We start from the raw sequence: 72,089 nt of genomic DNA on the forward strand, positions 1-72,089 counted from the left end.
CCGGCTGGTCACTTTGACCCCTCCCCCTGCGTTTGTCGCCAAGATACAGAAGAAGCTGGTGGACTTCTTCTGGAACAACAGGAAGCACTGGGTCTCTGCTGCGGTCTTGAGTCTCCCGCTTGAGGAGGCCGGTCAGTCGTTGGTGTGCGTCAGCGCCCAGCTCGCGACTTTCCGTCTTCAGACCCTGCAGAGATACCTTTACGTCAAGCCCCCTCCTAGGTGGTGCGTTCTGGCGACGTATTTCTTCCGCCAGCAGCGCGACCTCAACTACGACACGCAGCTCCTGTTTGTGAACTTGGGGGGTGTCAGGACCACCCTCCGGGAGCTGCCTGTCTTTTACAGGGACCTCATCAGGGTCTGGAACAAAGTCTCCACCAAGCGCAGCTCTCTGCCGGCTGGAGTGGCGGCTGTCCTGCAGGAGCCGCTGCTCGGGAATCCGTACCTCCACGACCGAGGTTTTAAGTGGCGGTCGGAAGAGAGGGCTGTGGCTGGTGAGGTGACCAGGGTCAGGGACCTGCTCGATGGCGGAGGAGCGGGCTGGATGGCGCCAGACACGCTGGCGCGGCGCCTAAATTCTGCCAACGTCCGCCACGCGGCCGATGCCATCGAGTCGCTAAAAATAGCTCTGGGCCCTGACTCCGTTAGGTGCATCGAGGAGGCTCAAGCACGTGCGGAGATCCCGTCCGAACTGACCCCCATCTGGACGGAATTCCTCATCGGCGCCAAACCCCGGAACCTCCCTCGGGGACCGGCGCCTCACAACTTGAGCCGCCTCGGGGAAATCCCCTCCGTGCCTTTCAGTTCCGCGCGGAGGGGTTTCTTGTACGGGCTTCTCCTGCACACTCTCAACTTTGCCATCCTCGCCTGCCGTCCGGACACGCCATGGCCTACCATCTTGCCGTCCGGAGGAGGCGAGGGTCCCCGATGGAGGGCACTCTACGCAGGGGTCCTCCCACTATTCATCGGGGACTTGGCCTGGAGGGTGGTGCACGGAGCAGTGCCGTGCAACAAATTTTTAAGCCGGTTCACGGACTCCCAGGCCGCCTGCAATTTTTGCGGTCTGGAGGAGTCCGTGTTCCATGTTTTTATTGAGTGCATGAGGTTGCAGCCCCTGTTCCATTACTTGAAGGGGCTGCTCCTGAAATTCTGGCTGCACTTCAGTCCCACTCTCCTGATCTTTGGGCACCCTGTGCGGAGGGGAGCGGGTAGGTCCGAGGGCCTCCTCGTAGGACTTCTCCTGGCACGGCCAAGGGTGCCATCAGCCGGTCCAGGCAGCGGGCGGTCGAGGGGGTCATTCAACCTGACTGCCTGCCTCTCTTCCGCTCTTACATCCGGTCCAGGGTGTCCTTGGAGATGGAGCACGCGGTGTCCACCGGTACGCTCGCGGCCTTCCGCGAGAGGTGGGCACCGGAGGGACTGGAGTGCATCATCACGCCCGGCAACCAAATTTTAATTTGATTTTACGTTTTAAAGTTTAATTTGTTTTAATTACCGGTGTTTTTAGTGTCCCCTTCCCTTTTATAGGGGGCACTGGGGAAAAAATTTGATTTTAGTGCCCAAAAAAAAACCAAAAAAAAAAGAAAAACACAAAAAAAACCAAAAAAAACAAAAAAAAAAGGGCCTTGTAAATGTCTGGTGTGTCATCCAGGTCGGGTGGCACGGTTTAATGTTTTATGTTTTATAGGTAGACTCTAAAAGAGTTTCATGCACGAGGACCAATCGTGGAGCAGTGGAGGCGTGTCCTGCTCAGTGGCTGAGTGAGCAGTGAGGAGAGCAGCTCCAGTTGCAGCTCCTGACTGGGCCTGTGAATCAGCCCAGGAAGAGAAGGAAGGAAGGGGCTTCACCACCAACTTTCACCCAGAGGGAGAGGAGGAAAGCAGAAAACTTTGAACAACTTGACCATTTCTACAAAGAGTTGGAGAGAGGGGGAAAGAACAACCTGAGGAAACACCATCCAGTGTGGCAGGAGGGAGAGTCATTTCTACATCTTCGACAGGTGGGTGTGTTTTGGTGCATTCCCTAATAGACTTTGTTGCATCGGTGGGGGGAGGAAAGAAGACCACTGAGGGCCGGAACATCGCGGGGGGTGTGTGTGTGTGGAAGTGTGTGTGGGGGCCTTGCCTACAGCTAGGCCCCACACACAATTGAAACACCCCTCCCCCATTGCCTAGCCTGGGATAGCTGGAGCTACCAGGCTGAAGATTCTTCAATCACCCTTTAAACATCGTCGGGAGTGTGTGCCTGGTTGGCTCCAGCTACCCCAGGTGAAGACATCTTCTCCCCCCACCCAAAGACCACCCCAAAGACTGTGCTTTGTTTTTTCCATCTGGGGAGTGCACCCACCCATTGCTGTGAGGGGAGACCTGCCCTCACAGCGTCCCTCTTTCCCGCAGCCCCTTTTCTCTGTCTCTCTCACTCTGTCTCTCCCCCTCTTTCTGAGAGCCCTTTCCTCCTAATTTAAAAAAAAACAAAAATAAAACAACTGAGCAGAGGGAGCAAGGCCCCTCCCCAATTGTCAACGAGGGGAGAGGTGCCTCGTTAAGAGCTCCTCCGCTCAGTCTTTATTATACAAGGCCAATTAAGACCATTAAGGCCTGTGACTTTGGGGTGGGTGTAGCCCTTAAAGGGACCCCGTGATGGCGACCCCATCCACGCTGGTGGCAGGGCCAGCAAAGACATATGCGCAGGTGGCAACCGCTTCCACGGCACCTCCTGCGCCACTCGCTGCCCTGCCACCTTTCACACTTATTACAAAGAAACACGGGGTCAAGAGCTACACTCACCCCACAATGAGCATCGAGGAGTGCGTGCGGGCGATGGCTGGGGTAGTCGGCCCCTCGGCCATTGTCGCAGCCTCCAAGATGTCTGGGAAGGCTGTGTTCTTCCTGGGGTCGGAGCGGGCGGTGTCCCTGGCCCTTGAAAAGGGGCTCACAGTGGGCGGGACGTTCCTGCCGGTGGAACCTCTCGAGGCCACCGCGCAGAGGGTCATCATTTCAAACGTCCCGCCCTTTGTTCCCGCTGAGCTCCTCCTCCCTCACCTACACCAACTGGGGGAGGTAAGGTCGGGGATCAACCCCATACCGCTCGGCCTCAGGGAGAACAGCCTGCGCCACGTGTTCTCCTTCCGCCGCCAGCTCTTTGTCCGGCTGGCACGGGAGGAGACGACGGAGGGAAGTTTCAATGTGGTGCACGAGGGGACTGCCTACCGCGTCTTCTGGACGTCGGACGGCGTGCGGTGCCATGCCTGTAGGGAGGTGGGGCATGTTCGTAAGAACTGCCCTGCCTCCAAGGCCGCCAAACCACCGAAGGCGGCCAAGGCTGGCGCCGCCGCCACCCCTCCCCCTAGTTGCGTCCGCGTGCCGGGAGCCGTAGGTGCGCGGGCATCGTCGGAGGCCTTTGTTTTCATGGCCTCCGGCGGGGGAGAGGGAGAGCGTCCGACCGGAAAGAAGGCGCGGAACAAGGCGAAACATCTAGAGGCGGATCCCCTCAGTGCGCCAGAAAGTTTGACCACCGCGCTCGGCCTAACCCAGTCACCGGCGAGCGCGGGGTGCCCTGAGCTCGTGCCCGAGCCCTTGACCAATATAACAGGGGGGCTCGGGCGCGGGCAAGAGAAGAAAAAGGGGGGGGTGGAGCGGGAGGCCTCGGCAGACATGGAGGTCTCCCTGCCTTCGCGCACCCCCAGGAACAAAAGGAGGCGCCGCTCCGATGAGGCGGAGGGGGAATAACATCCCTCCGCGGAGGAGTCGGTGCCCGGCGCGTGTCCCGCGTCCCCCACCAGCGCCCCCAAGCTGAGCCGTAGGCGAGAGGAGTCTGTCCCCAGGGAGGGTGAGACAGTCGAGGCTGCCCAGCCTCTGCCTCCCGGGGATGGCGTGGAAGATCTGCCTGTCGTGGGGTGCGTTGGGCCCGCAGAGGAATGCTTTGCCGCCGAACCGGGCGTCCCGGGGACTGAGGCGGGCGGTGCCGAAAAGGCCGAACCTGAGCCCGCCCAGCTATGATTCAACTTCCCCCGGGAGTCGCTCGACCCGGCAGAAACTGGAATTCTGAATAATTTTAACAACACTGTACATGCTGGGCCGTGGGATGGCAGCGGGGAGGGGGAGGAACACCCACCCTTGCCCCCTACTTTGGAGCTGGAGCACTTGGAGGGCCTGGGGATTTCCTATGGCCGGGTCTCTCATTGTTCCCCGGTTCCTGGGGCGGAGGGGGAACCCCTTCCGCTGTCGTTTCCCGACCCAGCACCATTTTTAAAAGAGCCCAGTGGGGACTCCTCTGCCGACGATCCTGGGGGTGGGATCGGGGCAGAGCCAGGGCAGGTTGGAGTGGCCGGGTCATTTGCCACACCTTGTGCGGTCGATGGGCCGGCTGCTGGCGGCCACTTCCCGGAGGAGGACGGGGACTCGGTGGGGGACGCGGGAGAAGAACTAGAGACCACCGCCAGGGAGGCGGTGGATCTGCTCGCGGCCGCCGCTGAGACCCTCCTCATTCCTGCAAAGGAACTCCGGGACTTTTTGGCCCAGAGCCAGGGTCGCTGCAACCAAGCCCAACTGGCCCTGGAAAAATGGTCCGAGCCAGAGCTGATCAAGGGGTCCGTCCGCGCCGCCGCTAAAACCTTGGCCGCGGGCGGGCCCTTGACAAAAGCGCAACACCTTGAGCAGCGCGAGCTCGAGAATCTCCTCGCTGGGCTGCGGAGGGAGTGGAGTTCAACAAAAGACTCTGCTCCCTCCCCCACAATAGGTTAAGGTAGAGGTTGCACTATGCTTTTGCCATGAAGATAACCATAGCCAGCCTCAACATCAACGGCGGCAGAGGGGCACGCCGTAGATTTGACAATTTTTCGCTCTTGCGGGAGGGGAAATATGCAGTGTGCTTCCTGCAAGAAACCCACACCGTTCTGGGAGACGAAGCCACGTGGCTCCTGGAATGGCAAGGAGAGGTCCGCATGAGCCACCTCACCGCCACTTCTAGTGGGGTGGCCATCTTGCTGGGCCCACATTTTCAGCCGGAGATCTTGGGGGTCGAGGAGCCCGTGCCAGGCTGCTTGCTGCACGTAACGGTTCGCCTGGGGGACGTGCCGCTCCATCTCGTGAACGTGTACGCCCCTCAGCCCGGCCCGCAGCAAACGCGCTTCTTTGAAGAGGTGTCCGCTCTTCTTGGCTCCGTCGACGTCGGCGACTGCATTGTCCTCGGGGGGGATTTTAACTGCACCCTCGAGGTGAGGGACCGCTCCGGTGCCCCGCAGTGCATGACGGCGATGGAGAAGTTGAGGGACCTGGTCGGGTCCTTCGACTTGGTGGACGTCTGGCGAAATCTCCACCCCGACTCCAGCGCCTTTACTTGGGTGAGGCCTGGAGTAGGATGGTCCAGAGTCGACCGCCTTTACATGTCTCGGGCGTACGTTTCCTGCGTCCCGGCGGCCTCCATGCGGCCGGTGCCGTGTTCGGACCACCACCTGGTGTGGGCGGAGCTCGCTTCGCTCCGCGCGAGGACGGGGTCCACGTACTGGCATTTTAACAACCGGCTGCTGGAGGACGTGCGGTTCCAGGACTCGTTCCGTCGATTCTGGTCCGACTGGAGAAGGAAGCAGGGGGGCTTCCCCTCCTTGAGGCTATGGTGGGACGTGGGCAAGGCTCACGTCCACGTCTTCTGTCAAGAGTATGCGAGGGGGTCGACCAAGAGGCGGGCGGCCAGGGTCGGGCGCCTGGAAAAAGAGGTGCTCGACCTGGAGTCCCGTCTCGGTCAAGTCGTCCAGGACCCGGCCCTGCGGACGGTGTACGAAGCGAAGAAGGCCGCGCTGAAGGACCTGCAGCTCGTCGGGTCCCGAGGCGCGTTCGTGAGGTCGCGGATCCGGTTCCTGCGGGATCTGGACCGCGGCTCCCCCTTCTTCTACTCGCTGGAAAAAAGGCAGAGTGTCCGTAAGCAGCTCTTGACGCTGCTGGCTGACGACGGCTCTCTCGTCTCGGATCCGGAGGGCGTCAACAACAGGGCCCGTGAATATTATGGGGCTCTGTTCTCTCCGGATCCGTCCAGCGAGGAAGCGCGTAGAGTTTTGTGGGAGGACCTGCCGAAGGTCAGCCCGGAGGGCGCCGAAAATCTGGAAGCTCCGCTAAGCCTGGCGGAGCTGACCGGTGCCCTCGACCGGCTCTCGAGGGGAAAATCCCAGGGGCTGGACGGGCTGAGCGTGGAGTTCCACAGGGCATTCTGGGACGTCCTAGGGGGCGACTACGCGCGGGTCCTGGGGGAAAGTCTGGCGACCGGGGAGATGCCCCTCTCTTGGCGCAGGGCAATCATCGTCCTGCTGCCTAAGAAGGGCGATCTCCGCATCCTTAAGAACTGGCGCCCGGTCTCCCTCCTCAGCACGGACTACAAATTCTTCGCCAGTGCGATGTCTGCTCGCCTTGGTGCCGTGCTGGACCACATGATCCACCCCGACCAGTCCTACACGGTCCCGGGCCGGACAATCCACGACAACATCCATCTGGTCCGGGACCTCATCCATTATTCCCAGGAGGCTGGTCTGTCGGTCGCCTTCCTATCTCTCGACCAAGAGAAGGCGTTCGACAGGGTGGATCACGACTATCTGCTCGGAACTCTGCGCGCTTTCGGGTTCGGGACGCATTTCGTCGCCCGGATCCGACTTTTGTACGCCGCTGCGGTGTGTCTGATAAAGGTTAACGGGTCCTTGACGACGCCCCTTCGCTTTGGGAGAGGGGTGCGCCAGGGATGCCCCATGTCCGGCCAGTTATACGCCGTTTGCGTGGAGCCTTTCCTGCGCCTCCTGCGGACGAGGTTGACGGGACTGGCCCTGCAAGGGCCGGGCGTGGAGGTCGTCCTCTCGGCTTACACCGATGACGTGCTCCTCGTGGTAGAAGATCCCGCTGACCTGCGGAGGATGCGTGAGTGCCAGGAGATTTACTCGGCCGCGTCCTCCTCCAGGATCAACTGGGAGAAATCTTCCGGACTCCTGGTGGGTCAGTGGCGGGTGGACTCCCTGCCGGAGGAGCTCAGGTCTTTTGCCTGGAGCACAACCCATATCCTCTATCTGGGAGTCTACCTTAGCCCCGACTAGGGAGCCTGGCCGGCGAACTGGCAGGAGCTGGAGGCCAAGGTCGTCGCTCGCCTAGGGCGCTGGACAGGACTGCTCCGAGTGCTGTCCTACAGGGGTCGAGCGCTAGTCATAAACCAGCTGGTGGCTGCAATGTTGTGGTACCGGCTGGTCACTTTGACCCCTCCCCCTGCGTTTGTCGCCAAGATACAGAAGAAGCTGGTGGACTTCTTCTGGAACAACAGGAAGCACTGGGTCTCTGCTGCGGTCTTGAGTCTCCCGCTTGAGGAGGGCGGTCAGTCGTTGGTGTGCGTCAGTGCCCAGCTCGCGACTTTCCATCTTCAGACCCTGCAGAGATACCTTTACGTCAAGCCCCCTCCTAGGTGGTGTGCTCTGGCGACGTATTTCTTCCGCCAGCAGCGCGACCTCAATTACGACACGCAGCTCCTGTTTGTGAACTTGGGGGGTGTCAGGACCGCCCTCCGGGAGCTGCCTGTCTTTTACAAGGAACTCATCAGGGTCTGGAACAAAGTCTCCACCAAGCGCAGCTCTCCGCCGGCTGGAGTGGCGGCTGTCCTGCAGGAGCCGCTGCTCGGGAATCCGTACCTCCACGACCGAGGTTTTATGTGGCGGTCGGAAGAGAGGGCTGTGGCTGGTGAGGTGACCAGGGTCAGGGACCTGCTCGATGGCGGAGGAGCGGGCTGGATGGCGCCAGGCACGCTGGCGTGGCGCCTAAATTCGGCTGACGTCCGCCGCACGGCCGAAGCCATCGAGTCGCTAAAAACAGCTTTGGGCCCTGACTCTGTTAGGTGCAACGAGGAGGCTCAAGCACGTGGGGAGATCCCGTCTGAACTGACCCCCGTCCGGACAGAATTCCTCATTGGCGCCAAATCCCGGAACCTCCCTCGGGGGCCAGCGCCTCACAACTTGAGCCGCCTCGGGGAAATCCCCTCCGTGCCTTTCAGTTCCGCGCGGAGGGGTTTCCTGTACGGGCTGCTCCTGCACACTCTCAACTTTGACATCCTCGCCGGCCGTCCGGATACGCCATGGCGCAACATCTTGCCGTCCGGAGGAGGCGGGGGTCCCCGATGGAGGGCACTCTATGAGGGAGTCCTCCCACTATTCATCGGGGATTTGGCCTGGAGGGTGATGCATGGAGCAGTGCGGTGCAACAAATTTTTAAGCCGGTTCACGGACTCCCAGGCCGCCTGCAATTTCTGCGGTCTGGAGGAGTCCGTGTTCCATGTTTTTATTGAGTGCACGAGGTTGTAGCCCCTGTTCCATTATTTGAAGGGGCTGCTCCTGAAATTCTGGCTGCACTTCAGTCCCACTCTCCTGATCTTTGGGCACCCTGTGCGGAGGGGAGCGGGTAGGTCCGAAGGCCTCCTCGTAGGACTGCTCCTGGGCACGGCCAAGGGTGCCATCAGCCGGTCCAGGCAGCGGGCAGTCGAGGGGGTCGTTCAACCTGACTGCCTGCCTCTCTTCCGCTCTTACATCCGGTCCAGGGTGTCCTTGGAGATGGAGCACGCGGTGTCCACCGGTACGCTCGCGGCCTTCCGCGAGAGATGGGCACCGGAGGGACTGGAGTGCATCATCACGCCCGGCAACCAAATTTTAAGTTGATTTTACATTTTAAAGTTTAATTTGTTTTAATTGCCAGTGCTTTTAGTGTCCCCCTTCCCTTTTATAGGGGGCACTGGGGAAAAAATTTGATTTTAGTGCCCAAAAAAAAACCAAAAAAAAAGAAAAACACAAAAAAAAAACAAAAAAAAAGAAAAAAAAAGGGCCTTGTAAATGTCTGGTGTGTCATCCAGGTCGGGTGGCATGGTTTAATAATTTATGTTTTACAGATAAACTCCAAAAAGAGTTTCGTGCACAAGGACCCCTAAGTTCCTCTGCACCGCAGCATGTTGTAATTTCTCCCCATTCAAATAATATTCCATTTTACTGTTTTTTTTTCCAAGGTGGATGACCTCACATTTTCTGACATTGTATTCCATCTGCCATTGTAGCCCATTCGCTTAACCTATCTAATTCTCTTTGCAGCCTCTCTGTGTCCTCTACACAACCCGCTTTCCCACTAATCTTTGTGTCATCTGCAAATTTTGTTACACTACACTCTGTCCCCTCTTCCAGGTCATCTTCGTATTTTGTAAACAGTTGTGGTCCCAGCACTGATCCCTGTGGCACACCACTAACCACCGATTTCCAACCCGAAAAGGACCCATTTATCCCGACTCTCTGTTTTCTGTTAGCCAGCCAATTCTCTATCCATGCTAATACATTTCCTCTGACTCCGCGAACCTTTATCTTCTGCAGTAACCTTTTGTGTGGCACCTTATCGAATGCCTTTTGGAAATCTAAATACACCACATCCATCGGTACACCTCTATCCACCATGCTCGTTATATCCTCAAAGAATTCCAGTAAATTAGTTAAACATCATTTCCCCTTCCTGAATCCATGTTGCATCTGCTTGATTGCACTATTCCTATCTAGATGTGGGGGGGTGGGGGGTGGGTGGGGTGTATGTAGGGGTGTGTGTGGGGTGTCTGTGGGGGTGTGTGGGGTGGGGTGGGGTGAGGTATGTGTGGGGTGTATGTGTGTGTGTGGGAGGTGGGGTGTGTGTGGGGTGGGTGGGGTGTGTGTGTCTGGGGTATGTGTGTCTGGGGTGTGTGTGGGGTGTGTCTGGGTTGTGTGTGGGTTGGGGGTGGGTGGGGTGTGTGGGGGAGTGGGGTGTGGGGTGTGTGTGGGGTGTGTGTGGGGTGTGGGTGGGGTGGGGTGGGGGTATGTCGGGTGGGATGTGTGTGGGGTGTGTGTGGGTGGTGTGTGGTGTGTGGGTGGGGTGGGGGTGGAGTGGGGGTGTGTGGGGTGGGATGTGTGTGGGATGGGATGTGTGTGGGGTGGGATGTGTGTGGGGTGGGGCGGGGTCGGGGTGTGTGGGGTGGGATGTGTGTGGGGTGGGATGTGTGTGGGGTATGTGTGGTCTGGGGATGGGGATGGAGGTGGGGGGTGGGTGGGATGTGGGTGTGGGGTGTGTGTGGGGGGTGGGTGGGGGGGGTATGTGTGGTGTGTGTGGGGTGGGCGTGGGGGGGTATTTGTGGTATGTGTGGGTTGGGGGTATGTGTGGGTTGGGGGTGGGTGTGGGTGATGAGAGTTGGGTGGGGAACCAGCCATGTGGAAAGGATTTTTATTGGTTTTAACAACTTTGCTTTATTGAAAGCAATGTTGCTACTTCCAAGCTCTGGCTCCTCCTCTTTCCCATATTACAACAGTGACTACACTCCAAAAGTACTTCATTGGTTGTAAAGCGCTTTGAGATATCTGGTGGATGTGAAAGACGCTATATAAATGCTAGCCTTTATTTTGTTTTCTTTCCTCTTCTCCCTCCTGTGCAGATGGAGGGCCATCACCCTCTTCCCATCTTCGTCGTCTTCAGCAATATTATACAGCACACAGCAAACCACCATAATTCTGGACATGCTTGCTAAGCTGTACTATAGCGCTCACCCAGATCTGTCCTGGCACCTAAAAGGAGCCTTCAAAATGCCAACAGTCAGCATTATCACACTGTAATTCCAGGGGCCTTTTTATAATTGTTGTCTCCCTCTGCCAGTACATGCCATTCTGGAGACATTAGTCATGGCTTCTGGGGATATCCAGGATCATCAATCAACCACTCTGATCCATGGACTGTTAGAATGGATGGTTGCATGATAAAAACATCATGGCATTTTCCTGAATTGCAGGATAAAGTGACCAGCATCACACAAGTCACCCATTAATCTCCTTTATTCCAACAAACCAAACTCAATTTTTCAAGTCATTGTATTTGTATTTCCTCATTCCAGGCAGCATCCCAGTGAATCTGCTCTGAACCTTCTCGATTGCCTGAACATCCTTCCTATAGTGTGGAGTCTAAAACTGCATATCCTCATATTCTTACTGTGTTCCGACTAGGTTTTATGTAGATTCACCATCTTGTATTCTCTGGGCACAAACCCCAGTATTCCATTACTTTATCTTGGCCTTTTCCATTTGAGTTGCTCATTTTAATGTTTTGAGAATCTGGACCCCCATAATTCCCCCTTGCACATCACCCCACTTTCTCCCATTCATAGAATAATTATTACTTTTCTTTTTATCAAAATGTTCCATTTCATATTGACTGATATTTTGCCCATTCTACTATTTTATCAATATCCCCTTGTAACTTCCTTAGATCCTCTGGATTATTACTCTGCTTATTTACTTTAGTATTGTTATGTATTTAACCCCTTGTAATCTTGTAACCGGCATCACACCTGTCCACCAGAGGGCCTACCTGTTGGAGTCCCAAAGGATCCCAGCATCCTTTGGGAGTACAGTATATAAGCAGGCCACGCACGAGGTACTGGCATCCTGGAACTACAATAAAGGAGCTAAGGTCATACTTGCTCATTACACACAGTGCTCGGTCTGACCATTTATTGTGAGTATAACAATTGGCGACGAGATAACAAACTACGCGAAAATGCAAAGAACAGTCGGCATCCTGGAGAAGTTCTCAGAAGGGGACGATTGGGAGGCCTTCGTGGAGAGACTCGACCAATACTTCATAGCCAACGAGCTGGAAGGGGACGAGAACGTGACCAAGCGAGGGGCGATCCTCCTAACTGTCTGTGGGGCCACAACCTTTGGCCTCATGAAGAATCTCCTGGCCCCAGCTAAACCAACAGAGAAATCCTATGAAGAACTGTGTACGCTGGTCCGGGAGCACCAAAATCCTAAGGAAAGATATCGGTTCTACACATGTCAACGATCGGAGGGACAGGAAGTGGCGAGCTACGTCGCTGAACTAAGGCGCCTTGCAGGACATTGTGAGTTTGAGGGATTCCTAGAACAAATGCTGAGAGACTTTTTTGTACTGGGCATCGGACATGAGATAATCCTTCGCAAACTGTTGACTGTAGAAACTCCGAATCTGAGTAAAGCCATAACGATAGCCCAGCCATTTATGTCCACCGGCAACAACACCAGATTCCACAGAACAAAGAAGTTTCGGCCAGTACTGTGCATAAAGTAACATCGGTTTTGAGCAGAAATGTACAGGGCAGAACGTACACACTGAATGCTGTGGCCCGACCTCAATTGACCTAGAGTCCGCCATCATCTGTAAATGCGAGGCAGTTAATACCCTGTTGGCATTCCGGGGGTGATCATCGGCCCCATCAATGTCGCTTTAAGCACTATGCGGGCAATGGCTGCAGAACAATTGGACACCTCAAGCGAATGTGCAGGCAAGCTGCAAACCCTGCAAACCACCACGTTGCAGAGGAAGGTCGGTCCACAGTGGATCAGACAGAATTGGAAACTCGTACGGAGGAGGCAGAGGTGTACGGGGTACACATGTTCATGACAAAATGCCAACCAATAATGTTGAAAGTTGAATTGAATGATATTCCAGTATCTATAGAGCTGGACACGGAGGCAAGTCAGTCCATAATGAGTAAAACGGCTTTCAACAGGCTGTGGGGGAAAGAAGGTACACAGACCCAAGCTCAGGCCCATTCACACAAAGCTAAGGACTTATACAAAGGAACTAATCCCGGTAATTGGCAGTGCTGAACTCAAAGTCCCCTATGATGGAGCAGTACACCAACTCCTGCTGTAGATTGTGCCAAGGGATGACCCCATGTTATTTGGCAGAAACTGGCTGGGGAAAATCCGCTGGAACTGGGACGACATCCGAGCGCTTTCAGTCAGTTGACGACACTGCATGTACCCAGGTTCTAAGCAAGTTCCCATCATTATTCGAGCCAGGCATTGGAAGTTTCTCGGAGGCGAAAGTGCAGATCCATTTGGTTCCCGGTACGCGACCCATCCACCACAAGGCTCAGGTGGTACCGTACATGATGCGTGAAAAAGTGGAAATCGAGCTAGACAAGCCGCAACGTGAAAGCATCATCGCGCCGGTGGAGTTCAACGGCTGGGCCAGTCCGATTGTTCTGGTACTCAAGGAGGATGGTACGGTTAGAATTTGCGGGGACTATAAAGTAACGATTAATCGTTATTCGCTGCAGGACCAGTACCTGCAACCCAAGGCAGACGACCTATTTGCAATCCTGGCTGGAGGGAAGACATTCACCAAGCTGGATCTGACCTCGGCCTACATATCGCAGGAGCTGGAGGAGTCTTCGAAAGGCCTCACCTGCATCAACACGCACAAATGTCTGTTTATTTATAACCGGTGCCCGTTCGGGATTCGGTCGGCTGCAACGATCTTTCAGTAGAACATGGAAAGCCTGATAAAGTCAGTTCCCTGTACAGTGGTCTTCCAGGACGACATATTGGTTACAGGTCGGGACACCGTGGAGCACTTGAAGAACCTGGAGGAGGTTCTTAGTCAGTTGGATTGCAAGGGGCTCAGGTTGAAACGCTCGAAGTGTGTTTTCCTGGCACAGGACGTCGAATTCTTTCGAAGCGGGATCGCAGCAGATGGCATCAGACCCACTGACGCCAAGACGGAGGCCATCAAGAACGCGCCATGACCACGGAACGTGACGGAGTTGTGGTTGTTTCTGGGACTCCTTAACTACTTTGGTAATTTCTTACCTGGGTTAAGCACCCTGTTAGAACCCCTGCATGCACTCTGCACAAGGGAGATGACTGGGTATGGGGGAATTCACAAGATGCTGCCTTTAAGAAAGCCAGAAACTTATTGTGTTCTAACTAACTACTTATCCTGTATAACCCATGTAAACGACTAGTGTTAGCTTGCGATGCGTCATCATACGGGGTTGGGTGTGTGTTGCAACAGGCTAATGAATCGGGAATTTTGCAACCAGTTGTGTATGTATCCAGGAGTTTCAAGGCCGAAAGGGCCTGCAGCATGGTTAAAAAAGAGGCTCTGGCCTGCGTTTACGGGATAAAAAAAATGCACCAGTACTTGTTTGGCCTCAAGTTCGAGCTTAAACCAAACCACAAGCCGCTCATATTGCTATTCTCGGAGAGCAAAGGGATCAATACCAATGTCTCTGCCCGCATCCAAAGATGGGCACTCACGCTGTCGGCATACAACTATGTACAGTATATAAGCAGGCCACCCACGAGGTACTGGCACTCTGGAACTACAATAAAGGAGCTAAGGTCACACTTGCTCATTACACACAGTACTCGGTCTGACCATTTATTATGAGTATAACAAATATCATCTGCAAATATGGACATCACTCTCTCGATTCCTATATCCAAATCATTGATGTACATGGTGAATGGAAACAGACTCAGGACAGAAACCTGTGGAACACCACTACACACTACCAACAAATCTGACCAACTGTCCTTCACTCTGAATCCGTTTCCTCCCTTCTAGCCATTTTTTAACTCTTATTTGCTACACTCTCCCTAATTTCAGACCCTTTAATCTTCTTCAATAGTCTCCTGTGTGGTATCTTGTCAAAGGCTTTTTGAAAGTCCATATACACCACATCCGCTGCATTTCCCCCATCCACCATTGCTCTTCATTACACAGGGAGAGGGATTTCCATAGAATCCATTTCCGCAGTCCAAATGTAAATTGGTCCAGCATTTAATTTAATGCCTGCCGAACTGACCTGGAAATATATCGTGTTCCTTTATCGTCACAGGTTCATAATCCTGGAACTCCCTCCCTACCAGCACTGTGGGGTACCATCATCTCACCGACTGCAGCAGTTCAAGAAAGTGGCTCACCACCAGCTTCTCAAGGGCGATTCGGGGTGGGCAATAAATGCTGGCCTTGTCAGCGACGCCCACATCCTGTGAATGAATAAAAAAAACTCTTCAGTGAAGCTTTAGGGAACAAAGTAGCAAAAATCATTGTGCTGCAAAAATGATAGAAAATTACAGGGCGCAGGCGATCAGGAGGGGGTCAGGCGGGGGCAGAGCGCAGGCGATCAGGAGGGGGTCAAGCGGGGGCAGGGTGCAGGCGATCAGGAGGGGGTCAAGCGGGGGCAGGGCGCAGGCGATCAGGAGGGGGTCAAGTGGAGCCGGTAACAGACTTCGAGGCTCCAGACTCCGGTGAACATTTAAAAACAAAAGTAGCTTTTTTGGATGGTAGCCATTTGTGCAATTTCGAGAAGGGGCCCTGAAACAGGCCTTAGACACTCTATTTGCATATGCAAATGGCCTAACACAGGTTTCAGACATAGGCCCTGGACTCCTATACTTCAGCCTTTACCAATATGGCGGACGGTGCACTTTCAGCGCGGAATGTGCGCGGCGCCCACTTTACACCTGTACAACAGGTGTGGCATCAATCAATTTCTGGGCCTTAGTGGGACATCACAAGGACCCTTTTTACTCTTTTTGCTGCCTCTAAGCTACCAGGAAATAGTGGTTTTCTAAAAGAAATTCCAGACCAAGAAGTTTAAAAATAAAACTAGCTCCAGCTTGAATCTTGACTCAAGCTTGTTTCAAGTTGAGTTCCGTTGTCTGTAATGCTGATGGGAAGCCAAGCTATTTCTGAACAAACACAAATTGCACGATTTATTCAGTCATACTTCAGTGACAACCATTTATATCCAAATGTGGTTTGAAGTTATTGAAAAGTACTTGATGTTCTGATAAATGTTTATGAGAATATTTAAAGAGAGGAGCAGAGCTGAGATTAGAGTTGAGCTCAGTGAAGTTGAAAGATTCGGTTTGTTATTCTCTAGAAAATTGTCTGAACTTGTATTAGCTCCTTCGGTGTAAGAAATCTAAGAAATATTACACAGATATGAAAATATTCTGCGGAAGGTAAGTTTAGCATTAGATTGCAACCTTTTATTGCTGTAATTTGAGGAGACAGAATGATTCCTATAAATATAAGAACATAAGAACATAATAAGAGCAGGAGTAGGCCATGCGGCCCTCGAGCCTGCTCCGCCATTTAAGACGATCATGGTTGATCTGATCATGTACTCAGGTCCACTTCCCTGCCCGCTCTCCATAACACCTTAACCCCTTATCGTTTAATAAACTGTCGATTTCTGTCTTAAATTTATTCAATATTCCAGCTTCCACAGCTCTCTGAAGCAGATTTACAACCCTCTGAGAGAAGAAATGTTTCCTCATCTCAGTTTTAAATGGGCGGCTCCTTATTCTAAGATTATGCTCTCTAGTTCTAGTCTCCCCTATCAGTGGAAACATCCTCTCTGCATCCACCTTATCAAGCCCCCTCATAATCTTATATGTTTCAATAAGATCACCTCTCATTCTTCTGAATTCCAATGAGTAGAGGCCCAACCTACTCAATCTTTCCTCATAAGTCAACCCCCTCATCCCCGGAATCAACCTAGTGAACCTTCACTGAACTGCCTCCAAAGTAAGTATATCCTTTCGTAAATATGAAACCAAAACTACATGCAGTATTCCAGGTGTGACCTCACCAATATCCTGTATAACTGTAGCAAGACTTCCCTGCTTTTATGCTCCATCCCCTTTGCAATAAAGGCCAAGATTCTATTGGCCTTCCTGATAACTTGCTGTACCTGCATACTAATCTTTTGTGTTGCATGCACAAGTACCCCCAGGTACCGCCATACTGCAGCAGTTTGCAAACTTTCTCCATTTAAATAATAACTTGCTCTTTGATTTTTTTCTGCCAAAGTGCATGACCTCACACTTTCCAACATTATACAGCTAATGAAGTACTTTTTGAAGTGTAGTCACGAGTTTAATATAGGAAACATGGCAGCCAATTTGTGCACAGCAAGCTCCCACAACCAGCAATGTGATAATGACCAGGTAATGGGCCGCAATTGCCCCTTTTGTTAAGAGGCGATAATGGGCCGGAAAGGAGTTACTGGTCAGTCAGATGCGGAGGGGCCGACAATCGGGACATTGCCCTTGTCCCCTTTTTCTGTCTGAGAAGGTAGCCGCCCGCCTGTGTTCCCCTCCGTCAGCCACAGGCCGACCCCTTACCGCCTGGGGGCAACCCTGTTCCACCCCGCGAGGGAAATTGCTCCACGGGAGTGGAGCGGCCACCAGTCGGTGCCCTCGACAGCTTCACGCGGCGGGAAGCTGCCAGTGGCTGAGCAGTGCGTCCGCCCTTAAAGGGGAGGGCGCTCCGCCGCGGACACCATTTTATTTTAATTGTCGGCCGATTGTGAAGTCCGCCCGACAATGGCGGCCGCGCGTTCGGCCATGGGCCAACAGGCAGCCCGACACCCCCAGTTGGGAGCTGGACCACTGACCCAGCTGAAGCCCTCCCTGGTGGCCCAGTTGATGCCACTAAAGTGGTTACAGAGTTTGCAAGAGGGACATTGCTACGCGTCAGCCTAACGCGGCACGTCCGCATTGCGCTGCTGACACCGCCCGCCTTCCGCCTCGCTCCCGACCCACTTCTGCCCCACTGCTGCCCTAAACACCGCCCCAATGGAACTGTTCAAAAAAAGAGGGCAAAATGTAGGGGCATGATTAAGAAGTTTGCAGATGATATGAAAATCGACTGTGTGGTTGATAATGACGAAGAAAGTTGCGGACTGCAGGAAGATATTAATGGACTGGTCAGGTGGGCAGAACAGTGGCAAATGGGATTCAATCCGGAGAAATGTGAGTTATTGCATTTGGGGAGGGCTAACAAGGCAAGGGAATACACATTAAATGGTAGGACACTGAGAAGTGTAGAGGAACAAAGGGACCTTGGAGTGCATGTCCACATATCCCTGAAGGTAGCAGGCCAGGTAGATAAGGTGGTTAAGAAGGTAGATGGAATATTAGCCTTTATTCGCTGAGGCATAGAATACAATAGCAGGGAGGATATGTTTGAACTGTATAAAACACTGGTTAGGCCACAAGCTAGAGTACTGCATGCAGTTCTGGTCACCGCATAACAGGAAAGATGTGATTGCACTGGAGAGAATACAGAGGTGATGTACGAGGACGTTGCCTGAACAGGATAATTTTAGCGATGAGGAAAGATTGAATAGGCTGGGTTTGTTTTCTTTGGAACAGAGGAGGCTGAGGTGAGACCTTATTGAGGTGTATAAAATTATGAGGGTCCTAGATAGAGTGGATAGGAAGGACCTATTTCCTTTAGTAGTGGGGTCAACAATCAGGGGTCATAGATTTAAAGTAATTGGTCGAAGATTTAGAGGGGATTTGAGGAGAAATGTTTTTACCCAGAGGGTGGCGGGGGTCTAGAACTCACTGCCTGAAAGGGCGGTAGAGGTAGAAACCCTCATCACTTTTAAAAGCTACTTGGATATGCACTTGAAGTGCCGTAACCTACAGGGTTACGGATCAAGAGCTGGAACATGGGATTAGGCTAGGTGGCTCTTTGTTGGCCGGCGCAGACATGATGGGCTGAAATGGCTTTCTTCCATGCTCTAAATTCCTATGATTCTGTGAAAATCGCACTAATCACTGCCTCATTGATTGTGGCGGTAAATCAACAATTAAATCAGTAAGTGCGCCCCGTTTGGGGCGGAGGGCAATTTCGGTTCCCAATCTGTTTCTGTTATGTTGATTGAGGTATTAATATTGGCTAGGACACCGGGTATAACTCCCCTACTCTTCTTCGAAATGAAGCCACCTGAGAGAGCAGACTGGGCCTCGGTTTAATGGCACCTCTGACAGTGCAGCGCTCCCTCAGCACTGCACTGGAGTGTCAGCCTAGATTTTGTGCTCAAGTCTCTGGAGGGGGACTTGAACCCATGATCTTCTGACTCAGAGGTGTGCATGCTACCCCCTGAGCCACGGCTAACACTGACACTGGGAGGACTAACTGGTGGTTGCAGAGAGGGAGTAGAAATCTATTGGTGTGTCTTGCTCACAAGGCTGCCGTCAGTGCCTCCTTCTGCAGTGAAATTGGTGAATAGTTTCATGCTCCTATTCACCGTTAATGGGAAAAGAAATATCCAAAGCGGAGTGAGAGTGGAATGAGACAGAGGCACCACCGTTGAGAGTGTTGGTAACCTTGACTTCATTCTCAGTGACGTGCCTTCCTTCAGGTTTGGCTGCAGATGTTTTGAAGCAGATTGATCAGTTCTGCAATCCTTTCCCTGCTGACCCAGAGCCTGAAAACGCAGATTTCATAGAATTACATCGAATTTTACACCACAGAAATAGGCCATTCGGCCCAACAGCTCCATGCTGGTGTTTAAGCTCCACACCAGCCTTTTCCTGAGTCATTCTCAGGTAGTTGTGCTAAGAACGACAGGTCTGATAATAACAGGGGCGGGAAATGCAGCTCCAGTGTCTGGGCACCTGCAGGGAAGGCCTTCTTTCATCTCATAGTAAGAAGGGGAGACATTTATTACCTTTGTCACTCGTGCATCTCAGTAAAAGATTTTGATAAAAATCTGGTTAAATTATTTGTTATTCAATATCTTACACATGACAGTTATGCATCTTGTACACATATACACTAATTGTATTTTAAAAAGAACATTTTAATAAGAACGCACGCACGCTGGAAAGTGGGATTCGGCTGGATAGCTCTTTGTTGGCCGGTACGGACATGATGGGCTGAATGGCCTCCTTCTGTGCTGTAAATTTCTATGATTCTATGACTACATCAAGTCCCATTTCATGGATTACAATATTTATCAATGTGAAGATTTTATGGTGATTACTATTAATAGGCTCTAAAAGCGTTCACACTTTGAAATCTTAATCATATATAGCAGGATTTGAGAAATAATTATACTGCTTGCAATAATGGAATGATTATTTTGGGAATAACTGCTTTTTGCCTAATTACTGCAATCTTTCCTCAATTAACCTCAGGCATAATTCATTACCGTGAATAAAGATGAAGATCTCAGACCAAATGATGTCGGAAGAACAGGTTTGAGCGGCAAAATAGTCCTGCCTCATTTCCTGTTTACATATGTTCTTAAACAAAAACACGAATAAACCCCCATACAGGGGCAACTGAAAACAAGGCAATCTATATTCAAACCCTGCCTTTAAGGGGGAGCAACATACATGAAATGATCCATTTGAAGTCGGCGATGACAGCTGCCCCTCTTATACAAAAGCTTCATCAGAAACCTGCAAAATCAATAACTTCTGCCCCAATAGGAAGCTGCTGTGATGGCCAGAATTGTTGAAATTCATTATCATTGATCAGGATGCAACAATGATATTGTTTTAGGATTTTTTTAATAAACTAACCACCATCATTATCCCATGTAGTTTAAATATAACAAGTGGATATCATATTATGCAATTATGTTCATCTGTAAGTATAAAAAGAAAAACTTCAAATGTTAGAAAACTGAAATTAAAACAGAAAGTGCTGGAAATGTGCAGTGAGTCTATCAGCACCTGAGAGAGAAAAGTCAGCCGTAATGTTGCTCCCAGCCAATCGGTGAACCTTTCAGATGCTGACCGATTGGCTGTATTTCCCCAGCATTGTCTAGTTAGGTGAAAAACTCAGCTGGCTGCAGAGCAAGGGGATGGGAACCCAGGGGAAATAAGTGAAGTTCATTCACTGAGAAAGTGAAATTATAGACACAGGGTCAAGTTGTAGGATTCACTCCACAGTTTGAGAATTATAACCTGTTTCCTGACCTTGAGGGAAAAGCATTACAAAAACATTTTTATTTCACAAAGCTTGAATTTTCTCAAAGGCTGGAAGTTTGGTCGCGCCTCTGTTGCGGGGTTAATCCAGGTGAAGCGGTGAATTTTGTGCCGGGAAATGGTTTGCGTCTCCAGCCACAAAGTTCACCAGCTGGGCCCTGAGTGTGGGGCGGAGTGCTAAGGGAGGTGTTCCTCACCTCTCTCAGGGTGCTCGGCCGGCTGAGCAACTGAAAATCCTGAGCTAAACAGCCGGCCTCAGAGCGCCCTAAGAGAGGCTTCCGTGGAAAAATAAAATCTGAAAAGAAACACTCAAAACATTCGCAATACATTACTGACCCCACATCAACATTAATCTCAAAAATAAAATCCATTCACACTTACCTGAGGTGGACAAGCACTTCACTGACTGTGGCCGGTACAGCTCGGACCACCAGCTTTCACAGGCGGTCCCACTAGGGGGCGCTACATGGCACTACGGGTCGGGCGCGAGCCTAATATCGAGACGGTGTCGCTACCAGGGACGTTGCACACTGGCTCGCCTTCCCGGGCAGTACTGCTCCGCGTCCTCGCAAACCCGGCACCGAATGTCCCAGCGGGGCACTGGAAGCTGGCCGCCTGCCCGGAAATGCCTTCCGCCGCCATTACCCTCCCCCCTCCGGGGCAAAAACAGAGGCGGGAATAAACCAAAAATCCAGCCCTAAATACATTATGTTACTATTTCTCAGAGTAAACAGAAAAAAGTTAGCTGTTAACTTCACCATGATCTTTGTAGATAAATTCTAAACTGTTTCCTGAAATTATGAAAAATAACTCTTCAAATGCTCAGTGATGTCGAGGAGTGGCCATCAGCCACGATGGTGCTCTAACCTCCCTCGGTAATCCCACTAACTAGTCACAGAGAACTTGAGGAAGCCTGTCTAGTGACAGCCCAGAATTGCAGAGAGAAGGGTGGCCGGTGATGTATCAGTTGATCAATGGACTGGCAAGAGAGCCAACCTGCTGTGTCGCTGGTTGAAACCGGTCTCCACAGCATCTAAGACACACCTGAACTCTCAGCCTGCCCCTTGTCACCTGCTGTCTCACTATCTGGAAAACACACAAAGGTGGACAATAACATCACAGGCAGTGATTTATGTTGTATAATGTGTCGCCGTGCTAGAAATTACAAAACAGATCTTTCTACAGAATCAATGCCATGAAATGCTGAATCTCATCTCCTCGCTCATGGGGTTGAGATATTGGCTGGTTTTCTTTATCCACCAATCAGCAATTTGTCTCGGGTGACAAGGCTCTGCCCTTGCTTGTGCTTCACAGGCATTTACTGTGAGCCGGTATCACCCTTTGCCTCTTCTGAGTTTACTGAGGTGCTTTCTGCAATCCTTGGCATCAATGCGAGTTTTCCAAATTTTTATTAACTTTGGACAGTTTTAGCCCCAGCATTTTAGCACCCACTTGCTTTAGGCAACTATCTATTGGAGCCAATGAACAATAATGCATCATATTAGGCAGTCCTTCGAAATCGAGGAAGACTTGCTTCCACTCTAACAGTGAGTTCTCAGGTGACTGAACAGTCCATTGCGGGAATTGTAGTCTCTGTCACAGGTGGGACAGTCGTTGGAGGAAAGGGTGGGTGGGGAGTCTGGTTTGCCGCATGCTCCTTCCGCTGCCTGTGCTTGGTTTCTGCATGCATTTGGCAATGAGACTTGAGGTGCTCAGCACCCTCCCGGATGCACTTCCTCCACTTAGGGCGGTCTTTGGCCAGGGACTCCCAGGTGTCGGGGTGGGGATGTTGCACTTTATCAAAGAGGCTTTCAGAGTGTCCTTGAAACGTTTCCTCTGCCCAACTGGGGCTCGCTTGCGTGTAGGAGTTCTGAGTAGAGCGCTTGCTTTGGGAGTCTTGTATCGGGCATGTGAACAATGTGGCCCACCCAATGGTGCTGATTGAGTGTGGTCAGTGCTTCGATGCTGGGAATGTTGGCCTGATGGAGAACATTAACGTTGGTGCGTCTGTCCTCCCAAGGGGTTTGCAGGATCTTGCGGAGACATCGTTGGTGGTATTTCTCCAGCGATTTGAGGTATGCAATAATGCAAGGCTAGTGCCAGTGTGTATAATCCACTAGTGGTGGTGGAGGGGAGCAGAACACTAGCAAATCCTGCTTGTAAGTCTTAGAGCTGTGACACAGTTAGAGAGCAAGGCCCACAATGTTGTGACTGGATTGCGTTGCTTGAACTCAGAGCGAAGGGAGAACTACAGCCAGGATATTGTCGGGGCCCATAGTCTTTGCTGTGTCCGGTACGCTCAACTGCTTCTTGACATCACATGGAATGAATCGGATTGGCAGAAGACTGGCTTCTGCAATGGTGGGGACCTCAGGAGGAGGCCAAATGGACCATCCACTCGGCACTTCTGGCTGAAGATGGTTGCAAACGCTTCAGCCTTGTCTTCAGCACTCACGAGCTGGGCTCCGCTATCATTGACTGTGAAGCACTTTGGGACTGTAAGAGTATGAGGCCTTGGTGAGGCCACACCTGGAGTATTGTGTACAGTTTTGGTCTCCTAACTTGAGGAAGGACATTCTTGCTATTGAGGGAGTGCAGCGTAGGTTCACCAGACTGATTCCCGGGATGGCGGGACTGACATATCAAGAAAGACTGGATCAACTGGGCTTGTATTCACTGGAGTTCAGAAGAATGAGAGGGGATTTCATAGAAACATTTAAAATTCTGACGGGTTTAGACAGGTTAGATGTAGGAAGAATGTTCCCAATGTTGGGGAGGTCCAGAACCAGGGGTCACAGTCTAAGGATAAGGGGTAAGCCATTTAGGACCGGCATGAGGTGAAACCTCTTCACCCAGAGAGTGGTGAACCTGTGGAATTCTCTACCACAGAAAGTTGTTGAGGCCAATTCACTAAATATATTCAAAAAGGAATTAGATGTAGTCCTTACTACTAGGGGAATCAAGGGGTATGGTGAGAAAGCAGGAATGGGGTACTGAAGTTGCATGAACTCATTGAATGGCGATGCAGGCTCGAATGGCCGAATGGCCTACTCCTGCACCTATTTTCTATGTTTGTATGTTTGTATGTTTCTAAAGGCAAGTTGGCTGAGGCGTGAATTGGCTGAGATGGATTGGCGAATGATACTTAAGGGGTTGACTGTGGATGGGCAATGGCAGACATTTAGAGACCGCATGGATGAACTACAACAATTGTACATTCCTGTCTGGCATAGAAATAAAAAAGGGAAGGTGGCTCAACCGTGGCTATCAAGGGAAATCAGGGATAGTATTAAAGCCAAGGAAGTGGCATACAAATTGGCCAGAAATAGCAGCGAACCTGGGGACTGGGAGAAATTTAGAACTCAGCAGAGGAGGACAAAGGGTTTGATTAGGGCAGGGAAAATGGAGTATGAGAAGAAGCTTGCAGGGAACATTAAGACGGATTGCAAAACTTTCTATAGATATGTAAAGAGAAAAAGGTTAGTAAAGACAAATGTAGGTCCCCTGCAGTCAGAATCAGGGGAAGTCATAACGGGGAACAAAGAAATGACGGACCAATTGAACAAGTACTTTGGTTCGGTATTCACGAAGGAGGACACAAACAACCTTCCGGTTATAAAAGGGGTCGGGGGGTCTAGTAAGGAGGAGGAACTGAGGGAAATCCTTATTAGCCAGGAAATTGTGTTGGGGAAATTGATGGGATTGAAGGCCGATAAATCCCCAGGGCCTGATGGACTGCATCCCAGAGTACTTAAGGAGGTGGCCTTGGAAATAGTGGATGCGTTGACAGTCATTTTCCAACATTCCATTGACTCTGGATCAGTTCCTATGGAGTGGAGGGTAGCCAATGTAACCCCACTTTTTAAAAAAGGAGGGAGAGAGAAAACAGGGAATTATAGACCGGTCAGCCTGACATCGGTAGTGGGTAAAATGATGGAATCAATTATTAAGGATGTCATAGCAGTGCATTTGGAAAGAGGTGACATGATAGGTCCAAGTCAGCATGGATTTGTGAAAGGGAAATCATGCTTGACAAATCTTCTGTAATTTTTTGAGGATGTTTCCAGTAGAGTGGATAAGGGAGAACCAGTTGATGTGGTATATTTGGACTTTCAGAAGGCGTTCGACAAGGTCCCACACAAGAGATTGATGTGCAACGTTAGAGCACATGGGATTGGGGGTAGTGTACTGACATGGATTGAGAACTGGTTGTCAGACAGGAAGCAAAGAGTAGGAGTAAATGGGTACTTTTCAGAATGGCAGGCAGTGACTAGTGGGGTACCGCAAGGTTCTGTGCTGGGGCCCCAGCTGTTTACACTGTACATTAATGATTTAGATGAGGGGATTAAATGTAGTATCTCCAAATTTGCGGATGACACTAAGTTGGGTGGCAGTGTGAGCTGCGAGGAGGATGCTGTGAGGCTGCAGAGCGACTTGGATAGGTTAGGTGAGTGGGCAAATGCATGGCAGATGAAGTATAATGTGGATAAATGTGAGGTTATCCACTTTGGTGGTAAAAACAGAGAGACAGACTATTATCTGAATGGTGACAGATTAGGAAAAGGGGAGGTGCAAAGAGACCTGGGTGTCATGGTACATCAGTCATTGAAGGTTGGCATGCAGGTGCAGCAGGCGGTTAAGAAAGCAAATGGCATGTTGGCCTTCATAGCAAGGGGATTTGAGTACAGGGGCAGGGAGGTGTTGCTACAGTTGTACAGGGCATTGGTGAGGCCACACCTGGAGTATTGTGTACAGTTTTGGTCTCCTAACCTGAGGAAGGACATTCTTGCTATTGAGGGAGTGCAGCGAAGGTTCACCAGACTGATTCCCGGGATGGCGGGACTGACCGATCAAGAAAGACTGGATCAACTGGGCTTGTATTCACTGGAGTTCAGAAGAATGAGAGGGGACCTCATAGAAACATATAAAATTCTGACGGGGTTAGACAGGTTAGATGCAGGAAGAATGTTCCCAATGTTGGGGAAGTCCAGAACCAGGGGTCACAGTCTAAGGATAAGGGGTAAGCCATTTAGGACCGAGATGCGGAGGAACTTCTTCACCCAGAGAGTGGTGAACCTGTGGAATTCTCTACCACAGAAAGTTGTTGAGGCCAATTCACTAAATATATTCAAAAAGGAGTTAGATGAGGTCCTTACTGCTAGGGGGATCAAGGGGTATGGCGAGAAAGCAGGAATGGGGTACTGAAGTTGAATGTTCAGCCATGAACTCATTGAATGGCGGTGCAGGCTAGAAGGGCCAAATGGTCTACTCCTGCACCTATTTTCTATGTTTCTATGTTTCTATGTATTACAACCAGACAGCACAACATTTAGTTGGCGTTACAAAAAGCTCCGAAACTGGAATATTTCTGAAAATGCACCAACGTGGGCTTAATGACATGAACCAAATAATGAAGGCTCAAATAGTTCACTTACATGTGATTGTAAGTAATTTAGTCACAGGATTCCCTCAGAAATGCTCCTGCTTTGCTGCCCTAACTGTGTGGGAAGTGCAGCTCAATCCCTGTTTACACTTGTAATCAGGATTTCCCGCACTACCACTGAAGTTACAGTGATGGAGTGGGAGCCTCTCTGAGGGAATCTGCAGCCTAAATCTTATTTTCACAGTGATGCTGGGTCCGTTGATTTGCCTGCCGCAGTACGGAAGGGATTTTAGGAGAATTATTTATTTGCCTTGACAATGCCCACAAGCAAGGAAACTATTGGATACAGAGCACGGAAACTAGCCCAGGGAATATGCAGGTTGTAATGTCTGGTGTCCCTGGGCGCTACGTGTGTGGGAAGTGTATCCGCCTCGAGCTCTTGATGGTCCGCGTTGCGGAATTGGAGCTGAGGATGGATTCACTCTGGAGCATCCACGATGCTGAGAATGGCGTGAGTATCACGTGTAGTGAGTTGGTCTTACCGCCAGATAGGGAATGGAAGACCAGCAGGAAGAGCAGTGCAAGAAAGATAGTGCAGGGGTCCCCTGTGGTCATCCCCCTGCAAAACAGATACACTGCTTTGAATACTGTTGGGGAGGATGGCTCATCAGGGGAGGCCAGCAACAGCCAAGTTCATGGCACCGTGGCTGGCTCTGCTGCACAGGAGGGCAGGAAAAAGATTGGGAGCGCGATAGTGATAGGGGATTCGATGGTGAGGGGAATAGATAGGCGTTTCTGCGTCCGCAACCGAGACTCCAGGATGGTATGTTGCCTCCCTGGTGCAAGAGTCAAGGATGTCTCGGAGCGGGTGCATGACATTCTGAAATGGGAGGGAGAACAGCCAGTTGTCGTGGTGCACATTGGTACCAACGACATAGGTAAAAAAAGGGATGAGGTCCTACGAAAAGAATTTAACGAGCTAGGAGCTAAATTAAAAAGTAGGACCTCAAAAGTAGTAATCTCGGGATTGCTACCAGTGCCACGTGATAGTCAGAGTAGGAATCGCAGGATAGCGCAGATGAATACGTGGCTTGAGCAGTGGTGCAGCATGGAGGGATTCAAATTCCTGGGGCATTGGAACCGGTTCTGGGGGAGGTGGGACCAGTACAAACCGGATGGTCGGCACCTGGGCAGGACCGGAACCAATGTCCTAGGGGGAGTGTTTGCTAGTGCTGTTGGGGAGGAGTTAAACTAATATTGCAGGGGGATGGGAACCTATGCAGGGAGACAGAGGGAGACAAAAATGAGGCACAATGCAAAAGACAGAAAGGAGATGAGGAAAAGTGGAGGGCAGAGAAACCCAAGGCAAAGAACAAAAAGGGTCACTGTACAGCAAAATTCTAAAAGGACAAAGGATGTTAAAAAAGCAAGCCTGAAGGCTTTGTGTCTAATGCAAGGAGTATCCGCAATAAGGTGGATAAATTAACTGTGCAAATAGATGTTAACAAATATGATGTGATTGGGATTACGGAGACGTGGCTCCAGGATGATCAGGGCTGGGAACTCAACATCCAGGGGTATTCAACATTCAGGAAGGATAGAATAAAAGGAAAAGGAGGTGGGGTAGCATTGCTGGTTAAAGAGGAGATTAATGCAATAGTTAGGAAAGACATTAGCTTGGATGATGTGGAATCTATATGGGTAGAGCTGCAGAACACTAAAGGGCAAAAAACGTTAGTGGGAGTTGTGTACAGACCTCCAAACAGTAGTAGTGATGTTGGGGAGGGCATCAAACAGGAAATTAGGAGTGCATGCAATAAAGGTGCAGCAGTTATAATGGGTGACTTTAATATGCACATAGATTGGGCTAGCCAAACTGGAAGCAATACGGTGGAGGAGGATTTTCTCGAGTGCATAAGAGATGGTTTTCCAGACCAATATGTCGAGGAACCAACTAGGGGGAAGTCCATCTTAGACTGGGTGTTGTGTAATGAGAGAGGATTAATTAACAATCTCATTGTGCGAGGCCCCTTGGAGAAGAGTGACCATAATATGGTGGAATTCTGCATTAGGATGGAGAATGAAACAGTTAATTCCGAGACCATGGTCCAGAACTTAAAGAAGGGTAACTTTGAAGGTATGAGGCGTGAATTGGCTGAGATGGATTGGCGAATGATACTTAAGGGGTTGACTGTGGATGGGCAATGGCAGACATTTAGAGACCGCATGGATGAATTACAACAATTGTACATTCCTGTCTGGCGTAAAAATAAAAAAGGGAAGGTGGCTCAACCGTGGCTATCTAGGGAAATCAGGGAAAGTATTAAAGCCAAGGAAGTGGCATACAAATTGGCCAGAAATAGCAGCAAACCTGGGGACTGGGAGAAATTTAGAACTCAGCAGAAGAGGACATAGGGTTTGATTAGGGCAGGGAAAATGGAGTACGAGAAGAAGCTTGCAGGGAACATTAAGGCGGATTGCAAAAGTTTCTATAGGTATGTAAAGAGAAAAAGGTTAGTAAAGACAAACGTAGGTCCCCTGCAGTCAGAATCAGGGGAAGTCATAACGGGGAACAAAGAAATGGCAGACCAATTGAACAAGTACTTTGGTTCAGTATTCACTAAGGAGGACTCAAACAACCTTCCGGATATAAAAGGAGTCAGAGGGTATGGTAAGGAGGAGGAACTGAGGGAAATCTTTATTAGTCGGGAAATTGTGTTGGGGAAATTGATGGGATTGAAGGCCGATAAATCCCCAGGGCCTGATGGACTGCATCCCAGAGTACTTAAGGAGGTGGCCTTGGAAATAGCGGATGCATTGACAGTCATTTTCCAACATTCCATTGACTCTGGATCAGTTCCTATCGAGTGGAGGGTAGCCAATGTAACCCCACTTTTTAAAAAAGGAGGGAGAGAGAAAGCAGGGAATTATAGACCGGTCAGCCTGACCTCAGTAGTGGGTAAAATGATGGAATCAATTATTAAGGATGTCATAGCAGCGCATTTGGAAAATGGTGACATGATAGGTCCAAGTCAGCATGGATTTGTGAAAGGGAGATCATGCTTGACAAATCTTCTAGAATTTTTTGAGGATGTTTCCAGTAAAGTGGACAAAGGAGAACCAGTTGATGTGGTATATTTGGACTTTCAGAAGGCTTTCGACAAGGTCCCACACAGGAGATTAATGTGCAAAGTTAAAGCACATGGGATTGGGGGTAGTGTGCTGATGTGGATTGAGAACTGGTTGTCAGACAGGAAGCCAAGAGTAGGAGTAAATGGGTACTTTTCAGAATGGCAGGCAGTGACTAGTGGGGTACCGCAAGGTTCTGTGCTGGGGCCCCAGCTGTTTACATTGTACATTAATGATTTAGATGAGGGGATTAAATGTAGTATCTCCAAATTTGCGGATGACACTAAGTTGGGTGGCAGTGTGAGCTGCGAGGAGGATGCTATGAGGCTGCAGAGTGACTTGGATAGGTTAGGTGAGTGGGCAAATGCGTGGCAGATGAAGTATAATGTGGATAAATGTGAGGTTATCCACTTTGGTGGTAAAAACAGAGAGACAGACTATTATCTGAATGGTGACAGATTAGGAAAAGGGAAGGTGCAACGAGACCTGGGTGTCATGGTACATCAGTCATTGCAGGGTGGCATGCAGGTACAGCAGGCGGTTAAGTAAGCAAATGACATGTTGGCCTTCATAGTGAGGGGATTTGAGTACAGGGGCAGGGAGGTGTTGCTACAGTTGTACAGGGTCTTGGTGAGGCCACACCTGGTGTATTGTGTACAGTTTTGGTCTCCTAACTTGAGGAAGGACATTCTTGCTATTGAGGGAGTGCAGCGAAGATTCACCGAACTGATTCCCGGGATGGTGGGACTGACCGATCAAGAAAGACTGGATCAACTGGGCTTGTATTCACTGGAGTTCAGAAGAGTGAGAGGGGACCTCATAGAAACGTTTAAAATTCTGACCGGTTTGGACAGGTTGGATGCAGGAAGAATGTTGGGGAAGTCCAGAACCAGGGGTCACAGTCTAAGGATAAGGGGTAAGCCATTTAGGACCGAGATGAGGAGAAACTTCTTCACCCAGAGAGTGGCGAATCTGTGGAATTCTCTACCACAGAAAGTTGTTGAGGCCAATTCACTAAATATATTCAAAAGGGAGTTCGATGAAGTCCTTACTACTCGGGGGATCAAGGGGTATGGCGTGAAAGCAGGAAGGGGGTACTGAAGTTTCATGTTCAGCCATGAACTCATTGAATGGCGGTGCAGGCTAGAAGGGCTGAATGGCCTGCTCCTGCACCTATTTTCTATGTTTCTCTGTTTCTCTGTCTGTGATCTTGTAATGTTTATAGCTCCACACTGTGGTTGTGGACGTATTGTGTACTGCAACTGCAGAGTTAATAATACACAGAACCAGGCTGTTCCGGAGGCTTCCGACAGAGCTGCCTGCCATGTTAGGAGCTGTGTGTGCTGTGCTCTGTGAATATATCACATTTCTTCTTTCACCTCTTCTCATTCTCACTTGCTGAACCTGAAGAACTGCTGGAACCCGAGGACCTTCTGGCCGACGGTTGTCTGCCACCTGCTCCTGAGCCAGGCGATGCAGAAGACTAACACCTCAGATCTCGAGTTAGCTCCTCTACTCGTTGTCTTCCCTTCAGTCTCACCGACATCAGATTTCTGTTCTACTTCTCCCTCTTCAGAGGCGGACCCAGACTGTACTTTACTGCTTTTACTCTGTTCCGTTTCAGACTCAGTCTCAGATTTCAACCTTGCTTTCTTGTGAGCTTTCTTTGTAGTTTCCCCATCTTTACTGTAAGTCCCTGAGGAGGATTTCCTTTCAGCTTTCTTCCTTTGCTGTTGTACGTGATCATTGGATGAGCTGGACTTCAGATTTGAATGTTCCTTGGTAGAACCTTTGCTGGAACGGTCACATTTTCCTTCAGTTTCTTTGTTACTGTGACTTTTTTTGGGAGATTCTGACTGAGAGTTTAACGCATCGTTTTTCTTTGATTCTGTTTTTTCCTTTTCCCTCTTGTACTCATCCGAGACACTCTCGCTGGAACAGTGTGAAGACGACACACTGTGCTCCATGCTTTCATGTTTCTTTCCAGTGTCACATTCTTTGTTTGCATGGTTGCTGGTAGAGATTGCTTGCTGATCTTTATCCTGTTTATTAGAAACAGAATTCTTCTTTCGAATGTTTCTGTACTTCTCTTCACTACTAGCTGCACACATTTCAGATTCATATGAATGACTGGATGATTTGGAGTAGGATGATTCATGGTAGGGGAATTTAGTTGGTGAACGTGACCTTGAACTAGACCGACTCCTTGACCTGGAATAGGACCGACTCCTTGACCTGGAACTAAACCCTCTGCTCCTTGAACTCTTCTGATCGCCTGCGGTTGAACTTCGATCACTTTCATGGTCAGAGTTGTAATGCCTTCTAGTATCTGAATTTCGGTGGTGTTTTTGTAAAGATAGAGACAGGTCATCCTCCCTAGAACATTTTGAATCTCTACTGCTCAATGTAGGTGTTGTTTCACTTAGTTTTGTCTGGGCTTCCTGGATCCGAACATAAGGCGGCTTCCAAGGCTTCTGGCCTGGTCTCCATCTTGAAGGTGGAGGACGCTCACTTGAAGGAACTGCAGGAACAGGTTCGACTGCAGCAGTGAGTGTTACAATTTTTTCATTTTCCTTTGCAGCTACCCGAGAAGTATCAAGTTTCTTTTGGTTTAGATTTTCAAAGTGAGTTCTGGTACTTCTCCTTCCATGCTTGGATTTGGAACTAGATCTAGATGTGGATCTACTTCTCAATGATAGAGCTTGAACTACACCTGGACCTAGACCTAGACCTGGACCGGGAGCTGGATCTAGATCTGGACCTAGTCCTAGACCGAGACCTGGATCTGGAGAAAAACCTGGATCGGGACCTGGATCTTTCTTTGGATCGAGACCTTGATTTTGATCTTGAATAGGACTGAGAAGCCATACTGGCTGAAGAAGATTGATGACTAGAAGATCCAGACCATAATTTTTTTGATGAGTGTCTTGAAGAAGCTGACAATGGAGATTTATTTTCATGCTCGGGAAGACTTTATCTTAAAGCTTGATGAGCACGCAGATTCTGGAGGTACAGAGATCTCCTTTGTTTATGTTTGTGGACTTTATGCCTTCTGGAATGCTTCGGCTTCTTAGATTTTTTTCTTAGCTTTGATTTTCCTCCTCTCCTTTTTAGGTCTCTTATAGCGGCTAGATTTCCGCCTGTTGCGATCTGAGTAATATCCATCATGTGACCAGGACCGTGACCATGGCGAAGCAGACCTGTTACTCCACTGATGTGACTCTGACTTCAATCTGTAAGCAGAGCTGTAACTTCTTGACCGACTCCTCGATCTACTGCTTGACCGAGATCTTGTTCGGGAATGTGTCCTGACTCTTGAACTAGATCTGTAATGGCCACAAGAGGTACTGCAACTGCGAGACCTGCTATTGCTATCTCTCGATGGCGAGTCTTCTTCACTCGAGGTTTCTTGATTTCTCTACCTTTGGTTCAACCGCGCTGTCCGCCGAACTTCATCAAAGAGAGAGCCCGGTTTGACTTTATTTTTGCTTTTAATTTCTATTTTCAGTCCCTGGAGTTTGTTATCAGATTCGGCAGCCTCTACTTTAACTTCCGTATTAACTACGGGGCGAGCTGTTGGTGCACTCGGCAATACTTTGAAAGGTTTCCACTTGTTACTATCTGCTAGTTCATTTTCTGCCTTGGTACCACTTTCTGTTGCACTCCTGTTGATGTCGGATGGTTGGACTGTCTCTGCTCCATTTTTCTCATTCTTATTCTGTTCAGCTTTCTCTGTTGAGGTGCCACTTTCTGATTTGATCCCAGCACCCTTTGCTCCTTTGGAACCTCCAGCTTCAGAAACAGACGTTTCTTTTTCACTGCCTTTCTGCTTTGCGGAGACGGAAATGCCCTTCTCCGGGGTGGAGCACTTAACCTTTTGGTGCTGGGGCTTGGACTTTTTGGCTGCTCCCGGTGATTTTGCTACTGCAGCTTCAGTCTTTGCCGAATCGGTCTTCTTCTGTTTTGGCAGGATTCTGCTTTTGTAGCTCCACACTGTGGATGTGGACATATTCTGTACTGCAACTGCAGAGTTAATAATACAGAACCAGGCTGTTCCGTCGGCTTCCGACAGAGCTGCCTGCCATGTTAGGAGCTGTGTGTGCTGTGCTCTGTGAATATATCACACAGGTAAACCACTCACTGCAGCTTTTATGAATAAAAACGCATCCACCAAGTCCCAATGAAACACAATTAGTGTGGAGTGGACAGAGTCCCAACTCATCTTAATAAGGCAAGCTCGGCGGTGAACCAGGAAAGCTCTTAGCCTGGTAATTAGAAACAATTAATGTTCTAAAGGACTAAATAAAGGAGGAATTCAAACAACCCACAAAACCAGAAAAATAAATGAACGTCTTGTGGACTTTTGGAATCATCAGAAGGCAAACCGAGGTAGCGAATATACAAATGTTTCAATGATTTACATGTACCCTGAGTGTTGAGGAATGCTGACAAAACGACCAGCGTTGGAGAAAGTCACGCAGGAAGTGCGAATAGGAGTGGTATAGCACAGAATTAAGGGGCGTTTCTCCGTATACTTTAGGGATAAAGTGCCTCCGAGGGGGCCAAGCTGGACCTTGAGCTGCAATGCCGGGTCAGCCCGCCTCGAGCACAGGACGCCATCTTTGTAAAGGGTTTGAAGCGCGTGCTAGAAACAGCCGCCCCGAGGATCTTTAACGCTCTGATTGACAATTAAATTCCCTGCTCATGCTCATTGAAGAGGCTGCTCACCAGTTTTCTGGCTAGTGCTGCAATTAATGAGCTCTCCTCACAGCGACCAACTGAACAAGAGTAAAGAGTTGTTCCACCGGTACGCTCGCGGCCATCTGCGACAGGTGGGCACCGGAGGGACTGGAGTGCATCGTCACCCCCGGCAACCAAATTTTAATTTGATTTTATGTTTTAAAGTTTAATTTGTTTTAATTGCCGGTGTTTTTAGTGTCCCCCTCCCCTTTTATAGGGGGCACTTGGAAAAAACTTTTGATCTTAGTGCCCAAAAAACCCCCCCAAAAAAACAAAAAAAATACCAAAAAAAACACAAAAAAAGGGCCTTGAAAATGTTTGGAGTGTCCCCCAGATCGGGGGTCACTTGACCTAATGTTTATTTGTCTCCTTTAAAAGAGTTGTTCCACCGGTACGCTCATGGCAATCCACGAGAGGTGGGCGCCGGAGGGACTGGAGTGCATCGTTACCTCCGGCAACCAAATTTTAATTTGATTTTATATGTTTTAAAGTTTAATTTGTTTTAATTGCCAGTTTTAGTGTCCCCCTCCCCTTTTATAGGGGGCACTTGTAAAATGTATGATTTTCAAAGCCCCCCAAAAAAACCACAAAAAACCCCCACAAAAATCAAAAAAAAAAAATTTTGTTTAAAAGAAAAGGGCAGTTGAAAAGTGTCTGGAGTGTCCCCCAGATCGAGGGCACTTGAACTAATGTTTATTTTTGTCTCCTAAAAGAGTTGTAGCCGAGGATTTCCAGCACAACTTAAAGCCATGTTCGGCGTTCACTGTTCACTTGCTGCTGGAGGTGGACTGAATACACTGCATTTGAAGAGGACTTTGAGACACATCGGGAAACTTTCTGTGACATTTTGTCAAGACTTCATCAACACTCGATCAATATTTCCCCACAAATTCTCTGAGGGCTTCACCTAGAGAGTGAGTGCTGTGCTACTCTACCTTATTGGAGACATTATAGGAGTCACCAGGAGGGAGGGAGTGCTTGGTGATGGGGATCTTGCTCGAGGTCCCCTTTGGTCTGGACGAGGAATGAGAGGAGCACATGGGGCCAGGCAGAGCAGCAGCAGTTGCTGCAGGAGCGAGGGACAGGAGGGCGAGGTGGTGTCCTCCCTCCCTGTGGGTACAGGACATCCCTTCTCCTCCGGACCTCCTCCAGCAGGACCTCCGATGCTGCATCGAGAACCTGCGCACCCTCTCCCTCAGTCCCTGAGCCATCCTGAAATGTCCCACTGTGTGCCAGCCAGCGCACTCCACACCTTCAGTGGGTGTGTGGAGGCTACATATACCACTCCACAAAATTGCTCCTAATCAGCGCGTGATCTAAACCTGTAGGTGCCCGTTTTAGCGCTGAAATTATAGTATTCACCATTTAGCCCTAAAATTGCAGGCTCACACCAGACTTCTACACAGGCATATCTTATTCGCACAGAACTCACGAAGCACCTGTTTTCACCTTTTCCCGACAATAACCCCTATTGTATCACTATGCAGAACGCAAGAGAACTGAAGTCGGCCAAAGCCAACATTATTTATAAAATGATCCCCAGATGTAAAGCACTCCTAATGTTTGAGGATGAATGTTGTACATATTGTTGTAGACAAGGTTAGAATGAATGTTCCCAAAACAAAGTAACTCCAGTGCCCAGTGAGGAGACTTGCCGGCTAGTATTTTGGTGGGTGCCTTTCCCAGCTGCTCAGAGGAGCAGGTTACAATGGGAAGAGAGTGGGTGCTCAGAGAGTAGGTGCCAGCAGCGTGTTTAACTGTCTTCCCGCCTGGTTTCTGCCGGGTGGGCTGGGTTGTCTCCCACTCCCACAGGCTAATCGAAGTGACACTTGGCTCAATGCCATAAAAACCACTCCAAAATGTAATTCGTAGCTGCAGTAATTGCCACAAACCTTCAGCAATTTGCAGGCTCAAAAACACACTGTCACCACTGGCCAGCACACGGTTTATTTGGGGGATAGAGACTGGAGAACATTTGCAAATATTAATGATCCTTTTCCATTAGCTTGTATTTAATGAGAGTCGCTCGATGTTAATTATTCCTCGGGGCCCTCCAGCAACACCCTTGACCATCCTACCAAGCTGCCAGCTCAGCCAGTAGTTATTTTAATAACATTAAACATGTTAAATAATCATTTTATTTAAATCACTGCACTCAAACTCAACAACTTTTATGAACAAAAACTCTAAAATCAAACATTATATACAAGTGCAAATTTGGGAATTTTACCACATCAGTCCATTTAGGCTTTGAATCAATGCACACTGATCAATAAAACAGGAGGCTGTATTGTCCCCACTGCGCTCAGCCCCTCCTCTCGTATCGCACACAGGAGGAGAGGCTGCTGACACGCACTGCTATACACATATAAATAGCAATCATCAGGGAGTGCCTGCACCCATCCAATCATACACCAGGGAGTGCCAGCACCCATCCAATCATACACCAGGGAATGCCAGCACCCATCCAATCATACACCAGGAAGTGCCAGCACCCATCCAATCATACACCAGGGAGTGCCAGCACCCATCCAATCATACACCAGGGAGTGCCTGCACCCATCCAATCATACACCAGGGAGTGCCTGCACCCATCCAATCATACACCAGGGAGTGCCTGCACCCATCCAATCATACACCAGGGAGTGCCAGCACCCATTCAATCATACACCAGGGAGTGCTTGCACCCATCTAATCATACACCAGGGAGTGCCAGCACCCATCCAATCATACACCAGGGAGTGCCTGCACCCATCCAATCATACACCAGGGAGTGCCAGGACCCATCCAATCATACACCAGCGAGTGCCTGCACCCTTCCAATCATACACCAGGGAGTGGCTGCACCCATCCAATCATACACCAGGGAGTGCCAGCACCCATCCAATCATACACCAGGGAGTGCCTGCACCCATCCAACCATACACCAATGAGTACCTGCACCCATCCAATCATACACCAAGAAGTGCCAACACCCATCCAATCATACACCATGGAGTGCCAGCACCCATCCAATAATACACCAGCGAGTGCCTGCACCCTTCCAATCATATACCAGGGAGTGCCAGCACCCATCCAATCATACACCAGGGAGTGGCTGCACCCATCCAATCATACACCAGGGAGTACCAGCATCTATCCAATCATACACTAGCGAGTGCCAGCAACCATCCAATCATACACCAGGTGTGGCAGCACCCATCCAATCATACACCAGAGAGTGCCAGCACCCATCCAATCATACACCAGCGAGAGCCAGCACCTATCCAATCATACCCCAGGGAGTGGCTGCACCCATCCAGTCATGCACCAGGGAATGCCAGCACCCATCCAATCATACACCAGGGAGTGCCAGCACCCATCCAATCATACACCAGCGAGTGGCTGCACCCATCCAATCATACACGAGGGAGTGCCAGCACCCATCCAATCATACACCAGCGAGTGCCAGCACCCATCCAATCATATACCAGCGAGTGCCAGCACCCATCCAATCATACACCAAAGAGTGCCTGCATCCATTCAATCATATACCAGTGAGCGTTGACTAGGGGAACTGTCCATGCCCTTGCCCGTGATTGCGACAGACAGAAAATTATGTGACCAGCAAGCCTGTAATTTTCTGATGTGCAGACACTTCACAGATGAGGACTGGAAAAATCTACCCTCATTTTTCAGGCAAAAAAGGAACAAGTTCAGTTGGACACTGTCAAACGTGAAACCTTTGGGGTTGAAATTGGATCTTTTACAAACAGGCGCGACAAGGTCCAATTCTGGGGGCCATTGATCTGCACCCAAGGACACCTGAGCGATGTCCTTGGTGATATTGGTCAAGCTAATTTTCAAGGTCCCTGGCCGGCTCCACACCTGAAACCGGGCATCGACAGATTTCAATTTGTTTAAAATTGAGTAAAAAGACGATCATGTTTTAAGGGCTCACTTTTGTCAATCTTTTATTATCTCAGATTTTCTATTGACTCACTCTGGTACATCTCGGAATTTCCACAGGAGTTCTGCCGCTCTCCCGCAGTAACTTAGACGGACGATTGGTGAAAAACCCAGGGGCTCGGGTGCAGTGCTGGTTATGCACCCACCCAATATTACTCACCCTTGACTTCAATGGAGATTAAAATCAGGTGGGGTGTAAAACTAGCATTGCACGGACGGACGGGTTAGGTTAAAATTGCACCCATTGCCTTTCAGAGTGACCTGCCCATCCTCCATTCCATGACAGCTATTCAAAAATAGGCCTTTGGTCTTGAAAGATCGCCTGCACAATCTAAGCGAAATTATTTCATCCCCACACTGCTTCCAGCACAATTTATATTTCCTTCATTTCTACAGATGCTGAATATTTCTGAATCATTTTACAATATTCCTTGTCTCTCTAATATTTTATTGGAGTGTTTGGGAGGTGACTGAAGGCAGCTGTATCTCTCAGTGGCCACTTGGCCCACTGCTCTGTGGCTTTAACAGCGAAAGCTCCTGTTTTGTCTTAAACAGTGTCAGCTTTGTGTCAGCTCTGGCTCAGTGGGTCAGAATTTTGTGGGTTCAAATCCCACTCCAGGGACTTGAGCACATTAAATCTAGGCTGGCACTCCAGTGCAGTGCTGAGGGAGTGCTCCACAGTCGGAGCTGCTGTCTTTCTGATGAGACGTTAAACCAAGGTGCCGTCTGGCATCTCAGGTGAACATAAAAGATCCCATGGCACTATTTCGAAGAAGAGCAGAGGAGTTATCCCCGATTTCCTGGCCAATATTTATCTCTCAATCAACATAACAAAATAAGATTATCCGATCATTATCATTATCACGTTATAGTTTGTGGGAGCTTGTTATGCGCAAATTGGTTGCCCATTTCCCACATTGCAACAGTGACTACACTCCAAAAGTATTTCATTGGCTGTAAAGTGCTTTGAGAAGTCCGGTGCTATATAAATGCAAGTCTTTCTTTTTAAACTTGCAGCAGTTGTTGAGTGTAGAATTATAATCCAGAGGTACGGGGCAGGGTGTTCTGGCTTTAACCTGTGACAGTCCCATGGACCGAGCTGTGAATTCGGTCATTGGGGCAGGGTGTTCTGGCTTTAGCCTGTGACAGTACCATGGACTGAGCTGTGAATCGGATCATTGGGGCAGGGTGTTCTGGCTTTAGCCTGTGACAGTCCCATGGACTGAGCTGTGAATCGGATCATTGGGGCAGGGTGTTCTGACTTTAGCCTGTGACAGTCCCATGGACTGAGCTGTGAATCAGGTCATTGGCACGGCAACGGATGAGCCTAATGCTGCTGCTGCTTGTGACGATGAGTCCCCAGCGCTTGTCTAAAGCTGGCTGCAGACAATCCCAGAAAATGATTACACAGCAATCGTCTGTGAGTTTACAGTTTTTATTGGGTGAGAAAGGACTGAAATTATTTTTGTACATCAGAAACAGCAGTATTTGTGTGGGATTTGTGATTTCCTTAATTAGAATGCTGACATCTTGTGAAAAATATATAAAGCTGTAAGGTGAATGGCGTGTCTTTGCAAACCTGCAGCCCACAGTTTGTGTGCTGTGTTGTGGGACTGCCAGGGCAGCACCTTAAGTACAGCGATATCTAAAATACACCCGCAGGGCTCCTCCTGACGATGGTCACTGCAGGACAGCAAAAGGATTAAACTGAGCACAGTGTTTCTGATCAGCTGAGACTGATGAACATGTGAGTAGTTGTAGCTTTCCTTTTCACTGTTGCTTCTCTCTCTAAGTTCCTGGTGCAGCATGATGACAAAAATAAACTGGATCAGTAAAATGTGGCCATGTTAACAGAATATCGCCCACGTGTAAAATGGAAGCGTTTCTGAACTTGTTTCAATGGAGCGGGAAGATGCTGCCCAAAGGCTGCATTAGGTGAGAGCTTCCCCAAAGCTCAGCAGGTTCATCCAATGAGTGGCTGAGTCCTGCAACAACAACTTGCAATTATATGGCGCCCTTAAAGTATAAAACATCCCAAGGCACTTCACAGGAAATATCCAGACAGAGGTTGACACTGAGCCACATAAAGAGATATTAGGACAGGTGACCAAAAGCTTGGTCACTGAGGTAGGTTTTAAGGAGTGACTTAAGGGAGGAGAAAGAGGTAGCGAGGTTTAGGGAGGGAATTACAGAGCTTGGGGCCTAGATGGCTGAAGGCACGACTGCCAGTGGTGGGGTGAGGGAGAGGGGGATGCACAGGAGGCCGGAATTGGAGAAGCACAGATATCTCGGGGGGTTGTAGGGCTGCAGGAGGTTACAGAGACACTGGGGGGAATTTTAACCCACATAATGGGTGGGTTGGGGTCAGGTGGGAAGTTAAAAAGTTAAACAACTGAATTCCGATCCTAACCCGCCTCCAAGCCGCCCACTTCCAGTTTTGACGGAGGCGGGATGGAGAGCAGGCAGCCAACCCGCTCCCAGGAGGCGGGACTCCCATTTAAATATTATAATGAGTCTCCGTGCCTCATGGCGATCCACCATTTTAAATTTACACTGGCTGGGTGGGACTCCCAGACTTCGAGGAACCCGCCAGCTAAAGGGAGGTGAGGATTATTGTATATGCAAGCACTCTCTTAATGACTCCACAAGGCAGGGGTATGGCACTTGAACTGTACAGGCTGTGGAATTTTATTGCAGCTCCGAGAGTGAGGACACCAAGAGGTGAGCTCCCATTTATACTTGATTACCTGCAGTGTACAGGTGACACTTAGGTCTCCAGCAGCAGCACCCTCTGGTGTACGGGTATGGTATATACAGGGTGAAGGTACATTCAGGTCTAGTGTTACAGTACATCATTGACATGCATGCATAACAACACTCCCCCCAAGCCTTTCCCACGTCCTTATTGCCATGATATGGGGAGGTGATCAATAGTGGGCTGTGGGAGGTTGTGGTGAGGGTTGTGTGGGTGCCAAGTGTGATCCTTCTACTCGTGGCTGCACTCATCAATTTACCCCACCCACTCATACAAAGACCATGTGGGTGTCACTGTTGGAAGATTCCTCAGTGGTGGAGCCAGTGCAATGGGTAAGGTACATGCATTGTAGAATGGGTAGGTGGTGGTAGGTACCAATGACATAGGTAAAAAACGGGATGAGGTCCTACGAGATGAATTTAAGGAGCTAGGAGTTAAATTAAAAAGTAGGACCTCAAAAGTAGTAATCTCGGGATTGCTGCCAGTGGCACGTGCTAGTCAGAGTAGGAATCGCAGGATAGCTCAGATGAATACGTGGCTTGAGGAGTGGTGCAGAAGGGAGGGATTCAAATTCCTGGGACATTGGAACCGGTTCTAGGGGAGGTGGGACCAGTACAAACCGGACGGTCTGTACCTGGGAAAGACCCGGAACCAATGTCCTAGGGGGAGTGTTTGCTAGTGCTGTTGGGGAGGAGTTAAACTAATATGGCAGGGGAATGGGAACCTATGCAGGGAGACAGAGGGAAATAAAATGGAGTCAGAAGCAAAATATAGAAAGGAGAATAGTAAACGTGGAGGACAGAGAAACCCAAGGCAAAAAACAAAAAGGGCCACATTACAACAAAATTCTTAAGGGGTAAAGTGTGTTAAAAAGGCAAGCCTGAAGGCTCTGTGCCTCAATGCGAGGAGTATTCGGAATAAGTTGGATGAATTAACTGCGCAGATAGCAGTTAAAGGATACAATGTGATTGGTATCACGGAGACATGGCTCCAGGGTGACGAAGGCTGGGAACTCAACATCCAAGGGTATTCAGCATTTAGGAAGGATAGACAGAAAGGAAAAGGAGGCGAGGTGGCGTTGCTGGTTAAAGATGAAATCAATACAATTGTAAGGAAGGACATTAGCCTGGATGATGTGGAATCGGTATGGGTGGAGCTGCGGATTTCCAAAGGGCAGAAAACGCTAGTGGGAGTTGTGTATAGACCACCAAGTAGTAATAGTGAGGTTGGGGACAGCATCAAACAAGAAATAAGAGATGTGTGCAATAAAGGTACAGCAGTAATCATGGGCGACTTTAATCTACACATTGATTGTGCTAACCTAACTGGTAGCAATGCGGTGGAGGAGGATTTCCTGGATGTATTAGGGATGGTTTTGTAGACCAATATGTCGAGGAACCAAGCAGGGAGCTGGCCATCCTAGACTGGGTGATGTGTAATGAGAAGGGACTAATTACCAATCTTGTTGTGCGAGGCCCCTTGGAGAAGAGTGACCATAATATGGTAGAATTCCTTATTAAGATGGAGAGTGACAAAGTTAATTCGGAAACTCGGGTCCTGAACTTAAGGAAAGGTAACTTCGACGGTATGAGGCGTGAATTGGCTAGAATAGACTGGCAAACGATACTCAAAGGGTTGACGGTGGATAGGCAATGGCAAACATTTAATGATCACATGGATGAACATCAGCAAATGTACATCCCTGTCTGGAGTAAAAATAAAACTGGGAAGGTGGCTCAACCATGGCTAACAATTAAGGGTCGTGTTAAAGCCAAGGAAGAGGCATATAAATTGGCTAGAAAAAGCAACAAACCTGAGGACTGGGAGAAATTTAGAATTCAACAGAGGAGGCTTAAGGGTTTAATTAAGAGGAAGCTTGCAGGGAATATAAAAACTGACTGCAAAAGCTTCTATAAATATGTGAAGAGAAAAAGATTAGTATAGACAAATGTAGGTCCCTTGCAGTCGGATTCAGGTGAATATATAATGGAGAACAAAGAAATGGCAGAGCACTTGAACCAATTCTTCGGTTCTGTCTTCACGAAGGAAGATACAAATAACCTTCCAAAGGTACTAGGGGACAGTGGGTCGAGTGAGAAGGAGGAACTGAAGGATATCCTTATTAGGTGGGAAATTGTGTTATGGAAATTGATGGGATTGAAGGCCGATAAATCCCCAGGGTCTGAATGTTCATGATGTTTGAGAAGTCCAGAACTAGGGGACATAGTTTTAGGATAAGGGGTAGACCATTTAGGACCGAGATGAGGAGAAACTGCTTCACTCAGAGAGTAGTTAACCTGTGGAATTCCCTGCCGCAGAGAGTTGTTGATGCCAGTTCACTGGATATATTCAAGAGGGGATATGGCTCTTGCGGTTAAGGGGATCAAGGGGTATGTAGAGAAAGCAGGAAAGGGATACTGAAGGAATGATCAGCCATGATCTTATTGAATGGTGGTGCAGGCTCAAAGGGCTGAATGGCCTACTCCTGCACCTATTTTCTATGTTTCTATGTTTGTGGTGGGCAAGGCCACAGGGCTGTGTGGGCTCCTTGTTCTCCATTGGTGGTGGAAGTCTGGTCATTCTAGGTTCTGCCGGGAAAGCTGGAGGGTACTGGCCTCTTGCCTCCGGTGCTGGCCCTGGTGGCCAGGCGGTGTAGGGCCGATCTGGGGCAGGTTGCCAGTGGTGGTGGCTGTGCTGCCCATTGACCGCTGTTCCTGCAGTGGGTCTGCTCCCACCGGGTGTGTGTGAGCCCTTCCTGGGGTATCATATTGGTCCCAAAAGCACAGGCTACATGGTCAGGTAGCCCGCTGGACATGGGATTCTCCCATGGGGGGTTTCCTCTGGCATTGGCATTATACCTGTAGAACCCGGTGTAATTTATCATTCTACCTTTAGCATGCATGACACATTGGCTCCGATCGTAACTAGTCGACTCAACATTGTCATCTCTCGTCACATTTTCACATTTTGCACTTACAACACTTTATTGGGTATCGGTGTCTCTATACAGGGTCACATTTATTACATTAGCATTTCTGGCATCACTATTCAACGATACAAACTTGGTACTTACATCACTTTTAGAAGCATTCATTGCATTTTTCCTAATAGTTTTTCCGGCATCACCATTTAACAGCACATTTGTATACCTACATTCATTTACTGCACTTTTAACTTTAATATCACTGGCATCGCTGTGCCTAGAATTGAACTGTCCCTTTAATTGTCTTGGGTTGCTGGTCTCCTTAAAGAGGGCCTTGCAATCTTTACCCCAATCCGGTTCGCCACTCAGTACCATGTGTTGCTCCTTCAAAGCTGCCCCTTGTGGTCTGGTCACGGCCATCTTGATTCCGGATTATTCGCTTCGTGGTACGGGCACCATCTTCTCGCTCTCAGCGAGGTAGGCTGCGGTGATCCTTTTCTCCTCAGGTTCTGCCACAGATGCCGGGAATCTACCTTCTACGCCTCAGAGTCCTGTCATGGCCCGGAAGGTAAAATCTGGTTGTTCGGGTTGGATCATCTCGTCGCAGTGTTGTGCAGGCTGTGTCGTCGCCACGCAGTCGAGCTGGACGGTAGAATTTCTAGGTGCTGCGATGGATCCAAGTTTGGGGCCACTTAGGATGTCGATCGCTGGGGCCTGGAGGCCGTCGTCGCTCCGACTGATTTGGACTTGCTTCATCCAACTTCTTCCCAGCAGCGTAGGACCATCACCGACAACGATTCACAAGGGGAGCTTGTACATCGCGTCGCCATGGGACACCTGGACATCTACGCTGCCAACGACTGGGATGGTGCCTTTTGTGTAGGTGAGCAGCTTTGCCTGGACTGGGGACAGGTTTGGTCATTCGGAGGGACTGTCCCAGAGTTTCTCAAAGGCCGTCTGATTCATCAATGACTGGCTCGCCCCTGTGTCGATCTCCATCGAGACTGGAACCCCGTTAATTTCCACTTCCATTTTCCTCAGGGAACTCTCAGTGGAGCAGGTATATATTTCGTACTCCTCTTCCAGGGGCTGAGCAGCTTCATCTTCATCAGTGTCGGAGCCCAGGTGATCGGCCAACTCTTCAGCGACTCGGTGAGTAAAACTTTTTCTACACATTCGCTGAAGATGACCTTTCGCGTTGCAGCCTTTGCAGGTGTACTCTTTGTATCGGCACTGGTGGGCCCTGCAGCTTCCTCCACAGCGTCAACACGGGGCTCACCGGTTGGCCCCATGTGGCGGACTCAGAGTTATGGGACTCGGAGCAGCATTCTTGCCTCTGAACGTCGCCATTCTGTTCACTGCGCTCGTCGGGTTAGAGTCCTGGGTGTGGGTCATCATTTTTTGGAGTCGCAGGCCGAAATCATGAAGGCCTGGCTCACTTTGATTGCCTTCTGCAGGGTGACCGCAGAGAGCAGTTTATGGAGGAGGCCTCGTGGCCAATTCCAATAACGAAGAGGTGGTCGCCAAAATCACACGGTGCTGACAACCTTCTTAGATCTGCTACATACTTAGCAATTTTTTGGCCTTCGGGCCACTGGTGAGTGTAAAACCGGTGCCTGGTTATGAGGATGCTCTCTTTGGGTTTAAATTGCTCTTGTATTAAAGTTACGAGCTCCCCATAGCTGTTGGTTGTCGTCTTCGCTGGGGCTAATAGGTCCCTGACAATGCCATGGATAGTGGGACCACAACTGCTGAGCAGGATGGCTCTGCGCTTGTTCACCAGCGAGACTGGTGAGTCCCCAGCCAGGTCGCTCGCGATGAAAAAGTGTTCTAACCTTTCCACAAAGGCATTCCAATCTTCCCCATCAGCGAATTGTTGGAAGTTGCTTAGGTTAGACATGGTGTGCATGGTCATTCGTAACCTCGTCGCCAGTTATTGTGTATGCAAGCACCCTCTTAATGACTCCACAAGGCAGGGGTATGGCACTTGAACTGTACAGACTGTAGTCTATTATTGCAGCTCCTAGAGTGAGGACACCAAGAGGTGAGCTCCCTTTTATACTGGGTTACCTGCAGTGTACAGGTGACCCATAGGTCTCCAGCAGCAGCACCCTCTGGTGTACAGGTATGGTATATACCGGGTGAAGGTACATTCAGGTCTAGTGTTACAGTACATCATTGACATGCATACATAACAAGGACTGTGAATCCAGGAGGGAAGGGTCTTTCCACTGAGCTGCTGGAGCCAGCGATCCTGCCTCACCATCCCCCATGGTAAGACCCCCCTCAACCTTCCAATTTCCCCCCGACATTCCCCCCAAAGCCTTTGACACTCCTCCCCACGAGGCGGACGATTTCCCCGTGACCACCACCAGCACCTCCCCTCCCCCCTGCGGCCCTTAACACCCTCCCCCTGTGACCTTCGATCATCAGCCCCCTTCGCACCCCACAGCACCCCCCCCTCCCCCCTGTCTCCGGCCCTGATCCCCCTCCGGCCCCGATCCCTTTCCGTACCTGCCCTCACCTCCGGCCACAATTCTCCCCCATCCCACCCCCCCCGCACCCTTCAAGACCTCTGACACCCTCCCCCTGTCACCTTCGATTGTTGGCCCCCAGCCTCCGAACTCCCCCTCCGGCCCTCTCCGCCTCCGGCCCCAATCCGCCTACGGAGCTGAAGCAGCAAAGAAGAGGACAAGCTGTTTGCAAAGGGAAGCAGAAGAGAGGCTGGAGGGATCCCAGCAGGGAGCCTTACCCACCTAAGGTCTTCCGAGAGCCAGGAGCAGTATATTAGAAGGCTCTGCTTCACTAAGGTGATGGTCACAGAACTCTGCCACCTCCTGGAATCAGAGCAGGGTGACATCGGCTCTCCCAGTGACCCTCAATTATTTTGCCAGTGGATCCTTCCAGTCCAGAGCAGGAGTCATAGATAACATCTCACAGTTCGTCGTTCATTACTGCATCCCAGAGGTCACAGAGCCTCTGTACTCCAGGAGAAGGGACTTCATTGTCTTCTCTCTGAACAGAGAGAAGCAGGAGGAGCACGTATGTGGCTGTGCCAGGATATCGGGCTTCCCCATGGTGTGGGGTCCCTTCGACTGCAGATACGTTGCTTTGCGGGCGCCGCATATCAATCTTGAGATGTTCCGTAAACGCAAAGGTTATAACTCACTAAATGTGCAGCTATGTTAAGTCTCACCATTCACTGCAACTCACTAACCCACTTCCAAAGGTGCACACAGATCTGTCCAAGAAGACAAAGTGTTGAAAATAAAGATTTCAATGTTTGACAACACATTAGCAGAAACTTTATTTCAGCATTGGCAATAACACCCTGGTGCCTACCTTTGTGTGCTGTTAGATGATATGATCGGACAAGGATGAGGGTGAGTGAGAGGGGTGGCTAGTGAGATGGTGATGTCATAATGTAGATAGAGAGAGGAGGATGGGTGGAGGTGCAAGGTCAGTTGGTGTGAGTAAGGATGTGCAGGGGTAGGGTAGGGAAGGCAGAGTGATGGGGATGTGATGAGTGGCACAGTAGGGTGAGATTGAGTGTGGATTTGCAGTAACGTTTCGTGATCCACTGAGATCATTGAAAGGTTTGTGCCACGGCAGCCAGCTCCTCCTGACGACATCCCTGTTTGTGTCCTCCTGTAAAATGTGCAACCAGGCTGCGTTGGTGACCTAGGGATGTCTCTTCCGCCCTTTGGAAGGGAAGAGAACCTCCCTGTGTGCTCTGACTCCCTCCATAAGCATTTGGAGGGAGTGATGGGAGAGCCTGGGTGCAGCCGTGCCCCTCTGTGCAGTGTTTGTCAGTGTTTGCAGCACCTCAATGCTGTAGAACACTGACAGCACAACTGTAAAATGTATGCGAACATGGTCCCTTTAAGGAAATCGGCTGATGACACATCATCAGATGACAGCATCAGACCCGCTTCCTTTTAATTGGCCGGGATCCTCAGAGGGTGGGCTTAACAAGCCCAGTCATGGTAAAATCATGTCGGAGGCCCGGATCAACACAGCTGCGGCGTTGGGACTCACCAAGGACGCCGCATGCCCCGGAGCCATCGAGGTCGGTAAGATCCAGTCCTGATTGTGGCTTCATTATATTCTGCAGTATGACAGAGTATTGAAAGGAAGAAAGAACTTGCATTTCTACAGCGCATTTCACAACCTCAGGACATCCTAAAGTTCTTTACAGCCCATGACGTACACTTGAAATTTAGTCATTGTGGTAATGTAGGAAACGGGGGAAGACAATTTGCGCAGAGCAAGCTCCCACAAACTGCAATGTGATAATTGACCAGATAATCTGTTTTAGGGTTGAGTGATAAATATTGGCCAGGATACTGGGAGAATTCCTGTGGCCCTCTTCAAAATAGTGGCATGGGATCTTTTACGTCCACTTGAGATGGGGACTCAGTTAAATGTCTCATCTGAAAAATGGACCTCGGACAGTGCTGTTCTCTCGCACCCAATGGAAATTCAAATGTCTCAATAATGATGAACTGTGCACCACATTATCTGGGAACGCTGTTAAGTCGGTTCCATTTAGAAGCAGGAAATGCTATTTTGTGGTAAAGTGAAACATCTGCTTTACATGTATTTGTGCCAGTATACCAGAATTCCATCTATACTGTGAGGGGGAAATGTTAGATTCATACAAATAAAATCATAGAAACATTTACGACACAGAGGAGGTTGAAAAAGAGCAATTTAACCTAATCCTACCTTCCAGCATGAGGTCCGTAGCCCGATAGGTTACGGCTCTTTAAGAGCACAGCCAAGACCGGGGGACAGTGCTGTGAGGCGGAGTCAGGTTGGTGGAGGACCTTTTTCTTATGGATATTTAGTGTAAGGCCCATGCTTTCATACGCCTCGGTGAAGATGTTGACGATGGCTTGGAGTGCAGCCTCTGACTGTGCACAGACGCAAGCGTTGTCCGTGTACTGTAGTTCAATGACAGAGGATGGGGCGATCTTGGATCTAGCCTGGAGGTGACGAAGGTTGAACCGGTTCCCATTGGTTCTGTAGTTCAGTTCCACTCCAGTGGGGAGCTTGAGGAAGAGAGTGTTTGTCAACCTGGACCTCAAATCTGGGACCAAGCTTCTGGTCTACAGGGCAGTAGTGCTACCCGCCCTTCTGTATGCCTCAGAGATGTGGACCATATACAATAGACACCTCAAAGCGATGGCGAAGTATCACCAACGCTGCCCCTGCAAGATCCTGCAAATCCACTGAGAGGATCTCGACCAGGCCAACATCTCCAGCATCGAAGCACTGATCACACTCGACCAGCTCCATTGGGCGGGTCACATCGTCCGCATGCTCAACACGAGACTCCCAAAGCAAGCGCTCTACTCGGAACTCCTACACGGCAAACGAGCCAAAGGTGGGCAGCGGAAACACTTTAAGGACACCCTCACATCCTCCTTGATAAAATGCTACATCCCCACCGGCACCTGGGAATCCTTGGTCCAAGACCGCCCTAATTGGAGGAAGTGCATCCGGGAGGGCACTGAGCACCTCGAGTCTCGTTGCTGAGAGCATGCAGAAACCAAACGCAGGCAGCGGAAGGAGCATGCGGCAATGTAGACTACACACCCACCCTTTCCTTCAACCACTGTCTGTCCCACCTGTGACAGAGACTGTAATTCCCGTATTGGACTGTATAGCCACCTGAGAACTCACTTTTAGAGTGGAAGCAAATCTTCCTCGATTTCGAGGGACTGCCGATGATGATGATGATGCACATCCAAGTACTTTTTAAATGTGATGAGGGTTTCTGCCTCGATCATCCTTTCAGGTAGTGAGTTCCAGACCCCCACCACCCTCTGGGTGAATTTTCCTCATCTCCCCTCTAATCCTTCTACCAATTAGTTTAAATCTATGCCCCCTGGTTATTGACCTCTCTGCTAAGGGAAACAGGTCTTTCCTACACACTCTATCTCGGCCGCTCATAATTTTATGCACATCAATTAAATCTCTCCTCAGCCTCCTCGCTTGTTACTTAACACGTTTTAAAATATACAGGCTGCTTCACCTTGGAAACAAAATGCAAATAAAAAGTTTTTATTGGTCTGTAATGTATTTTTGGGAGATAGTGTCCCAGCCTCAGTTATCAGAAAGGTTGCCCTGCCCACACTGGGAGCTTCTTCCGACTGTAACTCCCCCTGCCCACACTGGGAGCTTCTTCCAGCTGTGACTCCCCCTGCCCACACTGGGAGTTTCTTCCAGCTGTGACTCCCCCTGCCCACACTGGGAGCTTCTTCCAGCTGTGACTACCCCTGCCCACACTGGGAGTTTCTTCCAGCTGTGACTCCCCCTGCCCACACTGGGAGTTTCTTCCAGCTGTGACTCCCCCTGCCAGACACTGGGAGTTTCTTCCAGCTGTGACTCCCTCTGCCCACACTGGGAGTTTCTTCCAGCTGTGACTCCCCCTGTCCACACTGGGAGTTTCTTCCAGCTGTGACTCCCCCTGCCCACACTGGGAGTTTCTTGCAGCTGTGACCCCCCCCTGCCCACACTGGGAGTTTCTTCCGACTGTAACTCCCCCTGCCCACACTGGGAGTTTCTTCCAGCTGTGATTCCCCCTGCCCACACTGTGCACCTCCTCCGGCTGTGACTCCCCCTGCCCACACTGGGAAGCCCCTCCGGCTGTGATTCCCCCTGCCCACACTGTGCACCTCCTCCAGCTGTGACTCCCCCTGCCCACACTGGGAAGCCCCTCCGGCTGTGACCCCCCCTGCCCACACTGTGCACCTCCTCCGGCTGTGATTCCCCTGCCCACACTGGGAAGCCCCTCCGGCTGTGACTCCCCCTGCCCACACTGGGCACCTCCTCCGGCTGTGATTCCCCTGCCCACACTGGGAAGCCCCTCCGGCTGTGACTCCCCCTGCCCACACTGGGCACCTCCTCCGGCTGTGACTCCCCCTGCCCACACTGGGCACTTCCTCCGGCTGTGACTCCCCCTGCCCACACTGGGCACCTCCTCCGGCTGTGACTCCCCCTGCCCACACTGGGAAGCCCCTCCGGCTGTGACTCCCCCTGCCCACACTGGGCACCTCCTCCGGCTGTGACTCCCCCTGCCCACACTGGGCACCTCCTCCGGCTGTGACTCCCCCTACCCACACTGGGCACTTCCTCCGGCTGTGACTCCCCCTGCCCACACTGGGAAGCCCCTCCGGCTGTGACTCCCCCTGCCCACACTGGGAAGCCCCTCCGGCTGTGACTCCCCCTGCCCACACTGTGCACCTCCTCCGGCTGTGACTCCCCCTGCCCACACTGGGAAGCCCCTCCGGCTGTGACTCCCCCTGCCCACACTGGGAGCTTCTTCCGGCTGTGACTCTCCCTGCCCACACTGGGAAACCACTCCGGCTGTGACTCCCCCTGCCCACAATGGGCACCTCCTCCGCTGTGAATTGGCCCTGCCCACACTGGGAAGCCCCTCCGGCTGTGAGCCCCCCTGCCTTCACTGGGAAGCCCCTCCAGCTGTGACTTCCCCTGCCCACACTGGGAACCCCCTCCGGCTGTGACTCCCCCTGCCCACACTGGGAAGCCCCTCCGGCTGTGACTTACCCTGCCCACACAGGGAGCCTCCTCTGGCTGTGACTCCCCCTGCCCACACTGGGAAGCCCCTCCGGCTGTGACTCGATAGGAAGTGTTTTACAGCACAGGAAGGAGAATTGAGGTTGGCTAATTGCACACTGCTCACGGAGCAGTTTAACTGTGACTATGGAGTAGTCCATTGCTGAGACCCAGACACACATTTCCAGCCGCCATGTTGGGAAAGGAGAAACGAACATTAGATGGTGCCCATGCCTGAAACAGGTGATATTCCCCTTACGTATGTAAACAAAGGCCCGAATTCCTGTTTGATGGCCCCACTTCGAGATTGCTTTGCCCTGAGGCAGACGGTGCTGGCGCCCACTGCACTCAATAAAACCACACCATGGACCTACTTCTAACAATAAGACATGTTTTTGAAATTTACTGACCCCTCTTGGGTGCCAGGCTGCTGGCCCGGCCAAAACCCTCCCTGGTGGCCCAGTGAACCTCTGAGAAAGATGCAGAGTTCACAGCGGCCCTGCCCTTTAACTGAAGGGGAGGGATGTTGTTACACGTCAGCTCGACATAGCGCGTCCACTTCGCGCTGACATCATCAGCGCGTGCTGTCATCATCAGCAACGCGCTGACATCATCCATGACGTGCTGACATCATCGGCGACGCGCTGATGACTGGTCGGGGCGGCGGACCCGCTGCAAGGGAACTTCCGCCCCTCAGCCGCCACAACATCCGCCCCAACCGAAAAAACACTTCAAAGTGCCGAATATCAACGGCATCTCCGCCGCAACCCACGCAAAACATTATAAAACGGAGGGTGCACCCCGTTTCGGCCCCAGGAATAAATGGGTCAATTTCGGGTCGGCAGTCTGTAACTAGTGGGGTGCCGCAAGGATTGGTGCTTGAGCCTCAGCTATTCACAATCTATGTCAATGATTTGGATGCGAGGACCAAACGTAATAGATCCAAGATTGCTGATGATACAAAGCTAAGTGGGAATATAAGTTGTGAAGAGAATGCAAAGAGGCTTCAAGGAGATATAGACAGGCTAAGTGAATGGGCAAGAACATGGCAAATGGAATATAACATGGAGAAATGTGAACTTATCCACTTTGGGACTCTGGGGGACTGCCTGAGAAGAAGAGGTAGAAAAAATAGAAAAGCAGAGTATTTTTTTAAAGTTGCGAGATTGGTATTCAGAGGCACCTGGGTGTCCTTGTACATGAATCACTGAAAGTTAACATGCAGGTACAGCAACGAAGTAAGAAAGCAAATGGTATGTTGGCCTTTATTACAAGAGGATTTGAGTATAAGAGTAAAGACGTCTTCCTGCAATTATATAGGGCCCTGGTGAGACCTCACCTGGAGTATTGTGTATAGTTTTGATCTCGTTACCTAAGGAAGGATATACTTGCCATAGAGGGATTGCAACGAAGGTTCGCCAGACTGATTCCTGGGATGGGAAGATTGTCCTACAAGGAGAGATTGAGCCAACTATAGGCCTATATTCTCTAGAGGAAAGAAGAATGAGAGGTGATCGCATTGGAACATACAGCATTCTTACAGGGCTTGACAGGGTAGATGCAGGGAGGATGTTCCCCCCTGGCTGGGGAGTCGAGAACCAGGGGTCACAGTCTCAGAATAAGGGGTCGGCCATTTAGGACTGACATGAGGAGAAATTTCTTCACTCAGAGAGTGGTGAATCTTTGGAATTCTCTACCCCAGAGGGCTGTGGAAGCTCAGTTGTTGAGTATATTCAAGGCAGAGATCGATAGATTTTTTGGATATTAAGGGAATCAAGGGTTATGGGGTTAGTGCAGGAAAGTGGAGTTAAGCTAGAAGATCAGCTATTGAATGGCGGAGCAGGCTCGAGGGGTCGAATGGCCTACTCCTGCTCCTATTTCTTATGTTCTTATGTTCTCCCTGGTCTTCTATCTCCTGACCCAGGGCTTCCGATGCCCCTGTTAAGAACTGAAGAGAGGTCTGGCCTATTTGCACTTTTATTCCTTATTTTCTGGTTCGCCCTGTTTTAAGATTGTGGGGTTGCTTTGAGCGCTACTGCCTCATTAGTGGACACATGCTGACGTGGAAGACCAAGATATGACAAGTGAATAGAAACATGGATTTAGACTTTGTTAGAGTAACCTTCCAAGTATGTGCTCGCAGTGAGAAATCTCATCCATTGTCAGCTCAAATTGGGAAACTCAGGAAAAGTTATATAGCCCAGAGTTATGGATTACAAAGATCCGCACCATAGACACCCCTGGCGAGACTTTTCATTTCTGCCAGCCCCAGCAAATGGAGAAGTCACTGAGAAGATAAAAGGGAGTGACTGAGAGAACAATGTACATTTAAAACACAATTTCCTACTTTTGAAACGATTGCCGCCAGAAGCGGAAGACTCTGGGGAACATCAAAGTTTATTTTTCAAAGTAACTCATTGTTTTGAAGAAGGTCTTTAAACTTCCTGTAACTAATTCCAATGTATTTGGTGCCTCTCTCGGCATCAAAGCTGCTCTCTGACAGAAGCCGAGGAATGTGTCAGAAGAAAGAGCCCCATTATTTAGATTGCTAAATTATTAAATAAAAAATACATATTACATGAAAGCAAAAAAAAAGATTCAAATGTCCCAAGCTATTGACCTTGAACACTGAAACACTTTTACACAGCGCACCTTGAGGGTTGTGAAGCATCGGCCCCTAATGATCTGCTTTTCAGCATCACGACTAACGCAGTGAGATTGATTGGAAGCTGAAGCCAGCCCATGTTGCAGTTGGTGCTGCCGTGCCAACACGCTGTCACTATCAATCTGTCAGATGCCACTAATGAGTCACATTTTTAGGCATTTTAGCCGCCGAGGTTTGGGTCTTTACGGTTTGTTTGGTCAAAAGTGTTACATGACCCTCCACTTCATTACCATGTTAAAGGCGAAGGCTCTTATATTTATACATTATATAATTACAGACATTTTCACAAATTGTGTCTTCAGAAATTAAATATTCTATCCCGTATCCATGACAACATGGCATGTTTGATGTGAGGGAAGGCTGCTACCAAAGGAATGAGGCAGCCCATCAGCTGTGGCCCAGGTGTTCTGAAAGGGGGAATCCTTTTATACTGAACGAGAAGGAAATATAACCAGCTAGTGATGTGTTTTATTCACCAGCACTTACTCCATTCGTATTTACCTTTAGCACAGCTTCCAACCCAAGGACAGACTTAGAATGGGAGCAGGTTGAAGGGTCGTGGCCAAATGAGTTGAGGATTCAGGGACTGCCGCCAGCGAGCCTCGGATACAATGTGAGGTGCAGCAAGGACTTTTCCCTCTATTCTTGTGTCCAACTTCACCCAGCAGCTTACAGACTCAATAACCCAAACTCAGCCCATCCTCTGCAACCTTTGTCATGGTGACTGGTGAATAGACCCATTGGGCTCAGTCTCTCTGCTGCGTGGTTGTGGTCACTTCAGGGGAGCGCTGTCTCTGATTGGTTGGATGATTGACATGGTAACTGGAGGAAGAAATGACAAAACTTGCTCACGTGGCTTTCTATTGTAAGCAACTGATAATTTCTTACTCTTAACTGTAACTGTGCTAAAATAACCGAAGCCTGTCAACAAACACTGGCCTGGGTTTTAACTGGCGGTGGGTTCCTGTTGGGAAATAGCGCTGGCGAGTTAACTTCCTGACCATTTGCTGGATAATGGGTCCTGGCCGTGAGAATCCCGTCGGCCGACTCCCCACCCTGAAGGGCACCCACTGGCAGCAGGTAAGTGGCAGGATTGGCTGCTGGGATGTCCTGCGGGGGTCCCACGATCGGGAGAGTGGGCCCACATCGCATGCTTTCCTTGTTGGGTCAGAGAAGTGTTTCTGATCTTCGCGACCCTACCAGGAAAGTAAAATAATCATTTAAAAACTTAGCTTTTTGGTCCACTACTGTTTAAAATGATTGACAGTGGGTCGGGAACCCGATGTCGGGTCAGTCAATGCTGAGCAAATCCGACAGGCAGTGGCGGGGGAGGCAATCACAATCATTAGTGGCTTGTTTACAGATACTTAGCAATGGTTTTATCCCAGCTTTTTGGATTTGACAGGTTTCCCACTGGTTTCCCGCTGTGCCTCGACCTCGTCTGTGAAGCTGAGGCAGGAGGACAGTGGCCATTGAATCAGCTGATGAGTTGGCAGCTTCAAATGTCAAGTCAAAGCTTCCAGCTGATTGATAAATATTCCCTTAACCACGAACTTCTCTAAACTTCATTTCCATTACAGAGTCAGGAAGCTGCAAAGCTTTGGACAAGTCTCCATCCCGGCTGACCTCATTACCTAACCCACCATTGACAGATCGCTTCTGTCATCTCCACTTCACTTGCATCTATTCCATCAGCATCGGTACCCTTGAAACTCTCTCACCTTGCTCCTCAGAATCCCACCACGATCAGCCCCAAAACCAGCATCACCAGGCACACCAGCAGCACCAACACCAACACCAACCTTCTGCACAATCACCTGATGCTGCACAAGACACAGGGCATCAGCACCTGACCACATTGCCGCCGGGAGGCCAGGTGTAAGCCCACCAAGTCCGACTGCCACATGATGTGCCAGGTTGGCACCATCCCACACCAGCACCATAATGCATCACTATAATGCACAAGCCATTCCCTTCACACTCATCACCATAATGCAGGGTAGCCATATGTCTCACCAGTCACTGCAACTCACTGAGCCACTTCCAAAGGTGCACACAGATCTGTCCAAGAACACAAAGTGTTGAAAATAAAGGTTTCAATGTTTTGACGCCACATTAACAGAAACTTTACATGAACATCGGTGAAAACAGCCAAGTGCCTACTCTTGTGTGTTGTTCGTTGGGATGATTGGACTAGGATGAGGTTGAGTGTGAGGGAAGACTAGTGAGATCGGCATTTGATAATGTAGATAGAGAGAGGGATGGGTGGAGGTGAAACGTAAGTTGGTGTGAGTAAGGATGTGCAGGAGTAGGCTGAGGAAGGCCGAATGATGGGGGTGTGATGAGAGACACAGCAGGATGAGGCTGAGTGTGGCTTTGTACTAACATTTCATGATCCACCGAGATCATTGAAATATTTGTGGCACTGCACCCAAGCCCTCCTGACGGCATTCCTGCTTGTGTCCTCCTGTGCAATGTACAACCAGGCTGTGTTGGTCTCCTGCAGAGGTCTCTTCTGCCCATTGGATGGGAAGAGGACCTCCCTGCGTGCTGTGACTTTCTCCAGAAGGATATGGAGGGAGCCATGGGAGATCCAGGGTGCAGCCCTGCACCTCTGTGCAGTGTTTGTCAGTGTTTGCAGCACCTCAATGCTGTAGAACACTGACAGCACAACTGTCAAAATCAATGTAGACATGGTCCCTTTAAGGAAATTGGATGATGACATGTCATCAAATGAAGTCATCAGACCCGCTTCCTTCAATTGGCTGGGAAACACGCTGGGCGGGGATTAAGAAGCCCAATCAGGGAAATGCATTTCAGAGGCCGGATGGAGACAGGAGCAGGGTCGGGACTTGCCATCGATATCACTCACCGAGGTTGGAAAAATGGCAGCCAGAGACCCCAGCACCACATCTCACTTTCAGACTTCCCCTTTCCCCCCATCCCTTCATTATAAATATTTGCTGCAACAGATTCAAAATCTTGTCCTGAAAAAAATGAATCCTAACATGTCAGATGGCTGACAAAAAGCTCAGGTTATTCACAAACACTCAAACTGATTGAGTTGGAGGTGTCCGTATCCCACACAGTTCAATGTCTTCTCGCTGTCCAAGGACAAGGTGGGACAGATTTCAGAGCAATGATAAATAACCCAGAATGCAGTTTACTGGCACTGCATCGAACTCCTGCCATGAGCTGAGAGGTGAGGTGTACTGTTGCTAGGTAACGGATTGCTGTTTGCTGCGAATATTTAAACATGCTGTGCCGCTCTGTCATCGCCCCGATTGTTCTGACAGGGTCTTAATTGTTTTGTTCCATCCACTGGTTACAGAATTGCTCTTTTAATTACCGCTATCTGTGATCTAATATATCATCCCCAACACACACTGCTGTGACCTAACCTCCTCACTCTGAGGTTAGTAGAAAGCTGGAAAGTTTGCTTTTTTCCCCAAATTTGCACAATCTGCAAGCTTGGCAATATCGGTGTAAATTTGCCCTCTGGTGCCCTCCAGCACTGACCCTGCCAGAGTGTGAGGGCCAATGCGAGAGCCCCTCATTAGCATGGGGCTGGGGGAGGGTTGCCAACCCTCCAGGGTTGGCCTGGAGACTTCAGGGATCTCCTGGACATTACTGCAAGCAACCCAGAAGAAATATCACAGGGACTTTAAAAAACAGTTTTTTTATTTTGTTCAACATCTTTGTTTATTAGTTATAAAAATTGTAGTTCCTGGGAAAAAAAGGCTGTGTGACTGAGAGTCAAGAACCATCCAATTGGCTGATAAAGAGTTTGTTCGCTTTCCAATTGGTGTGGGAACATGAAATGCTGCAAGGCAACCAATAGCAGGGTGGTTGGACCAATAGCAGGAGTGTGGGGGTGGGGCAGTTGGACCAATAGCAGGAGTGTGGGGGTGGGGCGGTTGGACCAATGGCAGGAGTGTGGGGGTAGGGCGGTTGGACCAATGGCAGGAGTGTGGGGGTAGGGCGGTTGGACCAAAAGCAGGAGTGTGGGGGTGGTGCAGTTGGACCAATGGCAGGAGTGTGGGGGTAGGGCGGTTGGACCAAAAGCAGGAGTGCGGGGGTGGCGCAGTTGGACCAATGGCAGGAGTGTGGGGGTAGGGTGGTTGGACCAATAGCAGGAGTGTGGGGGTGGGACAGTTGGACCAATGGCAAGAGTGTGGGGGTAGGGCGGTTGGACCAATAGCAGGAGTGTGGGGGTGGGACAGTTGGACCAATGGCAGGAGTGTGGGGGTGGGACAGTTGGACCAAAGGCAGGAGTGTGAGGGCGGGGCAGTTGGACCAATAGCAGGAGTGTGGGGGTGGGACAGTTGTACCAATAGCAGGAGTGTGGGGGTGGGGCGGTTGCACCAATGACAGGAGTGTGGGGATGGGGCAGAGGAAAAAAAGACATACATTTATATAACGTCTTTCACAACCTCAGGATGTCCCAAAGTGCCTTACAGCCAATGAAGTACTTTTGAAGTGTAGTCACTGTTGTAATGTTGAAAACGCGGCAGCCAATTTGTGCACAACAAGCTCCCACAAACAGCAATGTGATAATGACTAAATAACCTGTTTTTAGTGAAGTTAACCGCAACACCAGGGATAACTCCCCTGCTCTTCTTCGAAATAGTGCCATGGGATCTTTTACGTCAACCTGAGAGAGTAGACGAGACCTCGGTTTAACATCTCAGCTGAAAGACGGCACCTCCGACAGTGCAGCACTCCCTCAGCACTGCACTGGGGTGTCAGCCGAGACTTTTGTGCTCAGGTGTTTGTAGTGGGCCTTGAACCCACAATTTTCACACTCACAGCTGCTCTGGATTCTTTAGGTGCGAGGCTGTGAGATGCTGTCGAAGGCACCTTTAATTCTTTAGGAGGAAGTGCGAAGAGCCTTAGTGAATGCAGGACTTCATTCCTGCTGACACAAACCCTTGCACTGTCTGAGGCCCTGTCCTGTAACTTGCACACAGGATGCCACAGTTTGCACTCATACTGGGGAATCTTCTGTGCAGCCACCAAGTGTTCAGTGTGTGGTTTGCACAGCTCTGAATCCTGGCAAGAACGGGAAGCAACAACCTCGGCAGCTGCTGGAACTGGTGCTGGGGCAAAGATGTATTCTTGATCTGGCAACCCACAGGCTGCAGTAAATAGACCTTCAAGCAGGAAAGCTCTTAGAGGTAGAGGTAGCAGAGGGGCATGCATCTTAGAAGGTGAGGCAGAGTGACCCCTCACATTGTAAGCATTGTACCTGAAGCACTTTGTCCCTGACCTTAACCTTAACACACCAGCATTCTCTATTGTCACCACGTATGATACACTATCTGCTGGTTTGTGGGTGAGATAGATAGGCAATTGTTGACCTTCAATAAAAGCTTCTTGCAACAACCAGGAGACAACAGAATCAGTAGTGTGCCACAGGAATGCTGCCTTTGGTTGCTGGGAAACATTTGTCCACCATTAACGTCACCGAGGTATCCTCGCTCTCCTGTGGGAGAGCTGCACCAGCAATGAAAACCACAAGCAGGACGGACAATCCGTGTTGGAGCTCAGCTGCAGAATGTGGCAGCTATCGAACACTGCCGGCTGCCTGGCGGTAATGCCTCATCCATGTCGGTGAGATCATACGGGAAATATGGATGATCAAGGCCATTCAAAATAGCCCTACAATTCTCCCAATTAGTTCCTCAATAATTCTGAGGTGTTTCCCTCCATTGCCTTACCCAGAAATCTACTCCACGTATCAGTCACTCATTTTGAGATGAACTTTCCGGCATTAGTTCTAAGTTTACTGTTTAATAGTTTGAACCTGCGTCCTCTCACAGTTCAGTTTGCAGTGATTTTCCAGTTCTATCTTTTCCTTGCCGTGTTGTACCTCATGTACCTGCAGAGAGTTAGCTCCAAGGACCTCCTGTCAAGGTTGGAAAGCCCAAGCTTCTTTGGTCTATCTTTATATTTCAGTCCTCTGTCGTTAGGAGCGACCTCATGACACTTCTCTGAATTGTCTCCAGAGCTTGAATAATGACCAGAACGGGACGCAGTGCCCAAGGTGGGGTCTGACCACAGCACTGTACAGTTTGGGCAGGACTTCCTCTGATTTGTTTTGGCCAAATAATTCAGCATTCTATTTGTTCTGTATTTAACCCCTTGTAACCTGCATCACACCTGCCAACCAGAGGGCCTACCTGTTGGAGTCACAAGGGATTCCAGCATCCCTTGGGAACACAGTATATAAGCAGGCCACCCACGAGATACCTGCACTCTGAAATCTTAATAAAGGAGCGAAGGTCACACTTGCTCATTACACACAGTACTCAGTCTGACCATTTATTATGAGTATAATACTATTTGCTTTGATTGTTGCTCCATAGAGTTTGAGAACCGTCTTGGTCTGCTGATCCTCTGCAAGCTGCAAGCTCATTGGTCCACTGTATCCTGATGCCTTTCACAACTGTGAACTGTGACATTATGGTGCATTCAGCACGCCATCACAATTTGCAACATGTTCTCTAAGGCAGGGGAGTTATCGCCGATGTCCTGGCCAATATTTATCCCTCAATCAACATAACAAAAACAGATGATCTGGTCATTACCACATTGCTGTTTGTGGGCGCTTGCTGTGTGCAAATTGGCTGCTGCATATCCAACATTGAAACATTGACTACACTCCAAAAGTACTTCATTGGCTGTAAAGCGCTTTGAGACAGCCGGTTACTGTGAAAGGCGCAATATAAATGCAAGTCTTTCTTTCATACTGCAAGGTGCCCTGTCCCACAGTGATCCAGGCAATGAAATAGTTAGAACATAGGAACATAAGAATTAAGAGCAGGAATAGGCCATTTGGCCCCTCGAGCCTGCTCCGCCATTCAATAAGATCATGGCTAATCTTCCACCTCAGCTCAACTTTCCTCCGCTATCCTCATCTCCCTTGATTCCCCTGATGTCCAAAAATGTATCAATCTCTGTCTTTAATATACTCAAAGACTGAGCCTGCACAGCCCTCTGATGTAGAGAATTCCAAAGATTTACCACCCTCTGAGTGAAGAAATTTCACCTCATCTCAGTCCTAAATGGCCGACCCCTTATTCTGAAACTGTGACCGCTGGTTCTAGACTCCTCAGCCAGAGGAAACATCCTCCATGTATCTACCCTGTCAAGCCCTATAAGGATGTTTCAATGAGATCACCTCGCATTCTTCCAAATTCGAGAGAATATAGGCCGAGTCTACTCATTCTCTCCTCATAGGACAATCCCCCATCCCAGGAATCAGTCTGGTGAACCTTTGTTGCACTCCCTCAGTGGCAAGTATATCCTTCCTTAGGTAAGGAGATGAAAACTATACACAATACTCCAGATATGATCTCACCAGGGTCCTATACAATTGCAGTAAGGCGTCTTTACTCTTGTACTTAAATCCTCTTGTAATAAAGGCCAACATACCATTTGCTTTCTTAATTGCTTGCTGTACCTGCATGTTAACCTTCAATGATTCATGTACAAGGTCACCCAGGTCCCTCTGAACACCAATGCTTCCCAATCTCTCACCATTTAAAAAATACTATTTTTCTATCCAAAGTGGATAAATTCACATTACATTATATTTACCATGTTCTTAGCCCACTCACTTAGCCTGTCTATATCCCCTTGAAGTCTCTTTGCATCCTCCTCACAACTTACATTCCCACCTAGCTTTTTACCATCAGCAAACTTGGATATATTACATTTGGTCCCCTCATCCAAATCATTGCTATAGATTGTGAATAGCTGAGGCCCAAGCACTTATCCTTGCAGCACCCCACTAGGTGCAGCCTGCGAACCCGAAAATTACCCAATTATTCCTACTCTCCGTCTTCTGTTCGTTAACCAACCCTCAATGCATTTTAGTATATTACCCCCAATCCCATGATCTCTAACTTTGTTTATAACCTCTTGTGTGGCACCTGAGAGAGCCTTCTGAAAATCCAAATTCACCACATCCACTGGTTCCCCCTTATCTATTCTGCTAGTTACAACCTCAAAGAACTCTCACAGATTTGTCAAACATGGTTTCCTTTTCATAAATCCATGTTGATTCTATCCAATCCTATTACTTTTTTCGAAGTTCCCTGTTACCACGTCCTTTATAATAGATTCTAGCAATTTCCCTATTACTGATGTCAGGCTAACTGCTCTGTAGTTCCCTGCTTTCTCTCGCCTTCCGTTGTTAAATAGCGGGGTTACATTTGCTACCTTCCAATCTGTGGGTACCGTTTCAGAATCTATGGAATTTTGGAAGATGACAACCAATACATCCACTATCTCTATAGCCACCTCTTTCAAAACCCTAGGATGTAGGCCATCGGGTTCAGGGGATTTATCAGTTTTTAATCCCATTAATTTCTCCAATACTTTTTTTTAAACTAATACTAATTTCTTTCAGTTCCTCATTCTCATTAGACCCTTGGTACTCCACTATTTCCAGAAGGTTTTTTGTGTCTTCTTTTTAATGTAGTTTCCCAATCTACCTTAGCCAACTCTCCCCTCATACCTACGTAGTATCCTTCGTTTAGATTTAAGACCCTAGTTTCAGATTTAGCTGTATCACTTTCAAACTTATTGTAAAACTCTACCATATTGTGGTCACTCTTCCCTAGGGGCCATTTACTATGTTATTAATTAACGTTTTCTCCGTACTTAGGAAAAGCTTTATTTGCATTGGAGGCTGTTCAGAGAAGGTTCACTTGGTTGATTCCGGAGGTGAGGGGGTTGACTTATGAAGATAGGTTGAGTAGTTGGGCCTGTACTCATTGGAATTCAGAAGAATGAGAGGTGATCTTATCGAAATGTATAAGATAATGAGAGGCCTCAACAAGTTGGATGCAGTGAGGATATTTTCACTCATAGGGGAAACTAGAACTAAGGGGCCGAGTCTCAGAATCAGGGGCCGCCCATTTAAAACTGAGCTAAGGAGGAATTTCTTCTCTCAGAGGGGTGTAAATCTGTGGAGTTCTCTGCCCTAGAGAGCTGTGGAGGCTGGGTCATTGAATATATTTAAAGTGGAGACAGACATTTTTAAGCGATAAGGGAGTAAAGGGTTATGGGGAGCGTGCGGGGAAGTGGAGCTGAGTCCATGATCAGATCAGCTATGATCTTATTAAATGGCGGTGCAGGCTCATGGGTCAAAATAGCCTACGCCTGCTCCTATTTCTTATGTTCTCATACTCATTGGAGTTTAGAAGAATGAGAGGTGATCTTATTGAAACATATAAGATAATGAGGGGGCTCGACAAGGTAGACGCAGAGAGGGTGTTTCCATTCATGGGGAATCTAGAACTGGGGGGCATAGTTTCTGAATAAGGGGCCACCCATTTAAAACTGAGATGAGGAGAAATTTCTTCTCTCAGAGGGTTGTAAATCTATGGAGATCACTACCCCAGAGAGCTATGGAGGCTCAGTCATTGAATATATTCAAGGTGAAGATAGACAGATTTTTGAGCAATAAGGGAGTCAAGCATTATGAGGAGTAGGCAGGGAAATGGAGCTGAGTCCATGATCAGATCAGCCATGATTTTATTGAATGGCGGAGCAGGCTCGAGGGGCCAAATGGCCTACTCCTGCTCCTATTTCTTATGTTCTTATGATCTGATCATTATCACATTGCTGTTTGTGGGAGCTGGTTGCGTGCAAATTGGCAGCCGTATTTCCTATATCACAACAGTGACTACACTCCAAAAGTACTTCATTGGCTGTAAAGCGGTTTGAGACATCTGGTGGTCATGAAAGGCGCTACATAAATGCAATATTGCTTTCTTTCATACTGCAAGGTGCCCTGTCCCACAGCGATCTGAGCAATGGAATTGTTGCTACAAGAGTTCTAAACGTTGCTCAATGAATACACTGCTTTTGACATGGACATCATTGTCGTGCTTCTCAGCACTGCTGATTGTTGCAATGATTAGTGTCATCAACCAAGGATGCCCAGATTTCCCCAGGAACCACCTTGCGTGCAACCTCTCTGGCACAGATTCTGAATGTTGGAGAATCACAGGATAAAGAATAATGGCAGCTTTCAGGGTCCCTGCTGTTAATGCAGGGATGGTGTTCAGAGTGACATCACATAGAAACATAGAAACATAGAAAATAGGTGCAGGAGTAGGCCATTCGGCCCTTCTAGCCTGCACTGCCATTCAATGAGTTCATGGCTGAACATTCAACTTCAGTACCCCATTCCTGCTTTCTCGCCATACCCCTTGATCCCCCTAGTAGTAAGGACCTCATCTAACTCCTTTTTGAATATATTTAGTGAATTGGCCTCAACAACTTTCTGTGGTAGAGTATTCCACAGGTTCACCACTCTCTGGGTGAAGAAGTTCCTCCGCATCTCGGTCCTAAATGGCTTACCCCTTATCCTTAGACTGTGACCTCTGGTTCTGGACTTCCCCAACATTGGAAACATTCTTCCTGCATCTAACCTGTCTAACCTCGTCAGAATTTTAAATGTTTCTATGAGGTCCCCTCTCATTCTTCTGAACTCCAGTGAATACAAGCCCAGTTGATCCAGTCTTTCTTGATATGTCAGTCCCGCCATCCCGGGAATCAGTCTGGTGAACCTTCGCTGCACTCCCTCAATAGCAAGAATGTCTTTCCTCAAGTTAGGAGACCAAAACTGTACACAATACTCCAGGTGTGGCCTCACCAATGCCCTGTACAACTGTAGCAACACCTCCCTGCCCCTGTACTCAAATCCAGAAGATTTGTCAAGAATGATTTCCCTTTCATAAATCCATGCTGACTTGGATCTATCATGTCACCTCTTTCCAAATGCGCTGCTATGACATCCTTAATAATTGATTCCATCATTTTACCCACTACCGATGTCAGGCTGACCGGTCTATAATTCTCTGTTTTCTCTCTCCCTCCTTTTTTAAAAAGTGGGGTTACATTGGCTACCCTCCACTCCATAGGAACTGATCCAGAGTCAATGGAATGTTGGAAAATGACTGTCAATGCATCCGCTATTTCCAAGGCCACCTTCTTAAGTACTCTGGGATGCAGTCCATCAGGCCCTGGGGATTTATCGGCCTTCAATCCCATCAATTTCCCCAACACAATTTCCTGGCTAATAAGGATTTCCCTCAGTTCCTCCTCCTTACTAGACCCCCCGACCCCTTTTATAACCGGAAGGTTGTTTGTGTCCTCCTTCGTGAATACTGAACCAAAGTACTTGTTCAATTGGTCCGCCATTTCTTTGTTCCCCGTTATGACTTCCCCTGATTCTGACTGCAGGGGACCGACATTTGTCTTTACTAACCTTTTTCTCTTTACATATCTATAGAAAGTTTTGCAATCCGTCTTAATGTTCCCTGCAAGCTTCTTCTCATACTCCATTTTCCCTGCCCTAATCAAACCCTTTGTCCTCCTCTGCTGAGTTCTAAATTTCTCCCAGTCCCCAGGTTCGCTGCTATTTCTGACCAATTTGTATGCCACTTCCTTGGCTTTAATACTATCCCTGATTTCCCTTGATAGCCACGGTTGAGCCACCTTCCCTTTTTTATTTTTATGCCAGACAGGAATGTACAATTGTTGTACTTCATCCATGCGGTCTCTAAATGTCTGCCATTGCCCATCCACAGTCAACCCCTTAAGTATCATTCGCCAATCCATCCCAGCCAATTCACGCCTCATACCTTCAAAGTTAGCCTTCTTTAAGTTCTGGACCATGGTCTCTGAATTAACTGTTTCATTCTCCATCCTAATGCAGAATTCCACCATATTATGGTCACTCTTCCCCAAGGGGCCTCGCACAACGAGATTGCTAATTAATCCTCTCTCATTACATAACACCCAGTCTAAGATGGCCTCCCCCCTAGTTGGTTCCTCGACATATTGGTCTAAAAAACCATCCCTTATGCACTCCAGGAAATCCTCCTCCACCGTATTGCTTCCAGTTTGGTTCGCCCAATCTATGTGCATATTAAAGTCACCCATTATAACTTCTGCACCTTTATTGCATGCATCCCTAATTTCCTGTTTGATGCTCTCCCGAACATCACTACTACTGTTTGGAGGTCTGTGCACAACTCCCACTAACGTTTTTTGCCCTTTGGTGTTCTGTAGCTCTACCCATATAGATTCCACATCATCCAAGCTAATGTCCTTCCTAACTATCACGTACTATCTTCAGGCTGAGTAATATCATGTTCAGTTTCTGTATGACATGACTTGCTCTAATAGAACTGGACTGGTGTTTGTAAACCCAATGCTACCCAGCACACCGGGGATCCTGTCAGTGTGGAAGGGGCTCAGCTGCCGGGGGCTCTGCCGCGGGGGCGGCTCGTTGCCAAAGTGCGCTCCTCTGATTTTTAGGTGGAGCCAGATGTTTCTCTCATGCTCAGCTCGAAGGCCCATCTTCATAAGCAAGCCCTTGCTCCCACACAGTGAAATGTGACCTTATATACACAAAGGCCCATCTCCATAAGCAAGTCCTTGCTCCCACACAGTGAAATGTGACCTTATATACACAATTTCTGGCAATGTAACATTGCCCAGATCAAACAGGAGGTCTTGTTCTGTAATGTGCTCACTGGAAATGAAATGGCGTGCCTTGTATTATCTGTGTTGCTTAGGCTGCAATCTATGAATCATGTTTATTAAAAGTAGAAATGAAACAAAAGATCAGAACAGGAGATTCTATTATATTTCAACATTTAACTTCCAACTTCTCAGTTCACAAAGTCATACTGCAGGAGGAGTCCCCCTCAGGCCCGATTCACATTACAGCCGGCTCTCAATGATGTCATACAGTGTCAGCTGTGGCTCAGTGGGCAGCCCACTTGCCGCTGAGTCAGAAGGTTGTGGGTTCAAATCCCACTCCAAGGACTTGAGCACGTAAATCTAGGCTGACACTCCAGTGCAGTGCTGAGGGAGTGCTGCAGTGTCAGAGGTGTGCTGTCTTTTGGATGAGATGTTAAACCGAGGCCCCGTCTGCTCTCTCAGGAGGATGTAAAAGATCTCATGACACTATTTTGTCCTGGTCAATATTTATCCCGCAATCAATGTAACAAAACCAGTTTATCTGGTCATTATTGTCATGTATGTAACCACAATGTAACACCACTGTATTACTGTATACACTCAACTTAGTTGCACACCTTGACCAAAAGGGTGAACTTGTGGGAGACACTCCTTACCTGATCACACAGGTATATAAAGGGAGGTCCCACGCAGGGTCATCGGCTTTGGAGTCCTGTGAATAAAGAGTTAAGGTCACGGAGTGATCTTGTCCCCAGAATGTGCCTCGTGTGGTTTCATACTGTAGAGTAAGGACTTTACATTGGCGATGAGAAACGGGAATTCACGACCCACGAGAATGCCCACCGGTAGCACAGAGGAACAGTACTGTGTTGGGGAAAACTGGGACGATTTTGTCGAGAGGCTTCAGCAAAGCTTCGTTATGAAAGAATGGCTGGGGGATGCAGCGGCCGACAAGCGAAGGACTCATCTTTTGACCAGCTGCGGACCAAAGACTTACGCGCTCATGAAGGACTTACTAGCACCCAAAAAGCCGGCGGACAAAACCTTTCAAGAACTTAGCAAATTGATCAGGGAGCACCTCAAACCAGCGAGCAGCATACATATGGCCCGACACAGATTCTACACCCACCGACGTCGTGAAGGACAGAGCATACCGGACTTTGTAGCGGACCTCCGGCGTTTGGCCAGCCTCTGTAAGTTCACAGACGCTTGCAGGGGGGAGATGCTAAGGGACTTCTTTATCGAGGGCATCGGTCATGTGGGAATTTTCCGCGAATTAATTGAGACCAAGGATTTGACCTTGGAAGCGGCGGCATTGATAGCTCAAACTTTCATGGCGGGGGAGGAAGAGACAAAAATAATATACGCGTGCAATTCTGCCTCTAACGCGGCGATGGATAAGGGAGTCAACATTATCAATACGACTCAGAGCCCCGCAGGCAGGCAGGGGCAGTCCGACACTCCCCAGGCAGCAATAGACCCCAGAGTAGGACTTCAACAGAGACAATGGCAGGCTGAACGGACATTCACGCCATCACAGTGGACAATGCGGCCCGGGATGGGGCCATTGACCCACTAATAGGGTACTTAAGAGCAGTCAAAGGTACAGTCAGCGCGGAATGCCTGGCCATAGTTCCTTTGTTCCCAACAATGGAAACTTTAACTCATGCTGGAGGTGTGGGGGAAAACACTCAGCTAGATCTTGCAGATTCCAACAGTTTATCTGCAGGAACTGCAATATCAGTGGCCACGTAGCTCAAATGTGCAGGAAGTCTGCAACCAGACTAATAAATGAGGTGGTTGGACCAGAAGAGGGTTCTGTGAGGCAGGATGACTTTTGGGGCAAACCGATGGACACCGAGGTTCAGCGGGTCCATGTGGAGAATATTCACAGTTCATACACCAGAATATCACCAATGATGATGAGGGTTTTATTAAATGGTATCCCAGTACGCATGGAGCTGGACACTGGGGCCAGCCAGTCACTCATGGGCGTTCAGCAATTTGAGAGGCTATGGCCACTTAAAGCCAGTAGACCCAAATTAGCACGTATTGAGACACAATTACGGACTTACACTAAAGAAATCATTCCGGTGCTCAGCAGCGCATGTTGGCTGTCACACACAATGAGTTAGTGAATTGGCTGCTGCTCTGGATTGTCCCGGGCAATGGTCCCACACTATTGGGGAGGAGCTGGTTAGCCGAGATGAACTGGAAATGGGGGGATGTTCACGCAATGTCATCTGTGGAGCAAAGTTCATGCTCACAAGTCCTACAACAATTCAATTCAACCTGACGTCGGAACTTTCAAAGGCACTACGGTAGTGATACACATCACCCCGGGCGCCAGGCCAGTGCACCACAAAGCCAGAGCGGTGCCATATGTGAGGCGGGAAAAGATCGAAAGCGAATTGGACCGGCTGTTGAGAGAGGGCATCATCTTGCCTGTTGAATTCAGCGACTGGGCGAGCCCCATCGTTCCCGTCCTAAAAGCGGATGGCTCTGACAGGATCTGTGGCGACTACAAGGCCACCATCAATCGGGTGTCCCTACAAGATCAATACCCGCTCCCGAGAGCGGAGGACCTCTTCGCCACGCTGGCAGGCGGCAAGCTGTTCACCAAGCCTCATTAGCAGGGAGTGTGAGTATGAAGATCAGAACCACAGTGTTATTGTCCCAGGTCCACTACTGTACTCAGCACTAGAGTGACTGCACCAAGAGTGGAGCCTTACAAAACTCTCCAAGTAGAGTCTTTATGATCTGAAATAGGACAGAAATCCCAATCTACCATAATGCATACAGTGGGGCAGATGCACCAGGAGAGCCTCGGTGACATTGTGGACACAATGCTGCAAATGAAAAAGACTTGCATTTCTATAGCGCCTTTCACAATCATCAGACGTCCCAAAGTGCTTTACAGAGGAACTTTCGGAGTGTAGTCACTGTTGTAGTGTGGGAAACGCGGCAGCCAATTTGCGCACAGCAAGCTCCCACAAACAGCAATGTGATAATGAACAGATAATCTGTTTTTATGTTGATTGAGGGATAAATATTGCCCAGGACACCGGAGATAACTCTCCTGCTCTTCTTCGACATAGTGCCATGGGATCTTTTACATCCACCTGAGGGAGCAGAGGGGGCCTCGGTTTAACATTTCATCCGAAAGATGGTCCCTTCGACAGTGCAGTGCTCCCTCAGCACTGCACTGGATGTCAGCCTAGATGTTTTTGTGCTCAAGTCCCTGCGCTGAGAAAGGGCTCACTCCCGTTAAACCCTGTAGAAGTTTGAAAGGACCCAGTACCGTAAAAACGAAGGACTGCGGTTACTTTAAAGTTTCACGGGCAGAACTGTGTTGACGGTTGTTTGCCTCTCCAAGTGGGCCTGAAATTTAGGCCAGTGAGTGAGTTTTGCACTCGCCCTGCCTCCACCCCCTGAAACACACTCCACAGCAGGAATGAGCCACGGTAAAGCTGGGAAACTTGCTGAGGAAATGCCCAGCAGCTGGGGCATGGATGGAGTAGGGACAGCTCAGGTTACTGCCTCTCAGGACAATACCACCATGGATCAGCTGACCCCCGCCCACCCCTCCCCACTCACATTACAGCAGAGATGTCAGAAAGCAAGAAGGGCCAGTCGTTTGTTCATGGTGCAGAATCGATGGAGTGAGATTCCCCATTCCTGCCTCTCCACCCATTCTGTAATGGCAGCTGGATAAGGTGCACTTGCAGCTTCTGAGTTAGCCAACATCCTGTGTGGAGAAAGACTAAAGAGCAGGCTTCACCTCCATCCTCTCTGCCTGCCCTGGGGATGTAAACATTCCTCTCATGGGTGTCATGGTACATCAGTCATTGAAAGTTGGCCTGCAGGTACAACAGGCAGTGAAGAAGGCAAATGGCATGTTGGCCTTCATAGCAAGAGGAGTTGAGTGCAGGAGCAGGGAGGTCTTACTGCTGTTGGACAGGGCCTTGGTGAGGCCACACCTTGAATGTTGTGCACAGTTTTGGTCTCCTAATCTGAGGAAGGACATTCTTGCTATTGAGGGAGTGCAGCGAAGGTTCACCAGACTGATTCCCGGGAGTGCAGGACTGACATATGAAGAAAGACTGGATCGACTAGGCTTATATTCAATGGAATTTAGAAGAATGAGAGGGCATCTCATAGAAGCAAATAAAATTCTGATGGGATTGGACAGGATAGATGAAGGAAGAATGTTCCCGATGTTGGGGAAGTCCAGAACCAGGGGTCACAGTCTAAGGATAAGGGGTAAGTCATATAGGATCAAGATGAGGAGAAACTTTATCACCCAGAGATTTGTGAACCTATGAAATTCTATACCACAGAAAGTTGTTGAGTCCAGTTCGTTGGATATATTCAAAAGGAAATTAGATGTGACCCTTACGGCTAAAGGGATCGGGGGTATGGAGAGAAGGCAGGAGTGGGATACTGAAGTTGCATGATCAGCCATGATCATATTGAATGGTGGTGCAGGCTCGAAGGGCCGAATGGCCTACTCCTGCACCTATTTTCTATGTTTCTATGTTTCAATCGTATCACATTTGCCACTCCATACACTGGACACTTTATTTCTTGGGCATCAACTATCCAATCCAATTTACGACTGCAGTGTGTTTGTTTCCTTGATATGAGGTTGATTAATCATAAATATGAACCATTGTCGATCTATTATATTTGAGTGGAGCACAACACGTGTATTTTGTCTCACTCAGTTGGGTGATGGTGGAGGCAATTGGGACAGAGACTACACCTGCAGGCACTCTGTTGGCATTTCGCTTATTGAGCTGCCAATAACTACCCTTCCATTTCATCTGCACTTCAAATTGCACATAGTTCTGTCTGTGTTTCATCTTTACTTCAGTCATCATTTCTACTCTTGACCTGTACAACTCTGGCTCACATTCTGTTTCATTGTTAGTTCGGGTTTTCTATCGGTTGGACTGAGAAATGTTCATTCTTTCAATGATCTTCTTGCCAGGGCACATTTACAGGCAGTGCCTTGCATTAGTGCATCCATTGTACACGATTGTCACTGAACGTACCTCTCACCTGCAGGTCTGATACAAGCTCAGATCATGTAATGGGGAGTGTTGGCTGCAATTGAGGGAAATATTCAATCAATTCTACTCACGTCCTTTAATTACAGAATACAGTCATTACCTAAAGTGCAAACCATTCAGCTAAACAATTGCGCGTAATCTGATATTAATTGTTTCATAGAACCACTGAAATTACAACACAGAGAAAAGCAATTCAGTCCATCACATCTGTGCCAGTATTATCTCTTCAGCGGGAGCTGTCTCGAACCCGATTTTCCTGCCCTTTCTTGTCTCCTTCTTCCTTTTCAAAAACCCTGTCCACTTCCCTTACACATGGTGTTATTATCTCTGCATCAATAGCCATTTGTTGTAAAGCAAATTCTATTTTCAAATAATCCTCTGCGTGAAAAAACTTTCTGCTCTCTCAGGTGGATGTAAAAGATCACATGGCACTATTTTGAAGAAGAGCAGGGGGGTTATCCCCAGTGTCCTGGGGCCAATATTTATCCCCCAATGAACATAACAAAAACAGATTATCTGCTCATTATCACATTGCTGTTTGTGGGAGCTTGCTGTGCGCAAATTGTGACCACATTCCAAAAGTATTTCACTGGCTGTAAAGCGCTTTGGACGCCTGATGACTATGAAAGCGCTATATAAATCTAAGTCTTTCTTTGATTGAAGTCCCACCATCTGCTCACAATACTCCAACTGTGACTTTAGTCAATGTCTTCTACAAATACAACATCACTTCCTTACTTCAACACTTAGTAATCCATGGGGTCGAAATTCAGGTGCGCCAAAAAGCTGACGCACCTATGGT

The 72,089-nt window shown here is 49.1% G+C and overlaps 1 pseudogene; it reads right to left on the bottom strand.

Annotated features, from left to right (window-relative positions):
* Positions 1–30,414: 30,414 nt before the first annotated feature.
* LOC139275602 (NK-tumor recognition protein-like) lies at positions 30,415–51,655 on the bottom strand (annotated as a pseudogene).
* Positions 51,656–72,089: the final 20,434 nt, after the last annotated feature.

Source organism: Pristiophorus japonicus, chromosome 11, assembly GCF_044704955.1.
Source record: "Pristiophorus japonicus isolate sPriJap1 chromosome 11, sPriJap1.hap1, whole genome shotgun sequence".
In the NCBI taxonomy this organism is placed as follows: Eukaryota; Metazoa; Chordata; class Chondrichthyes; family Pristiophoridae; genus Pristiophorus; species Pristiophorus japonicus.